The 72,089-nt window shown below is 46.5% G+C and overlaps 1 long non-coding RNA gene and 1 pseudogene across 2 annotated transcripts; one reads left to right on the top strand and one right to left on the bottom strand.

Annotated features, from left to right (window-relative positions):
* Window positions 1-41,768: 41,768 nt before the first annotated feature.
* Window positions 41,769-43,123, top strand: LOC123163050 (uncharacterized). Of its 2 annotated transcripts, XR_006481686.1 has the most exons (3): window positions 41,769-41,832; window positions 41,909-42,050; window positions 42,722-43,123. It is a non-coding gene; the product is annotated as an uncharacterized lncRNA (long non-coding RNA). The 2 variants fall into 2 exon arrangements; XR_006481685.1 differs by lacking the exon at window positions 42,722-43,123 and having other exon boundaries at window positions 41,909-42,415.
* A 9,056-nt stretch (window positions 43,124-52,179) lies between these two features.
* Window positions 52,180-52,358, bottom strand: LOC123163480 (uncharacterized; annotated as a pseudogene).
* Between the last annotated feature and the right edge of the window lie 19,731 nt (window positions 52,359-72,089).

The following is a 72,089-nucleotide window of genomic DNA, read 5'->3' as shown; positions in this document are numbered from 1 at the left end:
CCTTTCACGATTGGAGCGGATCCCTACGAGGAACACGAAGAACATGGGGAAGAACGAGAGAAATCACAAGGGGAAACACTCAAGAACAAGTCCAATCACACATCCACTAGACAATCAAACACACAAGATCCACAATGTACATGAACAACAAAGAGAAAGATACAAGGTAAATTTCATCTCCAAGAGGAGGTCTTGATGGGGGCCCACCCGTGAGGGGGTCTTGATGATATCCCGCAGGATCTTCTCCAAGATGGAGGTCTTGGCCTCCAATGGAGTAGTCTCTCTCTCAAGAGAAGAGTAGGAGCAAAGCTCACATACAAATAAGCTATCACTTTGCTTCCCCTAGAAAGGAGGTGGAGGAGGTCTATTTATAGCCCAAGGGGCAAAGGGGTAAGTGAGGGGGCAAATGGGTACACGGGCCTCGACCCAAGTCATGCGCGCAGGCAAGGGCCGGATGATCCGGGTGAGAGTCCGGATGATCCGAGTGTCGGCATGGATGATCCGGGAGCACAACCGGATGATACGGCTTTAGGGTGAAGCTTCGGGTGTCGTGGGTGCAGTTATCCGGATGATCCGGGGGGGGAGGTCCGGATGATCCGGCTGGGTCTGGATGATCCGAACGGACGTCTAGATGTCTAGCCTGACTCCAACAGCCGCTCCGTCTTCTTCTCCTTTCTTCCATCTTCTCTTCCACGCTTCCCTCACGGACTATGTAGTCGTTCCTTGGCGCTTGCACTCCTCCTTGACATCCGTGAAGTTCCGACAATGCCTATGCATGCACACGAGAGAAGTGTCAAGTAGTATACCATCCTCGAAGGGGTCAAGTGTGCACGTGTAAAGGAGATGATTCACCTTTGCTTATGCGAAGTAGATGTCGCACGTGTCACTTGCCAAACGGACTCTTCACATGGTGATGTCTGTAGGATGCTCCGTATCATCCCCTCCCCCTTGGGAAAGATCCGACCTCGGATCGAAAACCAAATCACCATGGGAAAGAGATGGCGTCGTCGTGTGGAATTGGACGATCACCAAGTACTTGTCATCTTGAAGCTCGGAATGGGTACTCTCCGATGTCGCACCATCTTGGGATTCCTTCAAATGGAGCAAGGACAACAAGCACTTGAAAGCGTGTACTTGTGCATTCCTCACAATGCCGAAGTGGTAGGAAATGTGGTGTAGAAGCGAGTCGTGGTAGAATGTATGAGGCTCGCTCTCGAGAGCTCGAATGGTCAACTCACGTGAAGTGGAAGTCGACACGAAGTCCAGGTATCCTACACATGCACACAACAAAACAAAGAACGTATGCACATGGTTCTCTTCTTTTGCACATAACCATTATAAGCACAAGTGCATGAATAATACGATGCAACAATGGCGATATTCATGGCACTAAGTATATGGTGCAAAGAAGTAAGACAAGCATGCTTCACAAGAATTATGTCAAAATCTCCAAATATATGCGAGAATGCTATGCGGGCAATCTCATGAGCAAGACGAGAATCATTATTGCACTCAATACATGGCATGTCATCTAGCATAAGAGAGGCAACATATGGAGACATATGACAACATGTAATAGCAATCATGTGCAAAGCATGGAAATGGATGCCATCAACCGCATGAGATGAGGAAGTATGAATCATGGGTGATGCAACATGAGCAAGCATAGTAATCGAGTCATGCAAACTAGTAGTGCGAAGATGCAACATACTAGAGGAAATCATGGCAATCATGTCATGTGAGAAAATACTAGGCATAGACAATGCACATGACATATCGCAAGCACGAGCACAAAGCAAGATGAAAGTATCATCATAGGAATGGGACACAAAGCAAACATGGCAATAACAAGAGATATCTCCACCAAGCTTGCAAATACACATACAAGTATGAGAATCAATCATCATGTGTACTGCAAAGCATGGGTCACAAATGCATGGCAAAGGCATAGGAATAAGCATATCATGCAAAGCGAACATGGAAAGATAGGCATATGATATATTATGGACAATAAGCCATAACCATGTGAGAGCCATGTAGAATAAATGTGCGAAGTCGTTGCACGAAGAGAGCGGTGGGAAAGACAATCCATGTGGTCCAAAGTTATCGTTGCTCTTTAGAGCTTGTTTTGTCAACTCATGGGATTGTGAGGTTGACAAGTATTCATGGGTACCTACACAAAAGAGACAAACCAAAGAAATTGTGCGCGTGGGAAATGTACACATCATCCATCATGATGTGTATGTGCACATGTGAATGAGCACAAGATAAGCATCGCTCAAAGAAATTTGATGCATGGTATAAGAACATGTCATCCATCATGAAGGAATAGTTGTTATGTATGACATGATGGGGACACAAGTTGAGAATGCAAGTATATGGCACATCAATAGCATGTTTATTCATGGGAAACATATGGTGCACATAATTATTGGGATCATGCAATGGATGGGATGGATCAAACTCTCCTAACATGTATGAGGAAACTATGGGGGTTTCTTCATGAGCAATAGAGGAAATATCATATGGAGGAAATGGACAACATCCAAAACAATGCATATCCGAAGCTAGGTGGTCATGGCATGGCATATGAGATAAATGATGTAAAGGGAGCATATCAATATTATCACAAGAAAAACAAATGCCAATAACCATGGGCTTGTCATCTATGCCATATGTACAAATTGGGTTTATGTTAATGGCATATGCATAGTCACTATGAAGAGATTGCAAATAAGACATATGGTTGATCTCATGCATAGCATATGACAAGTCAAGCGAATTATCAAACATGATGTGACCAAGGGAAATGTCACAAGAAATCCTATGTAACATGGCATCACAACTAATAGACTCCACATGAGAATCATCATACTCATCATAAATGGGCAAGAAATCATCACATGAGGAAGTCGCACTAGCATGAATCATGGAAATAGGTCGATCAACATCATGCAAGCAAGCAAAGTCAAGAATGTCCACTAGTGGGACTAGCGCATCACCGTCACCTTTGTTACCTTTGTCATTCCACTCATGTGGTGTAGGTGAGGTGGGAAAGACCAAATGGTGGTCATCTTCATCTTGATGGAACCATGTGGGGGTGCATCATATTCCACCATGGCCATCGTCTTGTCCAAAGGGAGGACGAAGTTAGCGAGGATCGGCGCGTCATCATAAATGGGACCTAGCACCAAATGAGAAGACACAATAGAGGTAGAGGTCAAGTTGTTAGAAATGCAAATGGCTTCACGAGACCTATCAACTATCTCACTCTTTCTATGTGGTGGTTCACTCACTCCCTCAAAGTAGGTGCACTCAATCTCACATATGGTGGAGTCACTCCCACTCTCAATATGGTGGCAAAAGTCACTCAAGTCATCATACGTCGCCGTGGTCGAAGGGAAAATCCCATACTCAATCATCTTGTCGCCGTCGCCGTGGATAAAGGCCGAAGATGGCACATCATCACTCTCGCCTCCAAAGATGGAAACATCATCCTTGCTCGCCACCTTGTCGCTCGCATCCAAAGCTTGGTCCTTGAGGGTCTCCATAGTCGTACTCGTCGCTGCACCGTCTTGAAAAAGAGTCAAAGTAGACTCAGCATCATCAATGCCACAAAGAGGGATGGTAGTGAAGTCGAACTTGGGAGCATCGACTTGGAGCTTGCCGGGCTTGGACATCGTGGTGGTGAAGTGTGCTTGGGGTGGAGAAGCCTTGGCCTTCATGAGTTCTTGTTCCGCCTTGAGAGCACCAATGTAGTAGTCGTCGAGGGACTTGTAGTTCTCAAGGAAGATAGTCTTGGATATGTCGTTGTTCAATCCCATCATGAAGTGGAACTTCATCTAAATGGGGTTGTCCACGCCGGCTCATCGCAAGGCATTCTTCGTCTCCTTGAAGTACGCGTTGATGGACTTGGATCCTTGGATGGTGTTCTCCAATTGTCGTCGAAGTTGTTCCGTGTAGGTTGGTGTCACGAACTCTCGCCGCATAGCTCTCTTCGTCTTGGGCCAACTCATGTCGTAGCTCTCCGAAGGTGTGTGAAGCCACCATGTCGAGACGTAGTCATGGAAGTTTCTTGTGGCGCACTTCACTTTATCTTCGAGACGAACTTGATGTAGTCGCCCATCAAGTGCTCCCACTTGAGATAGTCCTCGGGTTCTTGTGTTCCATAGAAAGGAATCATGTGGTCGGTGTCGTGGTCGTAGTAGCTCGTGGAAATCACGGACTTGAGCTTGGGGAGCTTCTCTTGAGCGTAGTCTTGGGGTGCTTGTTGGCGAAGATGCCGTATGTCCATAGGCGAAGATGCCTTGAAGTTGCTTGGCGAAGATTCCAAGGGAGATGGTGAAGTCGTTGAGCGGTAGTTGAGCTCTTGACCTTCACGTTCTTGTTGGTGATGGTGTCGATGCCGATGTGATCTTGCCAGAGATGGTAGCTCGGAAGGATGTGCTCTTGAGCGTCTTCTCGAAGATGAGGAAGATCGCTTATAGGCCTTGATGAGGGATTTGATCTCCTCCATTTTATCATCCATCTTATCGTTGAAGTTGTTGTTTGTGGCATCGAACTCGTCGTTATTATGGTAGACCGAAGTAGGTGTGCTTTGCCTATCCATCACAAGACTCGAGTAGAGGTGAGTAGGAATTGAGATAAACAATACCAAGTTACCTTTTCCCAATGTTTAGGATGTATGCCGTTTCACTCAATGTGAAATGAAAGAATAGTGGAATTGGTACCGGACTTGTTCACTCACACCTATCAAGTAAAGCTTATGGTGTAGCCCGGTGAGGATAGTGGCACAAAAATTTGATGCAAAATGTTAGCAAGAGTTAATAATGTTGAAAAAGATTCACAAATTCGCAAGTAAAACAAGTAGACCAATAGCAATATGGACGGCACACAAAAACACACACACGGATAGATAAATGGGGTCGTGCAACCAAGGAATGAGCACAAAATGTGGAACCAATGGAAAACGCTCGTGTTGCACAACTCAAGAGAGACGCTAGCACGATTTCTTAGTAGGCAGATACGACACTTTTGCACAACCTATAAGATGCAAAATGGATAAACTTTCTATCCCAAATATGCTATGTATGTATGGTTCCCGGTGTTTCTCAAGATGATCCAAGATGATCAAGTATGATACCATATGATATATTGTGATGCTATGGCTATTTCTTAAAAGCTCTTTGTTCACTCTCTGTTTCTTTGCTTAAAAGCTTATTCTTTTTTTTTTGTATGGCCACTTTTGCACAATGCACAAACCAAGATAGCAATATCATATATGCGGGAACAAACTTGTGACACAAGATATGATACCAAGATATGCACCGTGATGATATGGTATGTATGCTATGGGAAGTATGATTACTAATGTCCACAAGTCACGTTGCCAGCAATACTAAAATGGCTAGTCTCGATAGGCAAGTAACGCAAAATGGGCTAGGGGTTATCAATGCAATGGAAAGGGGAATATACAATGGTGTCGTCGAGGTTACCTTCCTTGGCAATGATGAGAGGCGGTGTTGCTGAAGTCGAGCCGCTCCTAGTTAGCCGAAACACCCTAGGAAATGGAAAAACCACAACTCAAAATCTCAAGGACAAAAGTCAAATGGTGGTAGCGGAAAGCGGTGGTAGTTTTCACTTGGCAATGCAGAAGTGGAATGATGGGCTATACACGTGTCAGAGTTGAAGTTGCCATCCCTAAGTAGCCGAAACACCTTAGGAGACACAAGCCACAACTCAAACAACTACTAATGCTATGGGGAACGAAATGGGTTAGGTTGCGGAAGTCGGTGGTGGTAATGCAAATGATATGGTGGTGGCCCTAGGCAAAGATGCCAAAGTTCCAAAACTTTGATGGATTCAAATGATGTTGGTGGTAATTTTGTGGGATGGAGGATGTCAATAGCTTCAAAACGAGCTAAATAATGTCAAAAATGGACTCCGGATGAATTAGTTATGACCAAAACAAAAATCTGTCTGTGTTAGTTTCAGGGTTAGCCGAACATCCAGGAGGAGGTCCGAATGATCCGAGAGTACTTCTGGATGATCTGGGTTCGTCAGCTCCGGTACGGGTATTCGGGCGGGTGGGTTATCCGGACGTCTGGGGGGGCATCCAGCTGATCCGGGGGATGTCCGGATGATACGGGAGCAAGTCCGGATGATCCGGGCAGGTCAACTCTGCTCGGGATTTCCTCCCGGGGGCGAATTTTTGGGCGGAATTTGGGGATTTGGGGGTGAAAATTCACGAGATTTCGTGGATGGAAGGTGGGGAAACTTGGGGAGATGCTAGATCCACTCGAAACCAAGCAAATCCATGGATCAAATTCAACAAAACATCATCAAACCAACAAATCACAAAAAATGGGGCTATTTTTGGTGGGATTTTCGAAATTGGGGAAGAGCACAACAAAATCAAGCTAGAAAACACGGGGTAGGGGCTCTAAAAATGTGATCAACGTGGCTCATGATACCAAGATGATGTAGGGTAGAACCCTAGAGGCCCGATCTTTCACGATTGGAGTGGATCCCTACGAGGAACACGAAGAACACAAGGAAGAACGAGAGAAATCACAAGGGGAAACACTCAAGAACAAGTCCAATCACACATCCACTAGACAATCAAACACACAAGATCCACAAGGTACATGAACAACAAAGAGAAAGATACAAGCTAAAGTTCATCTCCAAGAGGAGGTCTTGATGGGGGTCCACCCATGAGGGGGTCTTGATGATATCCCGCAGGATCTTCTCCAAGATGGAGGTCTTGGCCTCCAATGGAGTAGTCTCTCTCTCTCTCAAGAGAAGAGTAGGAGCAAAGCACACAAACAAATGAGCTATCACTTTGCTTCACCTAGAAAGGAGGTGGAGGGGGTCTATTTATAGCCCAAGGGGCGAAGGGGTAAGTGAGGGGGTGAATGGGTACACGGGCCTCGGCCCAAGTCATGCGCGCAGACAAGGGCCGGATGATCCGGGTGAGGGTCCGGATGATCCGGGTGTCGGCCAGGATGATCCAGGAGTAGGACCGGATGATCCGGCTTCAGGATGAAGCTTCGGGTGTCGTGGGCGCAGTTATCCGGATGATCCAGGGGGAGGTCCAGATGATCCGGACGGACGTCCGGATGTATGGCCTGACTCCAGCAGCCGCTCCATCTTCTTCTCCTTTCTTCCATCTTCTCTTCCACACTTCCCTCGCGGACGGTGTAGTCATTCCTTGGCGCTTGCACTCGTCCTTGACATCCGTGAAGTTCCGATAATGCCTATGCATGCACACGGGAGAAGTGTTAAGTAGTATACCATCCTCGAAGGGGTCAAGTGAGCACGTGTAAAGGCGATGATTCACCTTTGCATATGCGAAGTAGATGTCTCACGTGTCACTTGCCAAACGTACTCTTCACATGGTGATTTCCATAGGATGCTCCGCATCACATTTCCTCTTCAAGGAAAAAACCAACGCAAGTTCAAGAAGTAGTAGAAAACATAATGGAAAATGGACGTATCAACTCCCCAAGCTTAGACCTCACTTGTCCTTAAGCGAATGCTGAACTCAACAATTATGACCACATATTTAGAGAGAGGTGTCGATAAAACAAAATACGTGCATAGCAACATCATGATCATTATTATAACAACGATTATATGTCATAAATTTCTCATGATCAAGTAACAATTCATCCACAAGCTGAAGTATAAACAATAAACTTTCTTGAAAACTAACAAACTATGTTCCCAGTCATTGAAATAGCTACAATTCATCATGTTGCAGGAAGAGTCTATGTAAGAGCTTTTGGTTTGGAAAATTACACATGCTCAACTATCATATAGTCTTCCATGATTGTTGACACACAAAGCATTCCTTTAATACAACTAGGTTCAGCTGGACACAGAAGAAAATAGGGGTTTACTGTTTCATCATCCAACTTGTTTATCTCAGGTATAATGTCAACAATAATAACTCATGATTGCTTATATCCAACTGAGTATATGTGCCTGGATCTTTACCTACCACATCACGCTTGTCAAGTGGAGAATAATTAAGGTTAGTATAGGGATAAAATTTTCGACTCTTGCATAAAAGTAAAGACTGAAAAGTGAAAGATAGGCCCTCCATAGAGGGAAACCGAGGTTGTAATGCGCTTTTTAATTTGGATGTGCAAGCTCTTCATGCAAATGAACGTCACTTTATATTGCCCCTTGTGATAGTAACCTTTATTATGCGATCTGTTGCTTTTATTTCTTTACCACGACCAGTTCGCACAAAGCTCAGTTTCCCTTACAATAAAAGATCATACGTATTTAGGAGCAATTTTTATTTCCTTTTTGCACCGGTGACAACTTACTTGAAGGATCTTATTTAATCCATGGGTAGATATGGTGGACTCTCATGACAAGAAATTGGGTTTTAGGTTTTTTTGGATGCACAAGTAGTATCTCTGCTTAGTACGAAGTTTCGACTAGCAAAAGATTATGAGAAAGCACCACATGTCAGAGGATCCATGACAATATAACTTCAATGTGAATATAAACATACATAACTCATTACGTCGTCTTCCTTGTCCGACATCAACTACTTGATTGAAAATAATTAATGGGGGCTCAAAATCATAAAATATGTCCAAGATGGTGTATTTATATGTGAAACTTCTCTTCCTTTACTATTCTTTCATGAATTGCATCAATGACCACTGCTGTGTTTGCTAACTTCCAATAAATTTTATCAGTTACACTTCTTTTATGTGAAATTATTGCTCCCATGGGATTAGCATATGAACCTTTTTATTGCCGTTGTTGTGATCTATACAAAAGAATAAAAGTAAAGGAACACTTCGACTCAAACTACCCTTTATTATAACTTTCAAGCACGGTTACAATGATACCAGTGGAACGATACAAGCACTCAAACTACTTCATAGTAATACTTGTATTCTAGATCACGAAATAACTAAGGATCAAACTAAGATAGATGATGATAAAAGTGATGGTGATATGATACCGGGGCACCTCCCCAAAGCTTGGAACAAGCCAAGGGTGGTGCCCATACCCGTGTACTCAAGTTTCCTCCTTTGGCGGCGATGAAGCTCTAGGCTCCTTCTTCTTCCACTTGAGGATGTGAATTTACTCTTTCAGCCTATCGATCTTCTGTTCAAGACCCCAAATTTTGCGATCCAACTCGCTTAGATATTCCCGCACACAATGAAAAGGAGTAAATTGAACCTTGGGAACTTTCACCGTGCCTAATAGGCTCAATTTCTTGAACTCCACGTGCATGTCTCCTGATTGAGGTAAGGGGACATCTTCTTCCTCATCCGTCGACCACCCATAAGGATCAACATCACCGTAGACCTTATGATTTGCAGTAATGTGTGAGACGTAGCTCTCCCCATCCGAATCTTGCGACGACATAGTGAAATTGGTCTTCGGATCCTGGCAGAAAAACAACTCGAAACAAGAGTAGAGGAGGAACTTGTGATACAGAGGTCAAAACAACTGAACATATATATTAATGAATTTTTCCCTTGCATGGCAAGTCTATAGGAGGAATACGGAGTCGGGAAGATTCACGAGGGCCCCACAAGCCCGGGTGGCACGTCCTAGGGGGTAGGGCCTGCCACCTGAGCTTGTGGCTCCCTCGTGCACTTTCCCGATTGTTTCTTACTTTCCTATTTTTTTATATATTCCAAAACAAATAGGTAGTATTTTTATGGAACTTTCGGAGTCGATTTACTTACCGAATAATGTACCTATAACTTTTTAAGGTTCAGAAGTGCTCCGGAAGGTTTCTTTTTGGTACTCATGTGGAGTAATTTCTTGAATAATGTTGGTTTGAGTGTTAATGGGGGTACCTACAATGTAATGTTTAATTCTTTGCCCATTAACAACCTTCGTACTAGTTCCTTCGGCATTATTGATCTTGATGCCTCTAGAGCAGTAAACTTCTTTGATGATATAAGGACCTTCCCGTTTGGAGAGAAGTTTGCCTGCAAAAAATCTAAAACGAGGGTTGTACAATTGAACCTTATCACCGACATTATACTCTCGTTTTTTAATTCTTTTATCATGCCATCTTTTAACATTCTCTTTACACAGCTTAGCATTCTCGTATGCTTGTGCTCTCCATTAATCTAAAGAACTAATATCAAATAACCTCTTTTCATCGGCAAGCTTAAAATCATATTTAAGTTATTTAATAGCCCAATAAACTTTATGTTCCAACTCAAGAGGTAAATGACATGCTTTTCCATAGACCATTTTACACGGGGACATACACATAGGATTTTTGTAAGCAGCTCTATATGCCTATAATGCATGATCTAGTTTCTTAGACCAATTCTTTATAGAAATATTCACAATCTCTTGCAAGATTAATTTTATTTCTCTATTGCTCAATTTGATTTGTCCACTAGACTAAGGGTGATAATGTGATGCAATTCTATGGTTTTAATCACGTTTAGATAAGATTTTATGGAATGCACCATGAATGAAATGAGAACCACCATCAGTAAATAAATATCTTGGAATCCAAACATCAGAAAGATAACTGCTTTGATCATTTTAATAGATGTGTTGTGATCAACACTACTATTTGGAATAGCTTCTACCCACTTTGTAACATAATCAACAACAATTAAAATATGAGTATATCCATTAGAGGAAGGAAAATGTCCCATATAATCAAAGCCCTAGACATCAAAAGTGTGATACCCCCGAAATTAATCATGCACTAAACATCCACGCAACATGCACAATCAAGATTAGTGACTCACGGTATAATATCACAACACAACTCTACTACCCAAATTTAAACAAAGAAACAATATATTACAAGCCAGGGTCGCAAGACCCAAAATTACATCAAGAGTTAGGTATGATTACAGATAATTACAAAGGTGCCTTAAGAAGGCGAAAACAAACAACAACTCTAGATCGAAAAGGTGCAGGCCTCCTGCCTGGGACCTCCAAACCACTCCTCGATGTCGAACTCCATGTAGTACCCAAGCTCGGAATGCTATGGCTCATAGGCTCCATCGCCTGATCGGAGCAACTGGGTAGAATAAAAGGGGTGCAAAGCAACAGTGAGTACTCATCCGAAGTACTCGCAAGACTTACATCAGATCTATACTACATATGCATTGGTATCAAAGGAATGAGGTTATCTCAGTGGACTATACTGCAGAAATGCCAGAACTAGAGGGGGAAGCTCTATGTATCACATATGCCACCATCTTGCAACAATAGACGAGAGGAGAGCGGATCATCTATACCAACTTGTAATTAACACATCAATACAATACCCTGAGATCCTTCCTCGACTCCCTGCAAGAAAAGATCCACGTGCATTCCACATTAATTGAACAATGTATTTCATCAAGTATCTGGTTCAAGTTGTATAAGATTGGGATAGTTTCATATATCCAAGCGTCTTGATACCATGGACACACGACTATTCAAATAGTTTTAACTTCCCTGTAGGGTGCACCACATTACCCAACATGCTCGATTAACTCTGGCCAGACTCACTTTTCCTGGTAATGCCTGGCCTCGGCTAATCAACACGCCGTAATCCTAGCTAGGCTCCGCATAGAGGTCCCCGCCGGTCTGCAACCTGAGTGCGAAAGGGTCATGGGCCGATCGTCCTAAGCACTACGAATCATTGCGAGCAGGGTGGACCCCGGTACCACCTATGTCCTGAATGGCGCTGGCCCAGCCGTGCCACAATGCTGAACTGGACATCTGAGAGAGCTTTCGGGAGAATTGTAACACCCTGGATGTAACTTTCCATAATTGTAACTCCAAATCTTGCCATTTCCGGCTATGTGTTGTGATTTTTCCTTCATGGTTGGGTTGTTGTCTTTTGTTTTGGATTTTTTATGTCATGCATCTCATCTCATAGCATCATGCGCATTGCATCTGCATGATTTCATAAAACTTGCATCCGCTCGTAGTTGTCGCTCCGCGCTTCTCTTCGTTGCGTTCGTTGACTGTTTCGAGACCAACCGTGTTTTCGTTTCCCTCTTGTCCAACAACCTAACCTCTCTTGCCAGCTCGCAGCCCCCTCGCGTGCGTGTCCGAAACTCCCCCGAACCCGACCCGGGCTGTCGTGACCGATGACTCCGAATCATCCCCAAACATCTATGAAATATCTTCGGTTCTTTGTTGGACTCCCATAAGCTATTTATTCTCGACCGTCGGATTTTGATCGGATGATCCAACTTCCTTTTTCCCCATATATATATAGTCTACCCCTAGTCCATTTTGGACCTAACCCTATTTCCTAGGGATCCTCCCCAGCCGCCGCCACTATTCTCCATCCCATCACCCAGACCCGTCGCCACCCACCTCCTCTGTTTCTGTGCCTGACCAACCCCCGTGCCTCCTTCCAATCGCCATGGATGTTCCTTCCCCTGCCCGAGCACCTCACCACGCAGCCAGCTGGTGCTTGATCCAGGTTGAATCGAGGCCGCGGCCTCGCTCGCCTATGTCTCCTCCATCCAAGCACCCGCACGAGAGATGCCCAGCGCTCCACCTCAAGAAGCAACAACGCCCGAGCGCTCCTCCTCCCGACCCGCCACCCCGGCAAACCTCGCCGCCGGAGACCACCTCCCGTAGGAGCTCCAACCCCTGGCCATGAACACCCGTGCTTCCCCGTTGACTTGCGTGTCCACGCCGCCGGCAACAACAGTAGCAGTAGGTCATGCCGCCGGACCTCCCCAACCTCGCTGGAGCCCCACAGGGATGAACAAGGACGTCGCCGCCCCATGGAACCTTCTCTCCCTGGAGCTTCTTCACCTGCATCCGGCCCCCTCCATCCAGATCCGCCGTCTCCGCCTCCCTGCCATCGTCTCCGGCGAGTAGCCGTGCCGCGGTGGCTCTGCTTCCTGTCATGCAGAGGATGTCCGCTCGTCCCTGCCGCGTTGACAGCAGCCAGCGCCCCTGGCCCAACTTCAGCGGCTGCGTGGGCCACTAGCAAGCAGGCCCTGCGCCCCTTCCAGCCTCCCTCTCCAAGCCGACCGGCCTCAAGGCCCAATTTCCGGTAATGTTGTGATTGTGAGGATTCGTTCAACTACTCCCGTTCGTCTTCTTCATGGACCTCGTTCTTCTTCCTAGCGGGATTTCAGGCAAGATGACCGTTACCCTGGATCTCACTACTATCATTGCAATGCTAGTTGCCTCGTTCTATCGCTATGCTGCGCTACCTATCACTTGTTTACCATGCCTCCCAAATTGCCATGTCAGCCTCTAACATTTTTACCCTTCCTAGCAAACCGTTGTTTGGCTAAGTTACCGCTTTGCCCAACCCCTCTTATAGCATTGTTAGTTGCAGGTGAAGATGAAGATTGGTCCATGTTGGAACATGATTGTGTTGGGATATCACAATATCACGTATTCAATTAATGCATCTATATACTTGGTAAAGGGTGGAAGGCTCGACCTTATGCCTTGTGTTTTGTTCCACTCTTGCCACCCTAGTTTCCGTCATACCGGTGTTATGTTCATTTATTTTGCGTCCCTAACACGGTGTGGATTTATGGGCCCCTCTTGATAGTTCGCCTTGAATAAAACTCTTCCAGCAAGGCCCAACATTGGTTTTACCATTTGCCCATCATAATAACTAAACATGATAATAAACTTGATGCATAGGGAGTTAGCACTACCCGAGGTTCATTTCCATGTAATCCAGGGGGGCAATGCTAATGGTGTTGGTCCCAAACTAGAGCAGCTTGCGGCGCCGCCCCTTGGCAACTTGGGGTATTTTGGTCGCTGTAACTATAGCTCATCCGTCATGGCCTGAGACGAGATACGCGCGGCTACTATCAGGGTGTCGGCACGCCGGGAGGTCTTGCTGGACTTGTTTTACCATTATCGAAATGTCTTGTGCACCGGGACCCCGAGTCTGATCGGATGTTCCGTGATGGAGGATTGTCTCTGTGGATCGTGAGCTTATAATGGGCTAAGTTGGGACACTCCTGCAGGTTTTAATCTTTCAAAAGCCGTGCCCGTGATTATGTGGCAGATGGGAATTTTTAATGTCCGGTTGTAGATAACTTGACACCAGACTCGAATTAAAATACACCAACCGCGTGTGTAACCATGATGATTTCTTTTCGAGTGGGTCGAGAAGAGAACATGGTGGGGTTTTGCTTGAACGTAAGTAGTTCAGGATCACTTATTGATCATTACTAGTTTGCGGCCAGTTGCGTAGCTTCTCATCTTATTCTTGTACTCATAAGTTAGCCACCATATCATGCTTAGTCGTTGCTGCCACCTCACCACTTATCCATTCCATACCCATTAAGCTTTGCTAGTCTTGATACCCATGGTAATGGGATTGCTGAGTCCTCGTGGCTCACAGATTACTACAACAACAGTTGCAGGTACAGGTAATGCGATGATCATGACGTGAGAGCGATGCTTGCTTGTTTTGAGTCCTTCTTCTGCTTCGTCATTCAGGGGATAGGTTCCTGGTCGGCAGCCTGGGCTAGCAGGGTGGATGTCGTTTGAGTTTCTATTTGTGTTTCATCCATAGTCGGATGTTGCTCTCATGTATGATGTTGTTGTATTCGAGTGGCATTGTATGCCTCTTGTATGTATCCCCAACTATTATGTATTGGTACGATGTAATGATATCCACCTTGCAAAAGCGTCTTCAATATGCGTTTCTATCATTGGTGGGACCTTCGAGTTCCTTTAGGATAGGGTCGCATATTGGGCGTGACAAGTTGGTATTAGAGCTTAGACCGACCATAGGAGCCCCCTTGATTGTTTGTAGTTGGCCGTTGTTGAGTCTAGAAGAAAACTATTTTGAGTCTTAGGATTATATATATCGGAGAGTAGGATTCTTTTTACTCCCCAGCCCCCTTCGTCGCTTTGGTGAGGACTCTCGACGTAGATGTTTTGTCTTTCCTCTCCTCAATTTTTCACAATTTTTTTAGGATCACGTGGGTATCTTGGAATCATTCCGATAGTTTTGTGATGAGAACATTGTTCTTGGTGCCTCCTGACATTTAGGGGTTCTGGCAGTGTCCCGGGGAGTTGAGCTCCGAGGTGTTGTCGTCACAATTTTATCATTGCAGTTCTGGAATACCTGAGTTTTGCCGACATCGAAAATCTCTTTTATGCAGTTGTTGGTGAGATAACCCCGACGCCACCCAGTACTGGGGCGGGACTTCGGGAGTATTGCCATAGCTAGTACAACAGATGCTTTTCGAAGGTTGAGGTACACGATTTCCGAAGGTTTCTTGGTTATGTGTTGACGGATGGATACAGCTTGGATGTAGGGATTGTTAGTTTTGGGTGAGATATATATTGCTTCCCCTGTATCCCCAACACCAGATTGCATAAAAAGAAAGTTTTGGGAGTTTTATAGGTGGGAATTCAAGTAGCTCTAGTTTTTTTCTTTCCGACAGATGCATGATATGAGATTGGGGTTCGACGTCTAGTGGTCTGCCTATCCACGGTTGGTTTTATAGTGGTCTCGTTGTGTCTTAATGAGTCCTTGCTATGCTGACTCGAGGGCGCTTCATATGTCATGTGCACTGCCTTGTACATGATGGTGTTGTACGATCGAGCCCGTGTGGGCCCCACCACAAAAACTTTGGACGAAAATCTCTATCATATGTTTGTTTCCGGCTTATTTTGCAAGCCAAATCCTTTGTTTTGTTTTATTTGTGGTATTCGAGTTGCTTCAAAGTCAAGTGTTGATTCCATACCTTTCCTAAGCGGTGTTCTCATACTTCTATGTGAATACTAATCCTTCTTGATCATCGATATTGTCATGTCAATTCTCTTCCAACCGGCGTGCTTCTCTTCAAGTGGATCCGACCATTTCAACATTCACGAGATCAATTCTAAGTTTTCTTAACAGTATCCATTCCATCTGCCCCAAGTTGCCTTTGTTTTTCCCGCCCTCCCACCCCTTTTCTTCAAGGACTCAGATTTCTTAATCATGTATCCTTTTATTTGTGAGAAGTCTCTTCTTTCTTTTCTCCCAATGTTCTTATCCGGTGATTTCCCATGAAGATGCTCAACAGTTTCAAGTTCATCACCCTTCACCGTTGTTTCTTCTCCAGTGGATCCAATTTCAAGCTTCGGTGTTGATCATATCCCTTTCCTCGTTTCAAATGCGATCCCATGCCGGTGCATCTCATATCGTTCACCTCTCTCTATTCATATCCGGAGTGCTAAAAATATCTCAGAAGAATCATGTTTCCATTCTTAATCCATTCGAGTTACTTCAAGGTTTTTCTCTCATTCAAGCTATTCAATTCAACCAGTGCAATCCCCCCTTTCAATCAATCGTTCAACGGTGTATCTTTTTAGTGCGCCCTAACCCACATGTTTTTTTGCAGGATCTTACCTGACTCTTCTAATTTTCCCGGGGAAATTTCCCAAATTCTTTTTGAAGTTTGACGTAAGAATGAATTTTCAATAGTCACATGCCTTCTCCAAGGTTGCTTTCAAATTCTTTTCATCTTTGGCTCAACCTTTCCTCTTGTAATCCTTCTGGAGTGTCTCAACAATTCATGATGGTGTGTCTCGTCGCCATTCTCAAATTTTGAAGACCGAAGAAGAGTTCCTCTTAAATCCTTACCCGTTCTTCCAAAGATTCTTAGTTCAAGCTTGATGCCATCCTCTCATAATTGTTTTCGATTTTGAGAATTATTTTCACCCATCCGGAGCATTTCATGAGTTGTTTCGATTTCTTTCCTCCGAAGGTCATCATGTCATAATTCTTCATTCTCAGCGTGTAGCTATCGTTCTCCAAATCTTACCGGTGCATCGTTCAAATAACCTCTAATCAGTTCATGGTCTCTTCGTTCTCATGTATCTAAATCCCCTCAAGTATCTTCATTTGTTTTCCAATTCTTCCCGGTGAATTGTGCCTTTGTTACTTTCATTTTCAATTCTTACGGTGGTTCATTCGAGATTTCTCTTCCTTCCTTATCGTATCAATTCATTCGTTCTTTCCAATCCTATCGGTGGCCCATTGAATTTGCGCTATATCTCTCTTAATCCTTTCTATGGGAATAAGTAGTATGCCAAATCAAATGTTTGTCATCAATTTAAACTGGTGAAGGATACACATAACATAATTCTTATTCTTGTTTCATCCAAGTGTTTAATTCTTTCCTACCGAAGTTTGTTCGTGATATCAATTTCTCAGTTATATGTTGTTCATCTTTCTTCCAGAGTTCCAAGTTTTTTCTCAGTTATGTCTTCGTGAAGCTCCATCTAAATCATTGCAAGGCTTCACCTTGTGTTTTCAAGTTCTCTTTCTTTCTACCATCCTTTTATTACCGGAGTTCTTCATGGAGGATCTACATGGTGGTTCGTCAAGGATTCCTTTCATTCTTCATTTGTTCTTCAAGACCTCTCTCGAAGTTATGACCCGCCAAGCTATACTCAAAATTAAACATGGTGCTCAACACATGTTTTGTTTTGAGGCGTTCAAGCATTCTTCGTCTTGCCTTCCAAAGTGCAATTCTTTCTACCTTATCTTTTGAGGTGGTGTTATATCATTCTTGACAATTTCCATTCAGGTTTCACGATTCACATGTTGTCAAGAATGAGGTATTTTAAATCCATCAATCTCTTCTTTGGAGTTATCTTGGTATAGATTTCACCTAAAGCCTTTCCTAAGGAATGTTGCTATTTGTGGTGCTTATCAATGATCCGAGTTTTCTCCTATCCTCTCGGTGAAAGAAGTTTTCATCTCTTCTTTGATCTCAAACGAGCAATTGTTTTTCGTTAGTGGCAAAATTTCACCTCAAGTGTTGAGATGTTTCCATAAGCCCACTACAAGCTTATTCTTTTCGTTGTTGGTTTTCTAACAACTCCATTATAACCTTCTTGGAAGGGTGCTTTCCAAGCTCATTTGTGGTAGAAATTGGCATTTTCTACTCCATTCTGTTATTCCAATGATCTATCTTCTATTCTTTCTTCCGAAGACATTGTGATGTTGCTCTTTTCACTCATCATCTCGAATTGTGAGGATTGTGTTCTTTTCGTGCTTATCCATTTAACAGGAGTGTTATGTCCTCTACTCAAGTTCCTTTCATCTTATCAAGTCTTGCATCTCTTTTCAACCGGAGTGCTGTCCGAATTTGATCTTCCTTGTTCCTGGTTTCAATTCCTTCTTGTCCATTGTACTCGTCATTCATAGCTTTGCATCCTCCAAGGTTCACATGGTGTTCCTTGTTTCTATTTTCTACCGCAGTGCTCTCAATTGTGTTCAACTGTGTTATGTTCTTTCTTTCAACTTTTCAAACTCTCAAGGTTCTTTGGTTTCACTCATTGGTCACAGAAGCAACTTAGTTTTACCTCTTCTCTTCCTCTTCAGTTTCTCTCTCGTTCCATCCTAGATCTCAGGACGAGATCCTCTTGTTGTGGTGGAGTGTTGTAACACCCCGGATGTAACTTTCCATAATTGTAACTCCAACTCTTGCCATTTCCGGCTATGTGTTGTGATTTTTCCTTCGTGGTTGGATTGTTGTCTTTTGTTTTGCATTTTGTTTATGTCATGCATCTTATCTCATAGCATCATGCGCATTGCATCTGCATGATTTCATAAAACTTGCATCCGCTCATAGTTGCCGCTCCGCGCTTCTCTCTCTTGCGTTCGTTGATCGTTTCGAGACCAACCGTGTTTTCGTTTCCCTCTTGTCCAACCACCTAACCTCTCTTGCTAGCTCGCAGCCCCTTCGCGTGCATGTCCGAAACTCCCCCGAACCCGACCCGGGCTGTCGTGACTGATGAGTCCGGATCATCCCCAAACATCTATAAAATATCTCCGGTTCTTTGTTGGACAACCCTAAGCTATTTATTCTCGACCGTCGGATTTTGATTGTATAATCCAACTTCCTTTTTCCCCCATATATATATATAGTCTACCCCTAGTCCATTTTGGACCTAACCCTATTTCCTAGGGATCCTCCCTGGCCGCCACCACTATTCTCCATCCCATCACCCAGATCTGTCGCCACCCACCTCCTCTGTTTCTGTGCCTGACCAACCCCCATGCCTCCTCCCGATCGCCATGGATGTTGCTTCCCCTGCCCGAGCACCTCACCGTGCAGCCAGCCGACGCTTGATCCAGGTTGGATCGAGGCCATGGCCTCGCTCGCCTCTGTCTCCTCCATCCAAGCGCCTGCATGGGAGATGCACGGCGCTCCACCTCAAGAAGCAACAGCGCCCGAGCGCTCCTCCTCTCGACCTGCCGCCCCGGCGAACCTCACCGCCGGCGACCACCTCCTGCAGGAGCTCCAACCCTTGGCCATGAACACCCGTGCTTCCCCGTCGACTTGCATGTCCACGCCGCCAGCGACAACAACAACAGCAAGTCATGCCGCCAGACCTCCCCAACATCGCTGGAGCCCCGCAAGGACGAACAAGGACGTCGCCGCCCCATGGAACCTTCTCTGCCTGGAGCTTCTTCACCTGCATCCGGCCCCCTCCGTCCAGATCCGCCGTCTCCGCCTCCCTGCCATCATCTTCGGCGAGCAGCCGTGCCATGGCGGCTCTGCTTCCTATCATGCAGAGGACGTCCACTCGCCCTGTCGCGTTGACCGCAGCCACCGCCCCAGGCCCAGCTTCAGCGCCGCATGGGCCACCAGCAAGCAGGCCCGGTGCCCCTTCCAGCCTCCTTCTCCAAGCCGACTGGGCTCAAGGCCCAATTTTCGGCAATGTTGTGATTGTGAGGATTCGTTCGACTACTCCCTTTTGTCTTCTTCATGGACCTCGTTCTTCTTCCTAGCGGGATTTCAGGCAAGATGACCGTTACCCTGGATCTCACTACTATTATTGCTATGCTAGTTGCCTCGTTCTATCGCTATGTTGTGCTACCTATCACTTGTTTACCATGCCTCCCAAATTGCCATGTCAGCCTCTAACCTTTTTCACCCTTCCTAGCAAACCGTTGTTTGGCTAAGTTACCGCTTTGCTCAGCTCCTCTTATAGTGTTGTTAGTTGCAGGTGAAGATGAAGATTGCTCCATGTTGGAACATGGTTGTGTTGGGATATCACAATATCTCGTATTCAATTAATGCATCTATATACTTGGTAAGGGGTGGAAGGCTCGGCCTTATGCTTGGTGTTTTGTTCCACTCTTGCCACCCTAGTTTCCGTCATACCGGTGTTATGTTCCTTGATTTTGTGTCCCTAACACGATGTGGGTTTATGGGTCCCTCTTGATAGTTCGCTTTGAATAAAACTCTTCCAGCAAGGCCCAAAATTGGTTTTACCATTTGCCCATCATAATAACTAAACATGACAATAAACTTGACACATAGGGGGTTAGCGCTACCCAAGGTTCGTTTCCACGTAATCCAGGGGGCCAGTGTTGATGGTGTTGGTCCCAAACTAGAGCAGCTTGCGGCGCCGCCCCTTGGCAACTTGGGGTATTTTGGTCGCTGTAACCATAGCTCATCCGTCGTGGGCTGAGACGAGATACACGCGGCTACTATCAGGGTGTCGGCACGTCGGGAGGTCTTGCTGGACTTGTTTTACCATTGTCGAAATGTCTTGTGGACCGGGACCCCGAGTCTTATCGGATGTCCCACGATGGAGGATTGTCCTTCTTCTACTTCATCGTTCAGGGGATAGGTTCCTGGTCGGCAGCCTGGGCTAGCAGGGTGAATGTCGTTTGAGTTTCTATTTGTGTTTCATCCGTAGTCGGATGTTGCTCTCATGTATGATGTTGTTGTATTCGTGTGGCATTGTATGCCTCTTCTATGTATCCCCAACTATTATGTATTGGTACGATGTAATGATATCCACCTTGCAAAAGTGTCTTCAATATGCGCTTCTATACTTGGTGGGACCTTCGAGTTCCTTTAGGATAGGGTCGTATATTGGGCGTGACAAGAATGTACGACGCCGAGTGCCCATAACTTATCTCGCATGGTGATTAGTGCGAAAAGGCCGGAGGCCTACTCAGATCAAATATGCAAACCCGTTAGTGTATTAGTAGCTCGCGGAGACGATCAATGATCCTCTCACCCATCTGGCGGTCTTACGAAAAGGTACTAGGCCCACCTTTCTCCTAGGTGGTCTCTGCCTGCCCGGTCGTGCGCGTCAATAACTCTCATGGGTACCCTTGGGGTCGACTGAGTTATCAAGAGACTATCGGGAACCCAGGTACATCTCCACCAGGGTGATACCACCTGTCCCGTAGTAAAAGTTAGATGTAACAATGTGTCCTTACTGAATCACCCTCGGTAGGTTCACACCTGAGGTAAAATATCAAGGTGAACTTGGAGGAATCACCCTCGATGGGTTTACGCTTGAGTTGCTGCACGATAGAGTCATCATCAGGAGTGTTGAGCGAGGAATCACCCTCTGTAAACCACACCTGATGTGCTACACTATAGAGATACCATCGCAAGTGGGATATGAAGCATCACTCTCGGCACTCGATAGTAGCTCTGTAGAGTCGTACAACCAAGGGGGGTGCTGGTGGTGTGTTTGGTCTCTGCACATCAATCACATAGATCGAATCACCTAGAAGTAGAGCATGGGAAAACGGACAAAGGTGTAGGGCCTCTGATGGACCACTAACCAGACTATACTAAGCATATAGGACAATCGGTAAAGTATCAACCGCAGGTTACAAAATCAGGCGATGCATCCGAATAGGAGCTATCGAATACAGTAGCAAAATCTAATGCAAGCTTGGAAGAGAAAGAATGGGCGATATAGGAATGATCAAGTGGGCTTTGATTGCCTGGCAGCTCTGCTGAGAGGGTCTGGTCGTCAGGAGTGTAGTCGTACTCGGCAGCGTCAGCGGTCTCGGGGTCTACTAGAGAAGAAGGGGAAGAAACAATAAATATAAAAGCATACAAATGCAACACGATGCATGCCATGGCAGTATGCTATGCTAGGGGTGCTCTAATGCATTACTAAGTATTTTAGACGGAGCAAGGAAATATCCAGGAATATTTTCCCTGCTCCAGGCATTTTCTTCGGTGTTGATCTAGAGGGCAAGGTTCCATGTTTGTTATGCTAGAGAGGATTGGCAGGTATGTGGATGGCATAATTAGATTCGTTATATTTTTCTGATCATTTTTCATATATAAATTATTTTCATCCGAATTACAGATTATTTTATATGATTTTCCAAAGTTTTAACAAATTTCTGATTTTTTTTGTATTTAGTTTAATATGAATTGACCAAGTCAATTTGACTAGTCTAAAGGCAGGTGTGGCCCACATGTCATAGACTATTTACCTAATCAAATAAATAAAACAAACCCAATTAAACGGGGCACATGTCATTTGTTATTAGACTAATTTAGCACTAAAGTAATACAACTAACTAAGCCTAATCCTAACTAAACAAGGGCTGGCTTGATGGCACAGCCGTGATGTACACACATGCACATACAATGCACGACCATGGCCATGGCCATGGCCATTAGCAGTAGTAAGCGCCCGCAACAGACCAGCTACGAGCAGCCACGAGCAGCGGCTAGAGAAGCAACACGAGAGCAAGAGCAGCAGCAAGCAACGACATGAGCAGCAGAGCTGTAGCAGCAAGCAGCGGCAGCAGTGGGAGAGCAAGAGCAGCGCAGCGACAGCAATGCAGGCGGGCGCGGCTAGGCCCCAGTAGGCACATGCTGGCGGGCGTGGGGCAGCAGACGCACAAAGGCGAGCACAAGCATACAAGTTTGCAACCACATCAGTACGTGCGGGTGACGTGGACGCGAAGCTCCGGCCACGGCGAGCAACGGAGCGCGGGGGCATGGATCGAAACCGGGAATAGGGGCAATCAGAGGAGGAGCTCATAGTGAGCTTAGGGGCGATCTCGGTGAGGCGCAGGGTGGTCCGGACGGGTTGTAATTGACGATGGACGCTGGCGATGTATGCGACGCAGATGAGCTCGATGGAGAGCGCACGGGCCGTCCCGGATCTATTCGTTGCTTGGGATGGATGAAGTTAGCCATGGCGGTTCTCCTAGACGTCTTCTCACGTGACGAGGCACACGGTGGCCGTGGATCGAAGACGACCATGGTGACCACGAGCTTAGGCAAGCTCTAAGTCAGGAGAGAGGGGATCGGGAGAGTGAGTGGGGCTAGGGATCGGCCGAGGGGGTTCTAGAGATGCTCTTATCCACCCGGGGACCTATGGGATGGCTGACACGGCGGCCTCAGCAGGGTGGATGGCCGCCACGCCATGTCCCTGCCTCATGAGGACATCAATACCATTGTTACACCAACATCCCATACTGCTATACATACTAGACCAATTATTAGAGTTCACGCATGCAAATTGAATTACCAGGTACTTTCTTTTCTTGGTAACAATTCTATTGTTCATGAGAATATGACGCTGCCTAAATTGGATTACATTTGTTTTGCTTACAAATGAGGGCCTAGCGTGGACAAAAAAGATGAACATTGGAGCAAGATCAAGCATGAAGTTAATGACGTGTGCAAGGGAAACAAGAACGGAGTTTTAGGTGACGATTTCACAACTTTGAAGCCACCATAATGAGTGCATGAAGGTTTGGACGAAATATACAAGATGCCACTTCATAAATTTCGTCCAGAGGCTATTATAGGTGTTGCATCACCTTATTATTGTGGCAGGCCCATGTAACTTTGGAATACTTCAGTATATGCCGTTTTTAGAGTCCGTATGTGTGGGGAAATAAAGTTTAGGGTTTGTTTCGGACCCCTCCTCCAAGGGGTCACGAAATTCCCCCCTACTCCATATATACAGCGCTTAAGGCATTGTTTAGAATTTGTGACGAGGACATGACTACCTTGGACACGACAAAAAATATTGCATACATGTATATTAGTGACGTGATTTCTAATGCGAACTATGCAACAATTTGTTTATGTTATCCAGGACAAACATACTTCACAGACTTTTGTGCCATGTCTAATTACAGGTGTAACATCCCAAATTTTCAATTTGGAATGTTTTACAATTATTAGCTAAGCATCTATGCATGTTGTTTGAATTTGAGTGGCATTTGAAATTCCAGAGGCATTTTGAGTTTTATTTGAATTTAAATCCAACTTGGCATTTGAAATTTATTTCAAAAGGTCCCTGACAAATACTTTTGCAAAAGTATAAGAGGAGCTAACATGACACTCCAAAAATGTCAGAAGAAAAATAATGCCAAAAAGTTTGAATTCAAATTTGAATTTTATTTGGAATTTTCAAAAAAAAATGTTTCTTAAGTTTCTGTTTTGCCTTTGGAAAAATGTTCATTTTGTAGGTTTTATTTTTCTGATCTTTTTGATATATATGTCCTATATAAGAATATTTTATTTTCCATTTATATTTTCCTTGGTCTATTTCAAAAAAAAAAGGGGAAACCCCCCAGGCGCCAGCCAGGCCAACCGGCCCAGCCAGCGCCGAGCCACCACAGCCAAGTGGCGCCGCATCCGAACCCGCTCGCTCTCCCTCACCGACGCGCTGGCCTCACCTCTTCTCTTTCCCCTCGCTCATGCCTCATCGCGCCAACCCATGCGTAGAGCGCGCCCGACACACCGATCCTCTCGGGATCGCGCTCCGGCTTCGCCCCCTCACCCAAGTTGCTGCCCTATATAAAGCCTAACCCCTCCTCCCTCACACCCCCTAAAATCCTAGCTCAAACCTCACCACAGCCGACGCCCACGCCGTTCCGTTCTCGCTGCCGCCGCCACGGTTCACTGTCTCCACCATCGCCGGTGAGCTCCATCAACCCCTCTCTTCTTGGCCATCGGCCTAGTCCAACCCCACGGTTCCTTTTGACAAGGTTGTGCTCACCATCATCGTCTGCAGAGACCACCACGAGCATCGCCGCCAGCCGCTGGAGTTGGAGATCACCAGGAGCTTGACGAGATCGTTCCGCTCGTCTCCGTCGTCCTCAACCACCACCGAGACCACCCCCGAGCTTCCCTCGTTCTGCCGCATCACCCCGGCGCCACCGCCGGCATCCCCGATCGTCGGAATCGCCGCATCACCGTCGCCCGAGCCACCGCCGTCGCCGCCGCCACCGTTGTAAGCAGCCAATCCCCCTCCACCATCCGATTGTTGTTGAACGCCCCGATTAGATCTCCCGAACGGTTATGTTTTATTTTAGTAGATCAGTTTTAGTTTCGGTTTAGTCCGATTTTATTCCTAGTTTAGTTTAGACCGGCCGATCGGCTTATTTTAGTTAGCCCATGCATGTTTTAGTTAAAAAAAACTCGCCAGTGCGTTAGATAGTTCAGAACGACCACCCGTTTGGCCCGTTAACATGTTAGTTTTTTTTAAGTTTTTATTTTAATTTCTGTTTTTGGCAGAATAGTTCTGTTTTTGTAAAATCAATAACTTTTAGGTTATTTCATATTTTTAGTTGATTCTTGTTTAGCTAGTTTGCAAATTTCCTAAAGTTTCTGTATAAAATAGTTTCGGCCATTTTTTAGTTTTAATAATTGTTTTATACTAGTTCTAGTCAGATTAGTATTTTGGCTATAAATTGAGCTAGGACTATTTTTTAGTGATTCTTTTTGCCACTGCTTTGTTTGGACCCTGCCTAGCAGTAGGATTTATTTGGTATTTATAGATTTTATTAAAATCAGTTTTACACAAAAACAAGCCTTTTCTAGTTTATTTGACTTTACTGTTGTTTTCTGTTGTTTTAATTACTTTAAATTTTATTTTTACCTCTGTTATATTTTATTTCAGATTAGTTTCTGTAGTTACAGAGGGTGAACTTTTATTTACAGTAAAATAAAATGTTTTTATTTTCTTACTAGTTTTGTTTTAGGCATAAGAGGAGTTTTATAATAGCTTTTAATGTGTTTCTTTTTGCACCAAGTTTTTATAATGTTTTCCTTTATGTTAGTTAGCAAAACTCTTCTTTTGGTTCTATTAAGAAAAGTTTTATTAGGATAAAACTATTTTCTAGTTGTTGCTTGAAGCAACGAAAACCTTGAATTGAGTTCTTCAAGTTTTCTTTTGTTTTGGTATGATTGCTTGTGTGATTTACGTTAGCTTGCTATTATGTTATATCGTTGTATGCTTATGTGTTTATTGTTTGCTTCGAATAGAATTCCTGGAGTGCGAAGCTTGCTATCACGAGTCACTAGCTTTCGAAGACCGTCAGCCAGGCAAGTCATTTGATCATGTTTTACAATACCTAGGATTTTGTTGCATTAGAAGTATTCCTCCCCACCATGCATATAGTAGGAGAATTTTAAGTTATGTCGTGAGTAGTATCATGTGGTAGGATGAATCCATTTCCCCTTGTTACCAATGCCGAGACGATGTAGTTGATTGTTATGCTTTGGTAGACGGGGTCGGTTGAGTGATTCATAAGGGGGATGTGAGAGTCAAGATGATGACAACCCCATGACTTCAAGCTCAAGACGGGCTTCAAATTCACTACTGGGTGGAGGACGGTTGACGGGCACCCTGGAGCAACCAGCGGATGGCCGAGATGCATGGAGAAGCGCCATGACATCTTGTGGAAAGTTTCACCCGGCCACGAAGAGACGGATGGATACCCGTTGACCGGAAGCTTACCTGTGCAGCCGCAAGCCATTATGAGCTCTGTCTTGGTCGACCCTAGGCGTGACTCTAGCCGGACGGTGTTACGAGATGTAGAAGAACGGTAGGATTGGATGGGAACCAGCAGTGGCCCAGAGGAACTCTTCGGAAGACCCTATTTCGTTCGTCCCGTCTTCAAACACCAGGCAGTGCGAGGACTTAAAGGAGGGAATGATTCTTGCGGGTAAAGTGCTCAAGACTCTGCAGAGTAAAAACCTAATTGATTAGCCGTGTCCCCGGTTACGGACATTTTGAGCCTCTGGAAATTGGAGTATTTTGGAAATCTCAACACCAAAAAAATTAAGTTAATTGATGGGTTATTAATTTCGGGAATGAGATATTGGTTGGAGGAACCATCTCAATAACAACCAACATTTTGTAGTAATTGCAAGCAAGTCCTTTGTTGTAGGAAAAAATGGCTTTTTTGCAAAAACATAAAACTTAGAGCCTCACAGCCAAATTGCATATAGTGTTAGTAATTTCATTGTTGTTCTCTTTTCATGACTCGCCAGCATATTCAAAATGCTGACCTACACGGCTGCAATATCTTATGTTGCAGAGGAGTTTACCGACCAGGAGTGAGGCTACGATCCACGCTTGGCGATTGCCCTATGGAGTCAGATGGACTCGCTTATCGTTTACGCTAACGCAACTTTATTTTAGTTTATTTCTCATGAGTTGGCCTTCGGCCGGATATATTATAATTTAATATAGACTCGATATGAGAATCGTGTAATAAATTCAGGTGTGATTGAACTTTGAATCTTTTCATCAATGTACTGTGTGTGCCAGCATGATCTTGGGATGGTATAGCTACACAGAGACTTAACCGATTTCGGGTCAAGTTGTTACATAGATGGTATTCAGAGCACACTCTGACCGTAGGACGTAACTCCTAGGATTGGAAAGCCATAGGAAGAAACTATTTATTTTATGTCTCTATTATTCTGTAATTCTCCCCTATTCATTTCTGACTTCTCTCCGATTTCAACATTCTAGATGGCCATCAAGTTCATCCTAGTTCTGCTCCCAGAGTTTTGCCAGCCAGATGAAACAATGCTTTTCTGCAGGAGGCTGGTCCAGATCACCAAGGAATTGAAGATTGCTCTTCCTTCAATCACCGGGACCCCTATCATGGCATTTCCAGAAGACCACCGCTATAGGATTAAGGTGCACATGCACATACCAGGGAGGACGTTCGGAAGCCTCTCGGCACCCATTGACTTTAGGTTCACTGCTCCCACTTAGATCCTCGAGAGAGACATAGCAGTTCATAGTGCACTTGGACGCATCCAGGAGGAATACATGGCCGAGCTTCTTGGATCAGACCACACCGTGATTTCTCGCAGGACTGCAGATGGAGAGATCACCAGCACCATAGATGACGACTCTGTTCGCTCATATATCCAAGACTTGGAGGCTCACATCAGGGCTCTAGATATTCAGATACGCGGGAGCTTGAAGACGGTCCATAAGTTACACCTTCGTGAAATTGAACTGGAGGATGCAGCACGTGAAGCTCACTATGAGCATGAGGATGAAGTCAAGGATTTCATGGAGAGAGTCGACAAGATGAAGATTGATGTTGCCGCATTGGAGGAGAAGATGTACCAGGGAGAAAACCTTTTTCCGAGTGGAGATGATGGACCCCTCGTGAGCAATGACCAGGATTATGAAGAAAGCTCCACCGAAGGAAGCCGCAAGAGGAGGCGCCACACCAAAGGACGCCGCACCGGAGGACACAACGATAATTGATGAAGACATTTAGTCGACCACCATGTTTTATTTTTATTTTTTGTTGATCAGTTAGGCTGTTATTTTTGATTAGTCGTGAGAATTTGTAATCCAAGATTGAACTTGTTTGAGATGAATGAATAAATGAATGGTGCGATTATTATTGTGCATTCATATGGGTAGTGCTATTTTATCATTAGACCCTTATTCTATTCTAATTTTCTCATCCACTCCAAAACACCAGATGCCTCCGAGACGTGACCCCGGTTTCACCTTCCCGCCAGAGCTCACCCAAGTGATCTAGCAACAGAATGCCTTGATGCAGATACTCATCTAGAACCAAAACAACAACAACAACAATCCACCGCCACCACCCCCTGTCGACAACTTGACCCATTTCCTAAGGTTGAATCCGCTGGTGTTCTCTAGCAGCACTGAGCCGATTGTGGCCGACGATTGGTTCCGCAAAGTCGGAAGGGAGTTAGCCACTACTAGATGCATAGATACAGAGAAGGTGCGCTTTGCTGCCCATCAGCTTGATGTACCTGCAGCCTCTTGGTGGGAGAACTACACTACCACTTATCCTCTCACCACCATGACATGGGATCAGTTCCAGCAGGCCTTCCGCATCGCTCATGTCTCAGTTGGAGCCATGTGTCTAAAGAAGCGCGAGTTCTGCAACTTACGCCAGGGGAATCATATTGTGGGGAAGTACGTGGATGAGTTCAGCAAGTTAGCTCGCTATACCCCAGATGATATGGCCATAGATCTTGCAAAATAGGAGAAGTTTCTCGAGGGACTCAATGATGGGCTGGGAATGCAGCTGATGGTGGCTACCTTCAACAACTACCAGGAGCTGGTAGATAAGGCCACCACACTTGAAGGTAAGCAACAGCAGATAGATAGCCACAAGCGGAAGTATGGCCAGGGGAAGTACCACTCCGAAGCTCAGCAGAAGCCCCGCTATGCCCCCTACTCGGGAGGGCACACCCATCACACCCATGGAGGACATAATCATGGAGGACATAACCATGGAGGGAATTGGAAAAATCATTACACCAACGACAAAAACTTCAAGTCTGGCAATGGAGGCAATGACAACCAACACCGTCCTGCTCCATCTCAGAAGGATCTGAGTCGCATCACCTGTTTCAAGTGCCAGAAGATAGGACACTATGCCACCGGCTGCCCGGAGGCCAAGCAGAGGAATGGAAACAGCAACGGCAATGGAAGCTCAGCAAAGAAGCCCAACCCTTTTCCCCGTGCTCAGGTGAATCACATTGACGTGGAGGACGTCTATGATCAGCCAGAAACTGTGCTTGGAAAGTTTTTATTAAATTCACGTCCAGTATTGGTACTCTTTGACTGGTGCAACACATTCATTCATATCAAGGGTAGTTGTGAAAAAATACGGGTTGCCCACTTGAATCCTTAGAATCCCTCTTCAGGTCAGTTCCCCAGGAGGAGACATGATGGCAGGCTTAGGCTGTCGTTCGACCCTCAGCATCGGAAACCATGATTTTCCCGCAGACCTCATAGTATTGGAATCCCAGAGTTTGGACATAATCCTAGGCATGGATTGGTTGACGAAGTTTGAAGGAAACATCAACTGTGCCCGCAAGACAATTTTGCTCGCCACCCCGGAGCAGAAGAGGATCAAGTATGTATCTAGACGCACACCAACGAAGAATCAGGTGAATTCTCTCACGGGAGTCATTCAGGAGGAAGTGCCCGTAGTGCAAGATTTTCCCGATGTATTTCCGAAGGAATTACCAGGAATGCAACCGGACAGAGACATTGAGTTTTTGATTGAGTTATTGCCCGGCACAACGCCAATATCCAAGAGACCTTAACGAATGCCCTCGAACGATTTGGAAGAGATCAAGAAGCAAATTAATGAGCTATTGGATAAGGGATATATTCGTCCAAGCTCGTCACCTTGGGGATCCCTAGTTCTTTTGGTAGAGAAGAAGGATGGAACCATGAGAATGGTTGTGGATTATCGCTCGTTAAACGACGTGACCATCAAGAACAAGTACCCTCTGCCGATGATTAATGATTTATTTGACCAGCTAGTTGGAGCCAAAGTACTCTCCAAGATCGATCTTTGATCAGGGTATCATCAGTTGAAGATTCGTGAACAGGATATACCCAAAACAGCTTTCACCACGAGGTATGGTTTATATGAGTATACCGTCATGTCATTCGGATTGACCAATGCCCCTACATATTTTATGAGTATGATGAACACGGTATTAATGGAATATCTCGACAAGTTTGTCGTGGTGTTCATCAATGACATATTGATTTTCTTCAAGAGCGAGGAAGAGCATAAGGCACATGTGCATCAAGTTCTGGAGAAACTCCGAGAACATTAGTTATATGCCAAGTTCAACAAATGTGAATTTTGACTGAAGGAATTCGGATTCCTTGGATATGTTATTTCAGGAGAAGGAATAGCAGTCGACCCCACCAAGGTTGAATCGGTCACCAAATGGCAGTCACCCACCTTGGTCAAGGAGATCCTTAGTTTTCTCAGACTCGCATGATATTATCGGAGGTTCATTGAGAACTTCTCCAAGATTCCAAGCCCATGACTGAGCTATTGAAGAAGGAAACCAAGTACATTTGGACCGAGGATTGTGAAGCCAGTCTCCAGGAGTTGAAGAAATGTTTGGTTACAACCCCAATGCTAATTTTGCCGGACATACACAAGGATTACCAGGTATATTGTGACGCTTCTCATCAGGGACTCAGAGGAGTACTCATGCAGGAAGGAAAGGTTTTAGCTTATACCTCCAAACAACTACGACCTCATGAGATGAATTACGCCACACACAATTTGGAGTTAGCAGCCGTAGTGCATGCACTCAAGACCTGGAGACATTTCCTTGTCGGAAACAATTATGATGTTTAAATGGATCATAAGATCTTGAAGTATATTTTCACGCAGAAGGAGTTAAACCTTAGGTAGAGGAGATGGCTAGAGTTGATCAAGGACTATGACATGAGATTGCATTACCACCCAAGAAAGGCTAATGTTGTAGCAGATGCCTTGAGCCATAAAGAGTTATGTGACTACTCTTACAGCGGGATGATTACCCCAGGAGTTAGTAAATGACCTCAGAGATCTTCGACTGGAGATAGTTCCGAGAGGATATGTTGTAGCACTAGAGCTTCAGTCCACTTTGGCCGAAAGAATTCGCGAAGCCCAGAAGTCGGACAAGGAAATTGTTAAGATAAAGAAAAGGTTGAGTGAAGGTAAAGCTAAAGGGTTTCGTGAGGATCAATACGGAGCTATATGGTTCGAGGATCGTATTTCTGTACCCAATGATCCCGAACTCAGGAAGCTAATTCTTAAGGAGGCGCATGATTCACCGTACTCGAATCACCCAGGCAACACCAAGATGTATCTGGAGTTGAAGGGAAGTTTTTGGTGGACAGGTATGAAGAAGGATATTGCCGAGTACGTAGCAGTATGCGATGTTTTCCAGTGAGTAAAGGCTGAACAACAGAAGCCGGCAGGGTTACTTCAACCTCAGCCGATACTAGAGTGGAAATGGGAGAAACTTGGAATGGGTTTTATCACAGGATTACCCAGGACCCGTTTAGGTTATGATTCCATCTGGGTAGTGGTTGATCGCTTGACCAAGGTAGATCATTTCATTTCCGTGAAGACCACTTATACCAGCACTAAGTTAGCCAAGATATACATGACCATGATCGTATGTCTACATGGAGTTCCGAGGAGTATTGTGTCAGATAGAGGAACACAATTTACCTGAAAGTTTTGGAATTAGTTGCATGAAACTTTGGGTACGAGGCTGGAGTTCAGTACAAATTTTCATCCGCAGACAGATGGATAGACCGAGAGAGTCAACCAGATTCTATAGGACATGAGAGCCTGTGCGCTAGACTACGGGTCTAGCTGGGATGATAATTTGCCATACACAGAGTTCTCATACAATAAAAGCTATCAGACCAGTCTGAAGATGGCCCCTTTCAAAGCTCTATACGGAAGGAGGTGTAGAACACAATTATTGTGGGATGGTGTTGGAGACCGAAAACTTCTTTGTCCCGATCTTATCAGAGACTCCGAAGAGAAGGTCAAGCTGATTCGAGATTGACTCAAGGTGGCTCAGTCGAGGCAGAAGAGTTATGCTGACAGTAAACGCAAGGAAGTAACGTATGAAGCGGGAGACCGAGCATATCTCCGTGTGTCCCCACTTCGAGGAATCAAGAGGTTTGGTGTTAAAGGAAAGTTGGCACCCAGGTTCATTGGCCCGTACAAAACCCTTGAACATCGGGGAGAAGTTGCCTACAAGCTGGAATTGCCGGAAGGATTGTCCGGAGTTCATGATGTCTTCCATGTTTCCCAGCTGAAGAAATGCCATGCTGAGATGGCCGATATTCCTTTGAGAGACACAGTGCCCTTAGAGGCCATACAACTCGAGAGTGATCTGACTTATGAGGAGAAACCCATCAGAATTCTTGAGACTGCGAACAGCATTACCCACAGCAAGATCATCAAGTTTTGCAAGGTTCTGTGGAGCCATCATTCCAAGGAGGAAGCCACCTGGCAGCGAGAAGAAGATCTCCGTCGAGACCACCAACACCTATTTGCTAGCGAACTTGAATCTCAAGGGCGAGATTCATGTTAAGGTGGGTAGGTTTGTAACATCCCAAATTTCCAATTTGGAATGTCTTACATTTATTAGCTAAGCATCTATGCATCTTGTTTGAATATGAGTTGCATTTGAAATTTCAGAGGCGTTTTGAGTTTTATTTGAATTTGAATCCAACTTGGCATTTGAAATTTATTTCAAAAAGTCCCTGACAAATACTTGTGCAAAAGTATGAGATGAGCTAACATGACACTCCAAAAATGTTAGAAGAAAAATAATGCCAAAAAGTTTGAATTCAATTTTGAATTTTATTTGGAATTTTCAAAAAAAGGTTTTTAAAGTTTCTGTTTTGCCTCTCGAAAAAGGTTCATCTTGTAGGTTTTATTTTTATGATCTTTTTGATATATATATATATATGTCCTATACAAAAATATTTTATTTTCCATTTATATTTTTCTTAGTCTATTTCAAAAAAAGGAGAACCCCCAAGGCGCCAGCCAGGCCAACCGGCCCAGCCAGCGCCGAGTCGCGGCCCACCAGCGCCGAGCCACCATAGCCCAGTGCGCGCCGCACCCAAACCCGCTCGCTCTCCCTCTCTCTCTCCCTCACCGATGCACTGGCCCCACCTTTTCTCTTTCCCCTTGCTCATGCCTCGTCATGCCAGCACACGCGCAGAGTGTGCCCGACACCCCGATCCTCTCGGGATCGCGCTTCGGCTTTGCCCCCTCGCCCAGGTTGCTGCTCTATATAAATCCTAACCCCTCCTCCCTCGCACCCCCTAAAACCCTAGGTCAAACCTCACCACAGCCGATGCCCACGCCTTTCTAATGTCGGTGCCGCCGTCACGGTTCACCGCCTCCACCGTCACCGGTGAGCTCCCTCAACCCCTCTCTTCTTGGCCATCAGCCTAGTCCAACCCCACGGTTCCTTTTGACAAGGTTGTGCTCACCATCATCGTCTGCAGAGACCACCATGAGCATCGCCGCCCACCGCCGGAGTTGGAGATCACCAGGAGCTTGACGATCTCGTTCCGCTCGTCTCCGTCATCCTCAACCACCACCGAGACCACCCCTGAGCTTCCCTCGTTCCGCCGCATCGCCCCGATGCCGCCGCCGCCTTCCCCGATCGCTGGAATCGCCACACCGCCTTCGCCGAGCCGCCGCCATCGTCGCCGTCGTCATTGTAAGATGCCAATCCCCCTTCACCATCCGATTGTTGTTGAACGGCCCCGATTAGATCTCTCGAACGGTTACGTTTTATTTTAGTAGATCGGTTTTAGTTTCGATTTAGTCCAGTTTTATTCCTGGTTTAGTTTACACCGCCGATTGGCTTATTTTAGTTAGCCCATGCATGTTTTAGTTAAAAAACTCGCCCGTGCGTTACATAGTTTGGAACGCCACCCGTTCGGCCCGTTAACACATTTAGTTTTTTTAGTTTTACTTTAATTTCTGTTTTTAGCTGAATAGTTCTGTTTTTGTAAAATCAATAACTTTTAGGTTATTTCATATTTTTAGTTGATTCTTTTTTTGCTAGTTTGCATATTTCCTAAAGTTTCCTTATAAAATAGTTTCAGCCATGTTTTAGCTTTTAAAAATTGTTTTATATTAGTTTTAGTCAGATTAATATTTCTGCTAAAAATTGAGCTAGGACTATTTTTTAGTGATTCTTTTTGCCACTCCTTTGTTTTGACCCTGCCTAGCAGTAAGATTTATTTGGGACTTTATAGAATTTATTAAAATTAGTTTTACACAAAAACAAGCCTTTTCTAGTTTATTTGACTTTACTGCTGTTTTCTGTTGTTTTAATTACTTTAAATTTTATTTCCATCTCTGTTATATTTTATTTCAGATTAGTTTCTGTAGTTAGAGAGGGTGAACTTTTATTTGCAGTAAAATAAAATGTTTTTATTTTCTTACTAGTTTTGTTTTAGGCATAAAAGGAGTTTTATAATAGCTTTTAATGTGTTTCTTTTTGCACCAAGTTTTTATAATGTTTTCCTTTCTGTTAGTTAGCAAAACTCTTGTTTTGGTTGTGTTAAGAAAAGTTTTAGTACGATAAAACTATATTCTAGTTGTTGCTTGAAGTAATGAAAACCTTGAATTGAGTTTTTCGAGTTTTCCTTGGTTTTGGTATGATTTCATGTGAGATTTACGTTAGCTTGCTGTTATGTTATACCATTGTATGCTTATGTGTTTATTGTTGGCTTCGAATAGAATTCCCGGAGCTCTAAGCTTGCTATCACGAGTCACTAGCTTTTGAAGACCGTCAGCCAGGCAACTCATTCGATCATGTTTTACAATACCTATGATTTTGTTGCATTAGAAGTATTCTTCCCCACCATGCATGCAGTAGGAGAATTTTAAGTTATGTTATTTTGTAGCATCATGTGGTAGGATGAACCCATTTCCCCTTGTTACGAATGCTTGTGACGATGTAATTGATTGCTATGCTTTCATAGATGGGGTTGGTTGAGTGATTCATAAGGGAGATGTGAGAGTCAAGATGATGACAACCCCATGACTTCAAGCTCAAGATGGACTCCAAATTCACTACTGGGTGGAGGACGGTTGTTCGTTTTCTTGCAGGAAATAGACCCTCGTAGTCAGGTTGATCATGCTCTGGCGTGGTCAATAACCTCTCGGAGTTGGTTTAGTGATTGCTACGTTTGTAGTCGGATCGTCAAAGTCTACTCCTGCAAAAACAATAATCACCATCTCACTGAAAGACGGGACACCTTTGCCTCTATCACTTTGGGTTTTGTTTAGATTAAAGTTCGCCATAGCTGCAACTTCGCGTACTATGTTTGTCATGGGAAACCACTGCCACCTATGGGGCTGCGAGCCCCTTTCTGGTTCGGCGGGGGGATGGGCATGTTGCACAAAGAGAGGAGAAGTGTCACGTAGCACGCAGGGGATCACACTGGCAATTTTACCCAGTTTCAGGCCGCCATGAGGCGTAAGACCCTACTCCTCCTTTGGTGGATTGATAGTGGAAAAGGTGGTGGTGGACGCAACGCACTTTGCCCGGAAGGGTTGCCTCAGGCGAAGCGGCTGCATGCGTATGGGTACGTGAGGGCCTAAGCTTGGCAACCTCGCGGACCGAACCCTTTTTACGTTTGCCATGGGCCTCCTTTTATAGATCAAGGGGTTACCACAGTGGCAAATCAATCTTTGCATACTGATTAGATAGCAAACGGTGGTATCATACCTAAGTCTACAGGCTGACAGGGTGCATTAAATGCACCGCCTAGTGCCACATCACAGCGTGCCCATCAATGTTTGACACGTCCCAGGACATGTGCCATATGGAGGTGTTGCTGTAGAAAGTGGTTGCCACGTGGTGAGAAGCAGCCACTTAGTCATCTTGGGGCTCGACACCGCATTGACCTGTGACTTGCATCGCTCATGAGGTGGAGTGGTGGCATAGTTGCCTCCGCAAGTCCCGGCAGGGCCTGCCGGGACGATCTGGATGTATGCTTCCGGTGCAAGGCCCAACCTCGTCAGGCTTGCCTGCCCGGCAAGGCTGGTTCTTTCCTTGGCTTCATCTTGCTTTTCTGGCTTGTCTTAGCCTTCTTGATCTGCATTTGAGACTTGGAAAGGAGTTGATCCTCGCTTGGTCCGACCTTGGTGTTGCAATCTTGCCTTTGATCATGTTGGCTACGTGGTCCGTGCACAAGTCAGGGGAAATCACATACCCCTGTTTGTGTACCCCGACATCATTTGTGTTCAACGACCAGACCAAGACGTCACAGCACCCCACCTTGATCGATAAAACTTTCCTCTTATATTCACAATATCCATATTACAATCCTAGTTTCTTGCTTGTTCTTTGTTTACTTGCAAGAAATAGATCCTCGTGGTTAGGTTGATCGTTCTCTGACGTGTTCAATAACCTCTCAGAGTTGGTTTAGCGATTGCTAAGGCGCTACGTCCTCGCAAGTTTGTAGTCGGATCGTCAAAGTCTACTCCTCCGAAAACGATAATCACCATCTCATCGAAAGATGGGACACCATTGCCTCTATCAGGAAAGGCCTGGTGAGCTGGGCCATGTGCACTATGGTCACTTATGGTCCAGTGACACAGTAGGAGTTTAGTCTTTTTACTTTTCTTTTTCTGTTAATTAATATATCTCCTGCCTTATATTTATTTGAGCTACCAAATGGATTTTGTGAACCATGAGATTTGGCACATAAATAACAGGTAATGTAACGAATGACACATACATGTTTTTGCAGTATTTGGAACTGAATAAATATTTGTGTATATTAAATCTACCCAGTAAAATACTATTAGTCCACATTAATTTTTGCTGGAATCAATTTAGAATTCCAAATGAGTTTGGATCCACTTGGAAAATTTCTCAAGGATTTAATAAGATGATATGAACATTTTAAAATGACGATATGGAAAACACTTTTTTTTCATATTTTTGAATTTGAACCGAAATTGAGAGTGGGATTTTTTTACTAAATACAATTTAATTATGCTGATCATGATGACATGGCACATTATCTTGGTTCATGACATGACTACAATCCGGGGATGTCACAAAAAGGTTCAATAACAGGTGTATAATTAATAGGCATTTCTTGACGTCTACCAACATTACCAATTCTTTGACATTCATCACAAGAAAGTACAAACTTACGTGCATACTTGAAGAGAGTGGGCTAATAAAAACCAGATTGTAATACCTTGTGTGCAGTTCTATGTCCAACATGGTGTCCTCCGTATGGTTTGGAATGTCACTTGCTTATGATCTGTTCTTGCTCATGCTCAGGTAGACAACATCTAATAATGCCATCTCCTCCTTTATATAGATGTGGGTCATCCCAAAAGTAATGTCTTAAATCAAAGAAGAACTTTCTATGTTTTTGGTATGTGTAATTAGGCGGATGTATTTAGCAACAATAAAATTAGCATAATCTACATACCAAGAGGTGGAAGCATTTATAATAGCTAATTGCTCATCAGGAAAACTATCACTGACATGTATTGGGTCATCAAGAATATTTTCTATCCTAGACAAAATTATCTGCAGCAAGATTTTCTACTCCCTTCCTATCAAAAATATGCTAATCAAACTCCTACAACAGAAGAACCCACCTAATCAATCTAGGTATAGCATCTTTCTTATCCATAAGATGCTTAAAAGCAACATGATTAGTGTGAATAGTAAATTTAGAATCAATGTTGTAAGGTATAAACTTATCACATGCAGACACAACTGCTAAAATATCTTTATCAGTAGTAGCATAATTTCTTTGAGCACTATCCATGGTCTTACTAGTATAATAAATAACACTCAATTTCTTATCTAATATTTGTCCTAGAATAGCACCAATAGCATACTCACTAGCATCACACATAATTTCAAATGGTAAATTCCAATCTGTTGGTTGAACAACAGGTGCACTTGTTATGGCTTTCTTAAGTATTTCAAAAGCTTCAACACAATCATCATAAAAATAAATGGTACATCTTTTGTAGGAGATTAGTAAGAGGCCTAGTGATTTTAGAGAAGTCCTTAATAAACCTTCTATTGAAACCAACATGACCAAGGAAACTTCTTATACCTTTGATATCTTTAGGACATGACATTTTATCAATTACATCAACTTTAGCCCTATCTAGTTCAATACCTCTTCCATAAATTTAATGACCAAGGACTATACCTTCATTTACCGTAAAGTGACACTTCTCCCTATTCAAGACAAGATTAGTTTCTTCAGAGCTCTGTAAAACTTTTTCAAGATTGCTTAAGCAGACATCAAAAGATGTTCCATAAACAGAAAAATCATCCATGAAAACCTCAACAATTTTCTCACAATAATCAGGGAATATAGCAGCCATACATCTTCGAAAGGTAGTTGCTGCATTACATAAACCAAAAGACATACATTTATAAGCATAAGTTCCATAAGGGCAAGTAAAATTAGTTTTCTCTTAATCTTCTTATGACACAAGTATTTTAGAAAAACCAGAATATCCATTTAGGAAGCAAAAGTGTGTGTGCTTAGATAAACTTTCTTGCATTTGATCAATGAAAGGCAAAGTATAGTGATCCTAGTAGCTTTATTAGGGTTTTCTAAAATCAATTACCATCCTATAAGCAGTTATGATTCTTTGTGGGATAAGTTCATTTTTATCATTTGGAACGACAGTGATGCCCCCATATTTAGGGACACAATGAACATGACTTACCCTTCTACTATTAGGTATAGGATAAATTATACCTACCTCTGGAAGCTTTAGTATTTCTGTTCTTACAACATCCTTCATTTTAGGATTCAATCGACATTGATGATCGATGACTAGCTTAGCATTAGGTTCCATATTAATCTTATGATGACATGGAGTAGGGATGATGCCCTTAATATCATCGAGAGTATATCCAATTATAGCACGATGCTTCCTCGGGGTTTTCAATAATCTCTTTTCTTCATGCACTGAAAGGTTAGCATTGATAATAACATGATATATCTTATTTTCATCAAGATAAGCATAATTTAGTGTATCAGGGAGTTTCTTTAATTCAAGCACATGATCACTCTTAGGTGGAAATGGATCTACCCAAGTTTAAACATGTAAATTATGTTTAAGAATAGGTGCTTGCCTAAAGAATATTTCATCTATTTCTTTTCTTTCATTCATATGCATATCATTTTTGTGGTCTAGCAGATATTGCTCTAACAGATCAGTAGAAGGCACAACAATAGAAGGAAGACCAATAGTATCATCTTTACTAGATAATTATTTATCACGAGGTTGTCTATTAAACTTACAGAAATTAAATTCATGAGATACATCACTAAACTTAACCTTGACCTTCTCTTTAACACAATCAACTTCAGCATTAATGGTATTCAAGAAAGGACTACCAAATATAATGGAACAAAAATTATCTTGAGATGATCCAAGTACTAAGAAATCAATAGGATATTTGATCTTACCACACAAGACTTCAACATCTCTAACAATTCCAAGCAGTGAAACAGTATCTCTGCTCGCAAGCTTAATAGTGACATCAATCTCTTCTATTTCAGCAGGTGAAATATCATGCATAACTTCTTGATATAAAGAAATGGTATAAAACTTATACTAGCACCCATATCACATAAACCATGACATCAATGATCTCCAATCTTAACGGAAACAATAGGCATGCCAATAATTGTTATACTTAACTAATTTATCTTGCTCAATTTTAACTTGTTTGGCAATTCTGGTAGCTTCCTTACAGAAATAAATGACATGCCCATCAGTATTATCAACCAAGAGATCTTTAACCGTTGCAAGTCCACTTTAATTTGTTCAGAGGGTTTAGGTGTTCTAGTGTTACTTTTATGAATCATAGTTGTAGCCTTAGCATGTTCCTTAATCCTAACTGGGAAATGATGTTTCTCGATATAAGCAGAAGGCACAATAGGATTAGTAGTATAAGAAATCAATTCAGTTTTACCAATAATTGGTTCCTCACAAATTTCAATAGGTGGGTGGAATTTAAACCACCTCTCCTTAGGGAGATCAACATGAGCAGCAAATGATTCACAAAAAGTGGCAACCACTACTGCAGGAATGCCTAGTAGTGGCGGGGGGGGGGGGGGGGGGGGGAGGGTAGCAAAGGCGCGCCAGGCTCCCAGACATGCTCACCACCGACCTCTCGCCACTTCTAAAACGACAATAATGGCGGGCACGCGCTTGCTGTGGTGGGCGCGCAGAACTGCCTACCAGTCTTGAGGTTATTGCAGTGGTAGGCTGGGCACGGCACCTGCTAGTGCTTACAATTTAAGCAGTGGTGGCCTTCATGCAGCGCCCACCAGTGAGAGCTTTGCCATGCAAAAAAAAAAATTCTGGAGCCACGGCAGCATTTTGGCTGCCATGGTTGTGTTTTGCATGAAACTAAGATACTTATTGCAGTATATATACGTTAACCACTAGCTAATTATTTTGAAACAATAATATTAGTACAACATGAAGCAATAAACATATATATGTTTAACAACTATCTAATGTTTACATATATGTTCTAGAAGTACATATATATACGACATGCTGAGCACCACCGAAAGTACGTACTAAAGTGATTATAGGACATGGTACCAAAGATAGATTTTGTTGCCGCCGTCATGAGCCTCCTCATATTCATGAAGAAATAGTAAGAATGACCTTCTAGCCTACATCTTGAGTTGTGTGGCAATCTCAATCCATTTTTGATCGTGGAAATAAGTTTTCCCTCCCTCGTTTGTGAGAGTGAGGGTCAAGGGAATGCCATTTTAATAGCTTCATGTCGGACTGAATCGTCTAGTTATCATCTATAGCAAGTTGGTCACACACATGAAATCCTCCGTTCCCCAACAAGGGATAGACTGAGCATGATAAAAAGAAAAGGAAATTAGGTGAACTTATCATGTAACATACCGCCCACTCCTTGAAAGCAGAAAAAGGAAAACACGAATTAAGTGGAACATACCACCAACTCCATGAAGTCATCGTGAAGATCGACACAAATGACAAATCTCATTGCAAGTTAGGTGAACTTTGTAACATGCAACAAGCCTCATGTCACAACAGAAGTGGCACCCATCGTTCGTTGCCTACATTCATGTTATGGAATAGTTGTATATGTTAAACCACAAGCTTTTTAGCCGCAAACCTTCTCACAATAAATAGAAGCAACCAATAGCCGCGAATAGTCTCGCTATAAATCGCCGCATGTAGCCTAGGGTCACCACACCAGGGGCATGCATGCTTCGTTTCATTGCCAACCATTTCGTATCCAAAATAAATGGTAAACCACACAACCTATTTTCATTTGAACCACACATAATCCTATATGCCTCACTATAAATAAAGGCACCAAAGCTGTGCATTGTTAGAGCAGTAAGATTGTATCACACAAATTTGTTGCTTGCCTTCTATCAAGAAATATTCATGAGTACTTCATCAAGGTAACATATTTTTTAATATGTATGTACTAAACTAGAATTCAATATGTTCTAACAAAATTGAATGTAACTATTTCAGGTTGAAATGGCTGCCGTCTGTGATATTTGTGGTACTGGTAGAATGCCATGCGCCTTAGATCATGAGAAAATAACAAAATTTCGGGTGATAGGTCCAGACTCTCTTCGTTACAGGATTGTGAATCAATATCGTAATGTCATATGTAAGTTTATTATATATCAAATTGAGGTGTAACTTACTACATACACTTATTATGTATAAGATGCACCTTGCCGAGGAGTTAACCAATTTAGGCACTACATCAGACAATGCTATTTCACAGCCAAAACTACACACAAATCAAGCTATAGGATGTGTGCGAGAGATAATGGAGATAGGATTCACATAGGTGGCATTGGATGGGATTGCTTTTGCTACGACCACGATATAAGAACAAGAGACATGATCCATTTTTGCTACAACTCTAGAGATTTTGTGATATATATGTCCCCAATACATCCAAACGAGGAACCAACGTATGTAATTAGTAAGTAGATTTTTTGTATATTAGTTGTTTCTTTAGTAACATTATTTTATATTAGTTGTTTATTTAGTAATATTTTTTTGTAATTAACAATTGTTCAATTATTTTAAATTATAAAGCGTACGTATTTGACAAATATGAAAGACCTGTTGCATACAATGATGATTTTAATCTAACATGAAGGTAAGTTAAGAATATGCACACTCTATTACACATGTATGAGAAATATCCTGCACGGGTTCATTGCTTTACAACTGCAAACATCTATGACAATCATTTGGTAAGCATTATACAATATGTGCAATCTGGTCACTTCACATTTTTATAAAATTTTTTCTTTTTAAATGCAGGTTACACATAGACATATAGTTGGCAGGCTTGGTCTATGATGACCCACAAGTATAGGGGATCAATCTAGTCCTTTCGATAAGTAAGAGTGTCTGATGGCTCGTGTCCACTTTGGTATTTCCCCAAAAAGAAAGGGATGATGTAGCACAACTATGGTAGGTATTTCCCTGAGTGATGAGACCAAGGTTATCGAACCAATAGGAGAACCACGCAACACTATGTAAACGGTACTTGCACACAAAGAACAAATACTTGCAACCCGACGCGTTGTCAATCCCTCCAGGGTAAATGATAGATAAAATTATAGTAGATTGGATAAATAGATCTCGTGGGAACACGAGATAAAATAAATAAGAAAAAAATGCAGCCAGGTATTTTTGGGTTTTTGGATTAATAGATCTGAAAATAAAAGAGGCAAATAATAGATCAGAAAGCAAATATGATAAAGAAGAGACCCGAGGCCATAGATTTCACTAGTGGCTTCTCTCAAGAAAAAAACATACGGCGGGTAATCAAATTACTATTGGGCAATTGATAGAACTTCAAATAATCATGACAATATCCAAACAATGATCATTATATAGGCATCACGTCCAAGATTAGTAGACCGACTCCTGCCTGCATCTACTACTTAACTCACACATCGACCGCTATCCAGCATGCATCTAGTGTATTAAGCTCATGGAAAAACGAAGTAATGCAATAAGAATGATGACATGATGTAGAAAAAGATCTATTCATGTAGGAATAGACCCCATCTTGTTATCCTTAATAGAAACGATACATATGTGTCATTTCCCCTTCTGTCACTGGGATTGAGCATCGTAAGATCGAACCCATCACAAAGCACCTCTTCCCACGGCAAGAAAAATCGATCTAGTTGGCCTAACCAAACCAAAGATTCGAAGAAGAAATCCGAGGCTATAAGCAATCAAGCATATAAGAGATCAAAACTCAAATAACTTTCATGGATAAAATAGATCTGATCATAAACTCAAAGTTCATCGGATCCCAACAAACACACCGCAAAAAGAGTTACATCAAAATAGATCTCCAAGAGACCATTGTATTAAGAATCAAAAGAGAGAGAGAGGAAGCCATCTAGCTACTGCCTACGGACCCATAGGTCTACAATGAACTACTCACGCATCATCGGAGAGGCACCAATGAGGATGATGAACCCCTCCGTGATGGTGTTTAGATTGGATCTAGTGGTTCTAGAACTTGCGGCGGCTGGAATTGTGTTTCGCCGACTCCCCCAGTGTTTTTGGTTTTTCGGGGTATTTATAGAGCAAAGAGGCGGTGCAGGAGGCCACCAAGGTGGGCACAATCCACCAGGGCGCGCCTAGGCCCCCGGGCGTGCCCAGGTGGGTTGTGCCCCCCTTGGGGCACTCCTTTGGTACTTCTTTGGCCCAAGTTGTTCCTTCTGGTCTTGCTGCATTTGGACTCCGTTTGGTATCGATTTTCTGCGAAGTAAAAACAAGAAAAAATAGCAACTGGCACTGGGCACTATGTCAATTGGTTAGTCCTAAAAAATGATATAAAGTTGCTATAAAATGATTGTAAAACATCCTAGAATGATAATATAACAGCATGGAACAAGCAAAAATTATAGATATATTGGAGACCTATCAGTGTCGAACCCAATGAGGAGCAGAAGAAAATGACAAGCGGTTTCCAGCAAGGTATTTTCTCCAAGCACTGAAATTATCAGTAACAGATAGTTTGGTAGTAAGATAATTTGTAATGAGTAACAAGTAACAAGTATAACTAAGGTGCAGCAAGGTGGCCCAATCCTTTTTGTAGCAAAGGATGAGCCTGGGTGAACTCTTATGTAAAGCAAAGCGATCCCGAGGACACATGGAATTATCGTCAAGTTAGTTTTCATCATGCTCATATGATTCACGCTCGCTACTTTGTTAATTTGATATGTGGGTGGACCGGTGCTTGGGTGATGTCCTTACTTGGACAAGCTTCCCACTTATGATTAACCCCTTCCGCAAACATCCACAACTATGAAAGAAGAATTAAGATAAATCTAACCATAACATTAAACATGTGGATCCAAAACAGCACATTACGAAGCAACACATAAACTAGGGCTTAAGCTTCTGTCACTCTAGCAACCCATCATGTACTTGCTACTTCCCAATTGTCGGATTCAGGGCTCCGTAGGCCCGTGAAAGGTTCGAACTCTGGAGCATGTGCGAAGAACTCAACCTCTCCAGCCAACCATCTCGTTACCCCACGGCCTAGCTCGATTCACGCAATCAAGGAAGAAGATGGACATGACAGTTTACCCAGGTTCGGGCTACCTTGCGGTGTAATACCCTACTCCTGTTTTGTGGTGCATTGGTCTCACGAGGGGCTGGGGATGAACTAGTATAGAGGATGAACAAGCTCGTGAGGACTGCTCTGGTGAGGGTGGAAAGGATCCGATCCCTCGCTATGGTGTTGGCTATCATATACTTATAGTGGCCTCGGTCCTATTCCTCCAAAACATAGGCGGGAAGGGATTCCAAACTGGCCAGTTTGAAAGGGAACAAGTAGTACATCTTATCCTGACGAAAGGTAGTCTTTGCCTACAAAGCCTCTAGTCATGACGAAGTGGTGGGATCGGCGATGACATCCATCCTACTGTGCTGGTGGTCTTGGTCTCGTTGCACAGGAATGGAAACATTTGCCAGATTCCTCGGGAACCCACGCTTGTGCTCCCCTCCATAGGACCGAAGAGGAAACTGCCTTCTCTGTGCCCGCTTGCCTGGGTAGTCATGGCTTGCACCATCGCAACCTCAGGAGGTTGGCTACCTGCATAGAAATCACCGCTCCTCAGGAGGCAACCTCGAGAGGCCGCTCCCTCAGGAGGTCTTGGCATCATTCGCCTCGCGAGGCTTGGCCCCTCGTGAGGGTCTTGTCTAGATAGTCTTGGGGGTGGGCCATACTAGGCCGTCAAAGGAGCCACGCCATGGGCCGTAGGCAGTCAAGTCCGAGTACCCTGGTTCCCAGAACGCCAACAATAGCCCCCGGACACAAGGCGCGCTCGGACTTGGCTTCGAGGCAAAAACAAAGGGCAAGATCGAAGCATCATGGGCCCTAATAGCCTGCAAGCCAGGCTGACGCTTGATGGGACGCGGGCGTCTTCGCTTCCCCACACCGCCTTGGCAACTGCCCGACTTGGCAACTGCCTGATACATGCTGAAAGGCCATCATTGCTTGGATCGTGAGAGGCCGCTGGTTAGTCTTCCTCCATCTATAAATGCGGGGAGGGGAGCGGAGCCCCAGCCCATCTTCATCTCCTTGCCGCTCGCTCCTTCTTCTTCTTCGCCATGCTGCCATCTTGCGAAAGCATCCATGCCGCCAGTGAGGAGGTTCTTGGCCGCCGAGAAGAGAAAACCCTCGTAGGTAGAGCCGTAGTTATTTCCGCCGAAGAAGAGGCATGGTTGCCCCCGTGAGCCCTCTGCAGCGCCCATGGTAGCGCGGCCCTGGCACAAACCACACCGCCGGGTTTCCCCGTTAGCGCGCATGCTCGTGTGCATAGCCCTGCCCATGGGAGCAACCGTGGAAGTTGCGGGGGACGGAGTCGCAGGGGAGAACAAGTAATGTCCGTGCGTCCACCTTTCCCGCAAGCCCGTGCACATGGCACGGCCCATGAGTTCGTGGTGTGGGCGGCAATGCCGCCGCGCACGTGAATCCGGCTCTCGCGGTCCCTGGCAAGGAAGATACCATCGAGGGGGCCCATCGAGTGTTGGCGCAGCACAACGGCTGCTGCAGCCAAGCTTCAGAGGCGGAGATCGGGGCCGTCGACTCCGGCGATGTCTACATGACCCAAGGATGGGGCGCGATCACCCGCGCCTGCAACTCGGAGGGGGGACACGCCATCCACTTCGAGTACGATGGGACGTCAACGCTCTTCTTCAAGGTCTTTGGGGAGGATGGCTGATGTCTGGAGTGCTTCCCTAGGGTGGCGAACAAAATGGTGGCCCCTCTTCAGGCCGGTGAGGTGGCGAGGCCCTGAGCGGTGAACTTGCCCTTGGCCTTGTCCGTGATTCCTCCGGCGGTAGCAACACTTCCTCCAGACCAAGCTCAAGCGACAATGATAACTACAAGCCACCGTGTCGCTGTGCCTGGGCCTAGGGGAGGAGTGGCGCCAACCTAGCGTCATGGGCAACACTGACTGAGCCGCGATCTTTAGGAGGCCTTTTTTGTTTCATTCCCGCGGAGAAATTATGAAAGGCCCCACGGGGGTGTGTAAAAATTGTGACACTTTTGCTTTAATGTTAGCATCCCCAACTCATGTTGTGTTTGCATCTCTCACTTGGGCACGGTTCCCCCCTTTTACTCTCGCGGTAGCCTAGTGCTCTATGCCAACGGGACCCAGTCCCCAGGCAAGCTTTAGCCGTTGCTGGTATGCGAGGTCGCGATGCCGTGGTCAAGGCCAGGAGGTGAGTGTCCCGAGGTCTAGTAAGAGCCCCCGAGGCACGATGCTCGGGAGGTCCCCTTTAGCATGCAAGCAGCACTCGAAAGACTAAGAGGGAAGTTTCCTTGCACGAGTGAAATTGCATGAGACAAAATGCTGATTATGAGGTTCATGCCTGCGTGTGTGAGGTGACTTATCTTGGTGAGCCTGCAGCGGTTTCTTTGCCGCGAGGGTGAGTTTCTTGTGCGACATTAGGCCGCGCCCTCCTCCTGATGCCCCCCCTCCGCAGGTCTCTTACCGACTCCATCTCTCCCACTCGTCAGGGTGCTCTACGTTCTCGTGACCCAGCTCTCGAGCAAGGCTTGCCCGCCGCTGGTATGCCAGGTCAAGATGCCGTGGTCAAGGACAGGGGGTGAGGGCTCGAGAGACGATAGGAGCCCTTGTGGCTCGGTGCTCAAGCCCCCCTTTCCCGTGCAAGCGATTTGCGTGAGCAAAGAGTGGCTGGATCCAAGGGGGTACCTACGGGGGCCTGGGCCTCATGGCACGCAGCGCGATACCACGACGAGGTGTTGGTGAAGCTGCTCATGGTTCTGCCTCCAGAGATTCCTACGGGTTAGTCACAAAACACAAAGGGCTACTGTGCTTGCTATCCTTCCCATGATCTTTTCGCGAGAAGATGAAGGCACTAACGGCCCGGTGAGTTTACATGCGCGGGGCCGGCCGTGAGCCAGAGCTTAGTCTCTTAGGTTTATTAGTGCTGCAAGGACGGACCCAAGCATAGACACCGTGCCAGCAGCCCCCGTCGCGGGACGAGGAAAAGGCGGGTTAGCAACATGCGAAAGGCAACTCCATAGATGACAGGTCGACATGGATAATATTAACAACCAAAATAACTTGAGCATGCACAACCAGTCCAGTGTACATGAATCAAAATGAGGCAGCTGCGGAGTCAGGCCATAGCAACCTGAGGATAATGCAGCGCGAGGGGCGCCCTCAACTGAACAAAGCAAAAAGTCACATGGAACCATCATTATAGAAGCATTGGAGTAGCTGAAGATGCGCGCTGCAGAGATTGTTCCTTACGAGCCAGCTGGCTCCCGAGGCTCGGGAGGCTCCGGAAGTCTGGGGAGCTCGCGAGGGTCCGACACCTCTGCCAGGACCGCCTGGCGCATGGGTTCGTGGTCCGCCAAGACTCCCTGCATGAGGCACTGGTATGACGCAGCCATGTTCAGCAGGGCGAACAACACGCGGATGTAGCTGCAGGGGTAGCCCCCGCTCCGGCCTATGCGGGACGGCCAGAAGAGCTCCTAACAAGAAGCCCTATTGAGGCCTGGGATGTTGACGCAGACGCGCAACTCACCACCCATGTCATGGGCGGCGGCTGCACTGGGTGGTGCGGGGCGACGCTCACCATGCATGGCTCGCGCCTCCTCAAGTTCCTCTCCTTGGTGAAGAACTCTTGAGGACTTGGTGCCTCGCACCTTGCGCCTTGTTCATGGAGGCGTGCGTCAAAGCACACGCCCACGTGGTGACAAGAATGCCCCTCCCCCCGTGACGCTGGTCAGGCCGGAGGCCCTCCAGATGAGAGCCCCTGAGCCCGTCCTGAGAGGGGCGCCGGGTGTGCCTTCCTATGCGAGAGGGAAAGGCGCCCCAGTAGTGGGTGCGGGCCCGAGGCACGATCAGCAGACGCCTCAACCTCCTGATGGCCCTTGGGCAGGAGCTCCTTCTTCTTCTTGGGGATGGCCTCAGGAGGTATAATGGCACCCTCTCCATATGATTTCTCGACTGCCTCGACCTGGTAGGCGCGCTTGAGGGAGCACACCACATCCTTTTCGTCACAGACGACCGTGATGATACCGCGAGTTCCTGGCATCTTGAGGACATTGTAGCCATGGTGAGTTGCTGCCATGAACTTGGCGAGGGCTGGATACCCGATGATGGCATTGTACGGGAGGCGACTGTGGGTGATGTCGAAGTCGATGAGTTCTGTGTGGTAGTTGTTGCGGCATGCCGAAGGTGACTAGGAGGCGAATCTGACCTCTGGGAACGATGGAGTCATCGGTCACCCCTGAGAGGGCTTGGTAAGAAGAAGCTGATCGTAGGGCACTTGGAGTGTCTCAAACGTCTCGACGGAAAGAACGTTGAGCCCTGTGCCTCCATCGATAAGGGTTTTGGTGACGAGGACATTGCTGATGGTTGGCAGGCAAAGCATCGGGAGAACAACTGCGGCGGCTAAGCACTTGAGTTGGTCCATGGAGTCAAAGGGGATGGCGTGCTTGGACCACCTGAGGGGACGCGATGCCTCGAGCTTCGGGAGGGACGCGTTCACCTCACGAGCGAACTGCTTGAAGATGCGATGAGAGGCGGGAGCCTGAGCACCACCCAGGATGCAGGCAATCGCACGAGGCTCTTGGAAGCCCCCAACCCCATCATCTTGGTGGTTATCATCGTTTCTCCTTGGTGGAGGCGGCAGCGGAGGGAGGCCAGCATTGCCCTGAGGTCGGTCCTCACGAGGCTGGTCACGCTAGGGGACATCGCGAGGCTGACCCTGCCAGCAGTCCTCATGAAGCTGCTCACGCCAGTCCTAGGGGGGGCGCAGTTGTCCCAACGGCCTCCACCGCGTCCTCCTTCCCGGTCACTGCGCTCGGGGCGGCGGCCAAGGCACCCGTCGCGGATTGCCTTGAGATCCTGGCAGTTGTTGGTGTTGTGGATGTGGACGTTGTGGAAGACGCAGAATGGGCGGTTGCCCCTAGGGGCCTCATCATGGTCATGACCATGCTTCATCTCGGGCTTCGCGGCCAGCACGGTGGGGACCTTACACTTCACTTCCTTAGCCTTGGCCTTCTTGTCTCCAGGATCAGCCTCCGGGAGCTCCAGGAGGGAGAGGCAACCTTCCTCCGCCCTCACGCATCTGGCTGCCATGTTGAACATCTCCAGAGCCGAGCACAAGTCCTCGTGGATGGCGAGCTCCTCCTTTGTCTTGACATCCCGGACGCCATCAGAGAACGATGAGATGATGGACTCATCCGACACCTTCGGGATCTTCAGGCGAACATTCGTGAAATGCTGTATGTACTTGTGCAAGGTCTTGCCCGACTGCTGTCTTATGCACCGCATGTAGCCTACTGCAGGAGCGCGGTCACGAGTGCCCTGGAAGTTGGCGATGAAGCGCTCACGTAGCTCGTCCCAGGAGGAGATCGACTCCACCGGGAGGTTCAGTAGCCAAGAACGCGCGCCATCCTTAAGGGCCATGGGGAACCAGTTCACCATGACCTTGTCATTGCCATTTGCCACCTCGGTGCTCAGCTCATAGAGCTGGAGGAACTCAACGGGGTCAAGGGTGCTGTCATAGCGTGGAGGCAGATCCAGCTTGAACTTGCCAGGCCAGAGACATGGCGCAGCTCCGGGGTGAAAGAAAGACAGCCTGCCGCACTCACAGGTGCCATCAGTAAAGGGGGAGCTTGATCTTGAAGCGCGCGCGCCACCACCTCTGGTAGCACGCGGTCTTGATGCGACGGTGCTAGAAGCGAGCGCACATCGGCCTGCAGCTGCTGCACCACCTGGCATCATTCTTCATCGCGCGTCGGTGCCCTGCATGGCGGGTCGCGCTTGGGTGCCTCACGCCTGGGCTCTGGGTCCGCGCCGTGCAGAGGAGGAGGAGGCGCGTCGTGTGCCACGCCGCCTGCTAGGGACATCGGAGGACGAGGCGAACGAGATAGTGCATGGGCTTCACCGACGGCGTTGACGAACTCAGCTATGCGGCCGAGCCAGTCGTCGTAGTGGTCGTTGGCCAGACGATAACACAGAAGCTCATGCACCATGAGGAGCGCAACCTGCGTGTTCGCCGGCCCATGACGAGCATGAGAAGATGACGCCATGGCTGGAGTGGGTGATGGAGTTGCGGTACGGCCATCGTGCCGAACGGATGATGGTAACGATGAATCCTGCTGTTCGCGAGCAGCGGGATCACTGGCGGCATTAGCCACCAGAGAGGCGGAGCTACAAGGAGCGCTGTTTCCCACGAGTGCCATCTGGGCAACACGAGTGGCCCGACGCTCGGCACAAACATGACGAGCATCGGCCATTTGAGCGACGGAATGGCGGTGGAACGAACGTTGGATGAGAGGCCTCGACATACCCCTACCTGGCGCGCCAAATGTCGGATTCAGGGCTCCGCAGACCCGAGAAAGGTTCAAACTCTGGGGAGTGCGTGTAGAACTCAACCTCTCCAGCCAACCAACTTGTCACCCCATGACCTAGCTCGAGTCACGAGATCAAGGAAGAAGATGGACACGACGGTGTACCAAGGTTCGGGCCACTTTGTGGTCTAATACCCTACTCCTGATTTGTGGTGGATTGGCCTCACGAGGGGCTGAGGATGAACTAGTACAGAGGATGAACAAGCTTGCGAGGATTGCTCTAGTGAGGGTGGAAAGGATCCAATCCCTCGCTATGGTGGCGGCTAAGCTATACTTATAGTGGCCTCGGTCCTCTTCCCCCAAAACATAGGTGATAAGGGATTCTACAGTGGCCAATTTGAAAGGGGACAAGTAGTACATCTTATCTTGATGAAAGGTAGTCTTCGTCGGCAAAGCCTCTGGTCATGACGTAGGGGTTGGCTCGGCGATGACATCTGTCCTGCTGTGCTGGTGGTCTTGGTCTCATTGCACAGGAATGGAAACCTTTGACATTCCTCGGGAACCAACGCCAGCGCTTGCCTCCTTAGCACTGAAGAGGAAATTGCCTTCTCTGCGCCCGCTGGCGCCCGCCTGCCTTGGTCATCATGGCTTGCATCATCGCAACCTCAGGAGGTTGGGTACTTGCATAGAAATGTCCGCTCCTCAGGAGACAACCTGGGGAGGCCGCTCCCTCAGGTGGTCTTGGCGCCGTCCACCTCGCGAGGCTTGGCCCCTCATGAGGGTCTTGTCTTGATAGTCTTGGAGGTGGGTCGTACCAGGCCATTGAAGGAGCCATGCCGTGGGCTGCAGGCAAGCAAGTCTGGGTACCCTGGTTTCCAGAGCGCCGATAGTAATCGAATTTTGAAGTCTGTCAAACAACCTCTGGGCCACCCTGTGTAGGCAGGAGCTAGACAGGAACAATCATCTACAACCGTCGGATTGATCCATCAAGTGCAATCCAAGCCGTTAATCATGCTCTGGCCCATAGGTCAGAATGCATCAACCAGACTGAAGTTCTTGCCTCTTGATATACGGTAGAACCCTAGATACCCGATCTTTCACGATTAGAGGATATCCTACGAAGAACACGAGGAACATGAGGGGAAAACACGAGGAGAGAAATCACTCAAACCAACAAGATTCGATTACTGATAACCCACAAGTGTAGGGGATCGCAACAGTTTTCGATAAGTAAGAGTGTCGAACCCAACAAGGAGCTAAAGGTAGAATAAATATTCCCTCAAGTTCTATCGACCATTGATACAACTCTACGCACGCTTGACGTTTGCTTTACCTAGAACAAGTATGAAACTAGAAGTACTTTGTAGGTGTGATAGGATAGGTTTGCAAGATAATAAAGAACACGTAAATAAAAAGTAGGGGCTGTTTAGGTAAAGAAGCAATAAAGTAAATATAGCGAGTGTGGAAAAGTGGTGGTAGGAGTTGTGGAATTGTCCCTAAGCAATTTACTATGTTACTAGACCGGTAATCACTATTGCAATTCTATTTGAGGGAGAGGCATAAGCTAACATACTTTCTCTACTTGGATCATATGCAATCATGATTGGAACTCTAGCAAGCATCCGCAACTACTAAATATCATTAAGGTAAAACCCAACCATAGCATTAAAGCATAAAGTCCTCTTTATCCCATACGCAAACAACCTACTTACTCGGGTCTGTGCTTCTGTCACTCACGCCACCCACCATAAAAGAATCATGAACGTATTGCAACACCCTACAGCGGGAATCCCTCACACTTGCGCGACACGGAGGGCACAATAGGACAACACCAATAATAAAACATGCAACTCAAACCAATCATAGCAATTCATCAATCACCGATAGGACAACGAAAATCTACTCAGACATCATAGGATGGCAAGACATCATTGGAAAATAATATGAAGCATAAAGCACCATGTTCAAGTAGAGGGTACAGCGGGATGCGGGAGAGTGTACCACTGGATATAGAAGGGGGAAGGTGATGGAGATGTTGGTGAAGATGGCGGAGGTGTTGGTGAAGATCGCGGTGATGATGATGGCCCCCGGCAGCGCTCCGGCGCCACCGGAAGCAAGGGGGAGAGAGGGCCCCTTCTTCTTCTTCTTCCTTGACCTCCTCCCTAGATGGAAGAAGGGTTTCCCCTCTGTTCCTTGGCTCTCATGGCGTGGGAGGGGCGAGAGCCCCTCCAAGATTGGATCTATCTCTCTGTTTCTGCGTTCTCTGTTTCTGCCCCTTCACCGTTTCCTTTATATCTGCAGATCCGTTACTCTGATTGGGGTGAATATTTCTCCCAGATTTTTCCTGTAAAATTAGCTTTCTTGCGGCAAAAGAAGAGTGTCAACCGCCTTACGGGTGGCCCACAAGAGCTCAGGGCGCGCCTAGGGGGGGGGGACGCCCCCTGTCTCGTGACCACCTCGGACACTGTTTCGCATTGATTCTTCCTCCGGAAAATCCCAAATATTCCAAAATAATTCTTCGTCCATTTTTATCCCATTTGGATTCCGTTTGATATTGGTTTTCTGCGAAACATAAAACATGCAACAGACAGGAACTGGCACTGGGCACTGGATCAATATGTTAGTCCCAAAAAATAGTATAAAAAGTTGCCAAAAGTGTATGAAAGTTGAAGAATATTAGCATGGAACAATCAAAAATTATAGATACGATGGAGACATATCAATTACACATGTGCTAGATCCTCAAAATACAAAGAGATACACAATCCAATTCCAACAAAGTATGATACAAGTGGTGGTAGTTCTTCTCCGTGAGGAGGACTTGACGATCTTTCCGTGAGGGGTCTTGAATCCAAGATGGATCTTATCCATAGAGGCCACGGTCTCTCTTGGTGGAGTAGATCTGGATGGATGAGCAAATCTCTATCTCACAAATGAGCTAAACCATTGTGACCCTAGAAAGAGGGAGGAGGAGGTCTATTTATAGTCTAGTGTCATGAAAGGGTAAGTGGCCTTCGCCCAACACACGGTGCACGCACAAGCGTCGGACGTCCGGCCGTCATTGGTCGTACGGAGGCTCGCGGGGGATCGAACGTCCGGGAAGGGTCGGATCCCAATGTTTTGGCTCTGTATGGGCTTTGTCGGTCGTCCGGTTGCGGTCGACCATCCGGTGCGTTGGTCGCCTGGGGGTTTCCATACTTCCGACGTTTTGGTGCTGTGGTGGTGGTGCCGGTCGTCCTGAGGGGCTTGGTTGTCCGACCGCTGGGAGAGGTCGGTCGTCCGACGAGTGTCGGTCGTCCGACTGCTGTAGCATACGCTCGCTGGGACTCATCTGGCTGGTTGGAGCTTCAGGCATCGGTCGTCCGGTCGGGGTCGGTCGACCGACGGCTGGAGACTTCCATGCTGCTTTTCGACTCGCTCCTTGTACTTGGTGTCCTTGTTGTCTTGTCCGTTGTGTGTAGCTGCTCCATGGCCTTCCTCCAAGTACCTGATCACACATAGGGTCTCTTCTTGAGGTAGTAGCCATGTCTCATATGTAGAAAGTGGAAGTTTGGAGAGGAGCGAGTTCACCTTATCTTCGATAGCCTTTGCTCGAGCTCTTGTCAGTGGTACAAGTGGTGACGTGGGAGACGTAGGTAGGTCCATGGGGATGAACTTGGGATGCTCCACATCATCTCCCCCACCCTTGGGAAAGATCCGACCTTGGATCGAAAGCCTCATCTCCATGGTAGGGAGAGAGATCCTTGATGTTGAAGACATCGCTCACGTTGTACTTGTCGCGTGGGAGATCTATCTTTGATGCATTGTTGTTGTAGCGTGCTAGCACCTTGAAGTGTCCATCGGCTCGAGGTAGAAGCTTGGATTGCATTCGGTGGGGAAGCGTTCCTTGCGAAGGTGCAGCCACACGAGATCTCCAACGTCGGATATCATGGGTTGCTTGTTGATGTTGAGCTTGGTCGCGTGTCGTTGTACCTAGCGCTCGATGGTGTGCCTTGTAGCTTCATGCATCTTCTTGAGGTAGCTTACTCGTTCACTCGCGTCCATGGTGATGCGCTCTTGTAGTGGTAGAGGTAGAATTTCCAATGGGGACAACGGGTTGAAAGCGTAGACGACCTCGAAAGGGGAATTGCCGGTAGTTGAATGTCTTGCTCGGGTGTAGGCGTACTCAGTGATGGGTATACACTCTTCCCACTCCTTGATGTTCCTCATGATCAACTCTCGTAGTAGAGTGGAGAGCATTCGGTTCGTCACCTCCGTTTGGCTGTCGGTTTGAGGATAGTATGCCAAGGAGAACAAGAGCTTGATTCCGAGCTTGGCCCATAGAGTCTTCCAAAAGTAACTCAAGAACTTGACGTCACGGTCCGAGACAATCGTCTTTGGCACTCCATGGAGTCGTAAGCTTTCCCTACAAAAGAGATTTGCAATATGTGAAGCATCGTCTATCTTGTTGCATGGGATAAAATGAGCCATCTTAGAGAATCGGTCCACAACAACAAACACATAATCTTTGCCATTTCTTGTTCTAGGAAAACCAAGCACAAAATACATGCTAATATCTTCCCATGGGTGATATGGAATTGGAAGGGGCATGTAAAAACCATGGGATTGAGCTTTTGACTTAGCTTTGTGACGTATCGAGCATCGGTTGGTGAGCGCGAGACGTCGCGGAACATCTTGGGCCAAAAGTAGTTCTTAGAGAGCACGGCAAATGTCTTGTCGCGGCCAAAGTGTCCCATTAGTCCTCCTCCATGAGCCTCTTGCAAAAGTAACAAACGAAGAGAAGACTCGGGGATACATAGTTTGTTAGCTCTCATAAGATAATCATCCTTGAGGTAATAGCGCTCCCAAGATGTATGCATCAAACATTTGGCATAAGGAATAACAAAAGTAGGATCATGCGCATATAAGTCTTTCATGTGCTCAAAGCCAATGACATTCAATTCTAGTTTAGTAACAAGCATGCACTTGCAGGAAAGCGCATCCGGTACAACATTCTCTTTTCCCTTAAGGTTCTTAATGACATAAGGAAAAGACTCTATGAATTCACTCACGCTTGTTCAACTTAGTTTGACCCTTAAGATACTTGAGAGTTTTATGGTCGGTATGGATGATGAATTCATGAGGGCAAAGATAATGTTCCCACTTGTGCAAAACTTGCACTAACGCATAAATCTCTTTGTCATATATGGGATAATTGAGTTGCGCCCCGGAAAGTTTCTCTCTAAAGTAAGCTATGGGACGCTTCTCTTGCATTAACACACCTCCTATGCCATACCCACTAGCATCGCAATGTATCTCAAATGGTTTATCAAAGTTGGGTAATGCAAGCAAATGAGCATGTGTAAGCAAATTCTTAAGCTCATTGAATGTGGTATCTTGGGATGGTCCCCGAACAAAAGGTGCATTCTTCATACTCAAAGCATGTAAAGGAGAAGCAATGGTGCTAAAGTCCTTATCGAATCTACGATAGAAACCTGCCAAGCTTTATGGATGGTTGTGGCCAAGTTTTAATAGCATTGATCCTAGATTCATCTACATGCTCACCCTTAGAAGATACCACAAAACCCAAGAAAACAAGCTTATCAACACTGAAAAGGCATTTGTCCATATTAGCATAAAGTCGCTGTTTCCTAAGGGTTTGCAACACGGTTCTAAGACGGGTGACATGATCTTTGAGGGATTTTCTGAAGCCAAGAATATCATCGAAATAGACCACAACAAATACACCAATGTATGGCCTAAGAACAAAATGTATAACTCGCGTGAAAGTGTCGGGTGCTTCACATAAACCCATTGGCGTAACAAGCCATTCATATAAGACAAATTTGGTCTTAAATGTGGTTTTCCATTCATCACCTTCTTGTATGCGGATTTGGTAATAGCCACTCTTAAGATCAATCTTAGAGAAAATGGTGACTTCGCTAGCTCATCTAGCATATCGTCTAAGCGGGGAATGGGGTAATGGTATCTAATGGTGATAGCATTGATAGGACGGCAATCGGAACACATGCAATAGGTGCCATCTTTCTTAGGAACAAGGATTACCGGTAGGGCACATGGGCTCAAGCTTTCTCGCACATCGCCATTGTCGATGAGTTGTTGTACTTGCCGTTGGATCTTCTTTGTTTCCTCGGGGTTGACGCGGTAGGGTGCTTTGTTAGGAAGAGGTGCTTCGGGTATGAGGTCGATTCAGAGTTCGATGCCTCGTAGAGGTGGTAGTCTCGGAGGTAGCTCATGTGGGAAACATCTTGGAATTCTTGCAAAAGAGAAGACAACACTAAAGGTATATTGTGAGAGTTGTTAGTTTTTGGTGCCTCATCCTTGCACAAAAGGATATAGTGCATAATGATACGTCTCCAACGTATCTATAATTTATGAAGCATTCATGCTATTTTAATATCTGTTTTGAATGATTACGGTCTTTATTATACACTTTTATATTACTTTTGAGACTAATCTATTAACCGGAGGCCCAGCCCATATTGCTGTTTTATTGCGTGTTTCAGTATTTCGAGGAAAAGGAATATCAAACGGAGTGCAAACAGAATGAAACCTTCTGCAGCGTGACTTTTTAGAAGAATATGATCCTGGAGACTTGGATTTCAGGTTAGAAAATCCTCGAGGAGGCCAGGAGATAGGACTCCTCCCTACTGGGCGCGCCCCCCTGTCTCGTGGGCCCCTCGAGCACCCCCCGACAGACTTCTTTCGCCTTTATAGCTCCATGTACCCTAAAAACATCCACGGAGAAGATAGATCGGGAGTTCCGCCACCGCAAGCCTTTGTAGCCACCAAAAACCTCTCGGGAGCCCATTCCGGCACCCTGTCGGAGAGGGAACCCATCACCGGTGGCCATCTTCATCATCCCGGCGCTCTCCATGACAAGGAGGGAGTAGTTCACCTTCAGGGCTGAGGGTATGTACCAGTAGCTATGTGTTTGATCTCTCTCTCTCTCTCTCTCTCTCGTGTTCTCTCTATGGCACGATCTTGATGTATCGCGAGCTTTGCTATTATATTTTGATCTTATGATGTTTCTCCCCCTCTACTCTCTTGTGATGAATTGAGTTTCCCCTTTGAAGTTATCTTATTGGATTGAGTCTTTATGATGAGAACACTTGATGTATGTCTTGCCGTGTTTATCTGTGGTGACAATGGGATATCACGTGCCACTTGATGTATGTTTTTGGTGACCAACTTGCGGGTTCCGCCCATGAACCTATGCATAGGGGTTGGCACACGTTTTCTTGACTCTCCGGTAGAAACTTTGGGGCACTCTTTGAAGTACTTTGTGTTGGTTGGATAAATTTGAGATTGTGTGACGCATATCGTATAATCATGCCCACGGATACTTGAGGTGACAATGGAGTATCTAGGTGACATTAGGGTTTTGGTTTATTTGTGTCTTAAGGTGTTATTCTAGTATGAACTCTATGATCGATCGAGCGGAAAGAATAGCTTTATGTTATTTTACTACGAACTCTTGAATAGATCGATCAAAAAGGATAACTTTGAGGTGGTTTCGTACCCTACCATAATCTCTACGTTTGTTCTCTGCTATTAGTGGCTTTGGAGTGACTCTTTGTTGCATGTTGAGGGATTGTTATATGATCTATCTATGTTATTATTGTTGAGAGAACTTGCACTAGTGAAAGTATGAACCCTATGCCTTGTTTCCTATCATTGCAATACCGTTTACGCTCACTTTTATCTTTAGTTACCTTTCTGTTTTTATGTTTTCGGATTACAAAAACCTATATCTACTATCCATATTGCACTTGTATCACCATCTCTTCGCGGAACTAGTGCACCTATACAATTTACCATTGTATTGGGTGTGTTGGGGACACAAGAGACTCTTTGTTATTTGGTTGCAGGGTTGTTTGAGAGAGACCATCTTCATCCTACGCCTCCCACGGATTGATAAACCTTAGGTCATCCACTTGAGGGAAATTTGCTACTGTCCTACAAACATGTGCACTTGCAGGCCCAACAACGTCTACAAGAAGGTTGTGTAGTAGACATCACATAACACTTGATAGGTTCTCACACACTTCTCTCATCTCACGTTTGGTAGCAAATATGACTAAGTTTTTCTTATCGCTCATCGTGGAGGCACTCGACTTTGGCTTGTGGCGCTCACTCTCTTTTTGGTGGTTTGCTCTCTCACTATTGTCTCAACGATGGGTGGTTTGCTTGTCGGTGATCACTTGACTTGGAGACATAGGTCATAGCACGTACTCCTTTCCTTTCATCTTGATTCTATAGTGATTGGTCCGCCCGTTGTGTATGACGCCACGGTTAAATTGCCATGGTCGTCCGAGAAGGAGGTGGCAAACGGACATCAGAATGACATCACACTCCAAAGTGTCTTCGTATGCTACGATCTTGAAGGAAACCTGCACCATATGCTCGACTTGGATAGTGCTGGAGTTGCTTAGCCATTGAACCTTGTAGGGGTGTGGGTGCTTCATCTTGACCAATTGGAGCTTGGAACATAGCTCTTCACTCGCCAAGTTATGGCAACTCCCTCCATCGATGATGACCTTCACGGACCTTCCATTAATGCCAGCCTTGGTGTGGAAGATATGGCATCTTTGGTCTTCGTCTTGTTGATGTTGAAGAGTCAAAACCTTGGAGACAACAAGAGCATGGTTCAAATATTCGTCACAAAAGACTTGATCATCTTCATCTTTGTTCACGCGTCAGTGCATGGCCACTTGATCAATGGCTTCCATTTCCTCTTCACTCATGGAGTCACAGGTTCCGTCATTGTTGAGGATCATGGTGTGCTTACTGGTGCACTCAAAGGACTTGTGGCCTCGGACGCCGCATGTGAAGCATTTGATGGAACTTGTCTTGATGGTGTCATAGGTTGGAGTTGTAGAGGATGAATCCCTTGGTTTGAAGTTGGTTGTAGTATGAGGATTACTTGAACTTGTTGACGTCTTCCTGTAATTTGACTTGTCACCGTTGCTTGGTGAAGCTTTTGTCGAGGTAGGAGTCATTGTAGTCATTGAAGCTTGGTTGTTGGGGAAGCCATAGCTCTTGGTGGAGTACTTGGCATACTTGAAGTCATATTGCACTTGACATTCCGCTTTGGTAGCTTGATGTACTAACTCGATGAGGTTGGAGTAAGGTTGGAAGTCGGCAATCTTCTTGATAGGATGATTGAGTCCATTCAAGAAACGGGCCATAGTTTGCTCATCATCTTCCGTGACATTGGCTCATATCATGGCAATCTCCATTTCCTTGTAGTATTCTTCAACGGTCTTTGTTCCTTGCTTGAGGAGTTGGAGTTTCTTGAAGAGGTCGCAGTTGTAGTATTTGGCACAAAGCGTGCTCTCATGACATCCTTCATTTGATCCCATGTGGTGATTGGTGGTTCGCCTCTTGCTTCTCGCCGCTCAAGGACTTGTTCCCACCAAATGAGTATGTAGTCTTGGAACTCAAGGGATGCCATGGCGATCTTTTTCTCTTCCTCATAGTTGTGCAAACGAAAGATCTTGTCGACCTTCAATGCCCATGATAGATATTCTTCGGGATCAGTGCTTCCGGTGAACTTGGGCATGGTGAACTTGATCTTGCCGTAGCGTAGCTCTTCATTGTGTTGGGGTCAAGGGTGACGATGTTGCCCTTGGCATGGAGGGTTATCAACCTCCCATTGTCTTGTTGCACTTGATGAACTTGAGGTTCTTGTCGAGCTTGTGGAGGAGCTTGAAGTTGCGCTCGTGCTTGGTACCATCTTTCTTGAACTTCATCATAACGTGCTTCTTCTTATTGATGTATTATGTGGTTTTGGTTGGCATCAACATGATTTGTATGACGGAGGGCACGTAGCGCCTCAAGTGCTTGAGCTTCACGCCATTCTTGTTGTTGACGTAGTGCGATGGCGTCTTGCTCATCTTGATGTTGGCATTGCCGTTCTTGCATTAGCTCTTGTTGGCGTCGTTGTTCTTGTGCTTCCTCTTGTTGACGTCATTTTTCTTGTGCTTCCTCTTATTGGCATTGACGTAGACTTTCTTGTGCTTGTGCAAAGGTAGCTTCATTTTGCCAATGTCATTGTTCATGCACTAGAAGTTGCTCTTGAGAATCGGTTCCGTGTAGAGGATTGCAGTTTGCTTGACGGTCTTGGCGCATGGGTCAACGTAGAGTGTTCGATGTCAGGGTACTTGAGCTGGAGATGGTGCTGTCGGAGTGTCAACTCGAGCGGCTCCGTGTTGAGTAGGACAAAGTGGTAGAAAAGCAGTTGATCAACAAGGCATGAATCTTGTCCATTCTTGCATAGTTCTGTTGTTTGTGTTCGTCGAGCTTGTTGTCGAAGTAGTCTCTTGTATGTTGCTCGGAGAGTCCCAAGTCGGTGGCGAGATTGTCGATGTGGTCGCTCATTGCTTGTTCTTCTTGATGCAAAGCTCATTGTGCACCGAAGAGGTGGCTCTTGGTGATGTAGGAGGTCATGTTGTTGTCTTGCTCGATGAAGAGTGGGTTGGTAGAAGTACCTGGCCTATCCATTATTCCAAGCAAATATGTGACTGGGAGAAAGAGAAGAACTTATACCAAATGTACCTTGACCGATATTGAAGATGGATAAATGATCACTCAAATGTGTAACAAGGAAATAGCACAATTGGTACCAATTCTTGTCGGTTCTCATACCTACACAAGTAAAGCTTATGGTGGAGGTCGGTTAGGATGGTGACACAAAATTTGATGCAATTGTTAGTAAGATTCAATGACGTTGAAAAAGATTCGCAAATTTGCAAATGCAACAAGTAGACCAATAGCAAGTAGTGGTACATGAAAACACATATGCAAATAGATAAATGGGGTCGTGCAACCAAAATGGGCGGAAAATGTGGGATCCACGGAAAGTGCTCTTGTTGCACAACACTAGAGAGACGCTAGTACGATTGCACAATAGGTGGATACGAGACTTGTGCACAACCTACTAAGCAAAAAATGCAATGACTTCTATCCCAAGTATGCTATAAGTATGGTATTCCTATGATATGATCCAAGATGATCGAGTATGACAATCTTAATGTTGATGATGCTATGGTTCTTGCTTAAAAGCTCTTTGCTTATCTTACTCTTTTTCTTAAAAGCTTGTTTGGATCTTTCTCTTTTGAGCTCTTTTGATGGCAACTTATGCAAAACTTCACGAACAAATCTAGCAATTGTGTATATGCGATGACAACCTTGTGACACAAGAGATGATAGAAAGATAATAACACCACAATGATGATATATGCAATGATCACTAATGTGCACAAGTAACGTTGCCGGCAATACTCAAATGGCTAGTCCCGATAGGAAAGGTACACAAAAATGGGCTAAGGTGTGATCAATGTAATGGCAACGAGTACACAAAGTGTCGTCGAGGTTACCGTCCTTGCTTATAGTTGAGGGTGTAAAAATTGTTGGGCGGTCGATGTCGATGATGAATATGAGTGGCAGTGATGTCGTCGAACCGCCCCTAAGTAGCTGAAACACGTTAGGAAACAAAAACCGCAACTCAAATATAAAAGACCCAAATGTGTCAAAATTGTGTCGAAGTGCGAAGCGGGAAGTAATGGTGGTTGCAAAAAGCAGTGGTGGTATGCAAGTGCGTATGCGAAAGATGGGAAGTGGAACAGTGGTTGTCGGTGTCAAAACTGGCGGATCTCGGGTAGGGGGTCCCGAACTATGCGTCTAGGCAGATGGTAACAGGAGACAAGGGACATGATGTTTTTACCCAGGTTCGGGCCCTCTCGATGGAGGTAAAACCCTACTCCTGCTTGATTAATATTGATGATATGGGTAGTACAAGAGTTGATCTACCACGAGATCAGAGAGGCTAAACCCTAGAAGCTAGCCTATGTTATGATTGTTGTTCGTCCTACGGACTAAAACTCTCTGGTTTATATAGACACCGGAGAGGTCTAGGATTACACAGAGTCGGTTACAATGGTAGGAGATCTTCATATCATATCGCCAAGGAAAGTCCCATCTGGACACGGGACGAAGTCTTCAATCTTGTATCTTCATAGTCCGGGAGTCCGGCCAAAGGTCATAGTCCGGCCATCTGGACACCCCCTAATCCAGGACTCCCTCAGTAGCCCCTGAACCAGGCTTCAATGACGACGAGTCCGGCACACAAATTTTCTTCGGCGTTGCAAGGCGGGTTCCTCCTCCGAATACTTCATAGAAGATGTTGAACACAAGGATAGTGTCCGGCTCTGCAAAATAAGTTCCACATACCACCGTAGAGAGAATAATATCTGCACAAATCCAATCTACTGACGTATTCCGCAGCATGACATCACGACATGGCCAAGCCTTTATTCGAATCATTTTACTGTCCACCTCAACGCGTTTAGCAAGGCGGTTTCCTTCGCACGTCTTGTCAAAGCAGAGATCGTGTCCCCTTATTCTGGGATTCTCATCAATACGGGCGTGGGTAACCCGACCGCGCCATTAACCGCGGCGCTTGGGAGATAAGTGAGTTTTATTAGGCTGGTCAGGGCTGGTAATTTTGGCCGCCCATATAAGGGGATAATGATCTACCCTTTCCATTTACACCTTTTTCCTCCTTTGCTTATCCATCCCTGCGCACTTGAGCTCCAGCGCCGAAGTCCGCACTTCCCACCTCAACCTTCTCCAATCATGTCCGGAGCGGGAGGTAGATGGATGGCCTCCTCCGTCACGGAGGGACAAATCAAAAAGTTAAGGAAGGCCAGATACTTGTTTGACGACATCGCGCACCGGCTTCCAGATGAGGGGCAACTCATCCCCACCCCTAGGCCCCATGAGAGGGTTGTATTTCTCCCCCATTTCCTCCGCGGACTGGGCTTTCCTCTCCACCCGTTTTTCTGGGGGCTCATGTTCTACTACGGCCTAGATTTCCACGATTTGGCCCCGAACTTCATCCTCAACATCTCGGCGTTCATCGTCGTGTGCGAGGCCTTCCTCTGCATCCAGCCCCACTTCAGCTTATGGCTAAAGACTTTAATGACAAGCCGAAGGTAGTGGGCGGCCTCCAAGCGGAGTGCGGAGGTGCCATGGTGGGCCGGATGGCCAACTTCCTATGGCTCGAGGGCTCCTTCATGGATACAATAAAGGGGTGGCAATCGGGGTGGTTCTACATCACCGAGCCGCGCGACCCCAAATGGGCGGCGGCCCCCGGATTCCGACCTGGCTTCCCCATGCGGCTCACCTCCTGGAAAGAGACGGGCCTATCGTGGGGAGATTCGGAAGAGCTGACCGGACTTCAAACTTGCGTCCAAAAGCTGGTGAACAAGAATCTCAAGCTTTTCAACGTAGTCCAGGTCATGCTCATCCACCGGATCCTCCCATGCCAACAACGGGCCTTCAAATTATGGGAGTTTGATCCGGCACAACACCAAACCTTAAGCAAGCTCTTCGACACTACGTACGAATATGCCTGGAAGGTGTTGTTCAAGGGTGCTGAGGCCCCCGCATCCGCTACCAAAGATCACGGATTCAGCTCGCGGCGTCAGGCCAGCGAGGGTAAGCTAATCTACCCTTTACAGGACTCTTGTTTTTCATAGTCTGACTCTATGTGGGATCTAAACTCCCTTACCTTTGACAGGACTGGCTGAAGATGTCCAGGCAGGTGAACTATCCGGCTCCCTTACCAGAAGACCCAGTGGACGCCCGATTGACGGGGCTGCTGGTTCCGGCACCTCATGTGGTGCCGGAGAAGAAGGCCAAGAAGAAGGCCACGGGGACTCGAAAGAGTTCCCGGCGCCTGGTGGTGTCGGATTCATCGCCTGACCACCCCGAAGCACCCTCCGCCTCTGAGGACGTGGAGGAGGAAGAATAAAAAGCGTCTCCCCCTCCAACGGGGGGAGGAAAGAAAAGGAAGGCCGCCCCAACGGGGGAGGCCGAAGGGTCCAAGAAGGGGAGGACCCTTCTGCCGGACTATGCCTCCGATGCCGAAGACGGCGGGGAGGAGTGGCCATCCAGGGTCAAGCCCCTGGCAAAATCGTAAGTGTCCGGATACCAGAATAACTTATGGCGTTCCTCTATTGTATGGTACCTTCTGACGCCGAATTCAATCATGCAGTCCGCCCAAGGCTCAGCTCGGCGATTCGACGAGCGGCTCCCTGGATTCGTCAGATGTGAATAGCGCTTCACTCCCGACGGCCTCCTCCGATCTCCCTACGGACGACGTCGAGGTGGAGTCCCAAAAGGGACTAAACCAGGAGGAGGTGGTCCTGGAGGCACCACAAGGCAACCTCCCGGACTCCAGGCCTAAAGGGGGTAAAGCCCCAGAGGGATCTGAGTCCGGCCCTGGGCCGGACACTGCTCCGGAACCATCAACGGTTCCAGAAACCGGTAGGCGGCGCCTTCGTAAGAAGGGCAAGCCTACGACACCGGCGACCTCCGTCCAACCGGAGGCACCGGACAATTTGCTGGAGGTGCTTAACGGCGCCTCCATCGACGAGGAGCACCACACTGTTATGAGTGCGGTGATTCAGAAGGTTTAGTCCGCCAAGAGCGGGCTGCCAGAAGCCTGTACAAGCCTGTTAACAGGCTTTGAGGTATGTATTCAAAACATATAAAAATGTTAACGCATAGACAGTAGCCCCTGATGCTCAGTTTGGCGCTCGGAAAGAAAAGCCGAGCTGAGGATCTAAAAAGATATACACAGGAGTCTAACATAAATATGTCAATATGGGAATGCAGGCTACGCTGCTGACCTCTGCGGCACTGACTGTGGAGGTCAATGCATTGAAGGAGAGCCTCTAGCGGTCTGAGAACGAGCTCGGCCGTGCCAAGAAGCAGCTCGAGGACAAGGAGGGTATGTAATACCGCATGTAAATGTATATAGAAATACCTGGTTACAAATAGTGACAGGACCAACGTGAATGTTGCAGGGGCCACGACCAAGCTGGCGACCCTGAAAGAAGCGGTGTCCAAGGCCGAAAACAGTGCGGCTTTGGAGCGCACCGAGCGAGAGAAGCAGGAGGCGCGGGTGGCGGAGGTGCGGCAAGAGCTCCAGGCTCTCGTGGAGAAACACGAGAGTTTGGAGCGTGACTCGAAGACTCGAGAGTCCGAGCTCGCCCTGGCTCTTGAGTGTGCCAAGACCGCTAAGGCTGAAGCCCAGAAGGCCCTCCAGGAGATCGAGGCTATAAAGAAAATAGCGGCAGGTAAGGCATTCTTTATGCAAAGCAAGCATATAAAAGTGAATTATCTATTACTTACCCGAATCCAGAGCTCTCCAGGAGCGTTCGTCGATCTGCCCCGTAGTGTGTCTGACGCTGCCACATTCTACCGAGCCAAGGAGGGGAGCTCGACGGAAAAGGTGTTCTGGTCTCAGTATGCTGAGGCCGAACATCCGGTGCCCCTGAGCAACCAGCTGAAGCAGCTGGTCGAGCTCCACAAGGTGGCCGAACAGGCCATGAAGGGCCTCATAGTTCGGTTGTGGCCGACAGAAGCCATGCCTGGGAGCTTCTTCGGTCTGGTGCGACGGCTGGTGGACGCGTGTCCGTGGATTGAGGTCATCAAGCGCTCCGTCTGTATTGAAGGTGCCTGTCGGGCCCTTCCCCGTGCTAAAGTGCACTTGGGCAAGTTGGACGCTGAGAAGCTTTTGACGGACGCGCCACCGCCGGGCAAGGAGTATCGCACGCCGAGATGTATTATAAGGGCGTCCTGAAGGGTGCCTGCCTTATAGCGGGTGAATGCTCCAAAGATGTAATTTTTGAGTAGACTCGCATCTGTTGTCCTGTACGCTGAAAACTTTGTTCATATGCGCTAAGCAACGCTTGTTAATTTAAAATATTACCTTCTGTGCGGCTGTTTATCAAATCTGAGAGATGCAAGTCGTCGGCTTCTACCCCCATGCCATGAGTGCTGGGGTGTTCGGGATAAACCTGAGCGCTCTTGTTCCCATTCTTGGGTCCATATAGGGAGGCGCTCAGCACAACGAACAAGGCCATCGGACTTATAATGCTCTATCACTCTCACTTAGCCATAGAATTCTATAACTTTAAATTTCGGCGAAGCCCCTAGTATTCGGAAGACCGAGTTCGGGGCGCTATCACGCCTAGGCCAGATAAATCCGGCTCCTCGCTCTAAGCGGCATAAGTCTTTAGGGACTCGAAAAACCTCACGAACAGCGACTGGTCTCTCGCACTATCATGACGGTCAGTTTTAGCTTTCTCTACTGAGGTGTTAACCCAGCTCAACTGGGGCACAATCGCAGTAGTTCTCCCAGTGCTACCTTAGCCAACATTGCGGAATGTAAGGTACCAAAACATGGGAGCCGGGCAAACCCAACTATTGACCCAAGACATGATTCGGAGTCGATGCATATAGTGATATAAGTTCGGGGTGCCGCACTCATGAGAGTGTTCGGTCTTCTCACACCATGTTACGGGTGCTTAAGCCCCTGGTGTATCGGTCGTACCAAAGTGTACGGTTGCATAATGTCATGACTGAACATATTTGTATAAAAATAGATGAATACAATAAGAACTATGTATTGCCTATTAAAAAGGTCTGCTATGAAAGCAGAACGATACAAGTAGTGCGATAAGCAAGAGATGGGATTATTTGACATGCCCCCTTCCAGGGGCAAGCTGCGGGACTTTAAGTAAAACAGGTATTTAGCTCGTTATAGAGACCACCTGGACATTTGACGTGGCTTGTTCTCTCCCTGGCTGTTGCATCGTGTGTTCGGCGAGTGTATTGCCGGACATGCCTTCCGAATAGTTGGGTCCTGAAAGTATATAATAATAAAAAAGAAACGGCGGAATAGGGAGCCCCTTAGTGCGGTTGAGCCGCATTCTGGGCGTGCCGTAGTTGTTCCCCTCCCCTTATACCCATGGTATTTCGAAAGCGTAATTATGTACACGTGGTACCGATATCACCATATGGCGAGGGCTGGGGTTGGGGCCGCACTGCTATGCTTGCTCGGAATGTGCCAGCCGGTGTTGTTGCAGGTTACTTCGGGAGCGCTTGACGTTGTCCGGACGGTTAACACCTGGATTGGAGGATTGCCTTGAGAGGCTACTCTGTACTTCCGCCACCAGGGCCGCCGTGTGCTCCTCCGTTCGAAGAGAGCGTTCGGTGTTTCCATTTACCGTGATGACTCCGCCAGGGCCTGGCATCTTGAGCTTGAGATATGTGTAGTGCGGCACCGCATTGAATTTTGTGAATGTGGTTCGTCCGAGCAGGGCGTGAGAGCCACTTCGGAATGGGACTATGTCGAAGATTAACTCTTCGCTTCGGAAATTATCCGGGGATCCGAAGACCACTTCGAGTGTAACCGAGCCTGTACAGCTCGCTTCTACACCTGGTATGACGCCTTTAAAGGTTGTCTTTGTGGGTTTAATCCTTGAGGGATCTATACCCATTTTTCTCACTGTATCCTGATAAAGCAGGTTCAGGCTGCTGCCGCCGTCCATGAGGACTCTAGTGAGGTGAAATCCGTCAATGATTGGGTCTAGGACCAATGCGGCGAATCCGCCGTGACGGATGCTAGTGGGCTGGTCACTGCAATCAAAAGTGATCGGGCAGGAGGACCATGGGTTGAACTTTGGGGCGACTGGCTCCAACGCATAGACATCCTTGAGAGCACACTTCCGCTCCCTTTTGGGGATATGGGTTGCGTATATCATGTTCACCGTCCGCACTTGAGGGGGGAAGCCCTTCTGTCCTCTGTTGTTCGGCAGCTGGGGCTCCTCCTCGTCATCGCTACGCAGCCCCTTGTCTCTGGTTTCGAAACTTAACTTGCCTGCCTGCTTGAACACCGAACAATCCCTGTTGGTGTGGTTGGCTGGTTGTTTGGGGGTGCCGTGTATCTGGCACGAGTGATCGAGTATCCGGTCTAAACTGGATGGGCCCGGAGGGTTTCTTTTGAATGGCTTCTTCCGCTGACCGGGTTTAGAGCCTCTGAATCTGGCATTAACTGTCGTATCCTCAATATTGTCGCCGTTAATGCGGCGCTTGTGCTTGTTGCGACGTGACCTACCATTGTTGTCCTTGGTATCCGAATTTCAAGGGCTCTTGGTTATGTTATTGCTACGAGCTAGCCAGCTGTCTTCGCCCGCGCAAAAGCGGGTCATGAGTGTCGTGAGGGCTGCCATATATTTCAACTTTTCCTGTCCTAGCTGCCGGGCAAGCCATTCGTCTCGGATATTGTGCCCGAAGGCTGCAAGGGCCTCGACATCCAGACAGTTGACTATTAGATTTTTCTTGGTTAGGAACTGTGTCCAGAATTGTCTGGCCGATTCCTCTGGCTGCTGGATTATGTGGCTTAGGTCATCCGCGTCTGGTGGTCGCACATAAGTGCCCTGGAAGTTGTCAAGGAACGCGGATTCCAGGTCCTCCCAGCAACTAATTGACTCTACTGGCAAGCTGTTAAGCCAATGCCGAGCTAGTCCTTTAAGCTTGAGCGGGAGGTATTTGATGGCGTGTTTGGATATCCGCGGGATCAGTTGTGCCATCGTATGATTCAATGTTTATGGGTTTAAAACCCTCGGGGATTTGATGATCCATTACTTCGTCTGTGAAGAATAGTGGGTGTGCGACGCCCCTGTACTGGGCTATATCGCGACGCAGCTCGGATGAGCTTTGTCTGTTGTATTCGGCCTGGCCGTATTTATCATATCTGGCATGACGGTTATCATCGCGTGATGTGGGGCGCCCACGCGATCCGTAGATCAATCTTGTTTGCCTTGCCTTATCCTCCAATATGTCTCGCAGGTCTGTTATGTTTCCCCGTGCTCTGGTATTCTTAGAGCGGCGCCGGGGTGCGGCTTGTATTGAGGGCCGAAAGGCCTCTCTGTCGCGGCCACGGGGTGGCCGATCGGGTGCATCGTACGCTGGTGATGTAGATTTAGTTGCTTCCTCCTCTAGTTGGTGTAGCAGCCTGCGCTTTGGGTAACTCTTGGAGGGGCGTTCGAGTTTAAACTTTTCGGCCGCTAGGACTTCAGTCCATCTGTCGGCTAGCAAGTCTTGGTCAGATCTAAGTTGCTACTGTTTTTTCTTGAGGTTGCTCGCCGTGGCCATAAGCCTGCATTTGAAACACTCTTGTTCGATGGGATCCTCTGGACGATGAATTCGTCGTCGTCGAGGCTTGCCTCGTCTTCGGAGGGAGGCATATAATTGTCGTCCTTGACCTCTCTGTCTGCCGCTCTCTCATGAGGGCTGGCTCCTTCGTCCTCCTGCGCGGAATCCTGCTGGAGGGGGTTGTCTTCGGCACTGTCCAGGGTGTTGATGTCTCCGGTGCCGGATTCACCGTTCTTGCTTTGGCGGGATTTAGAGCGGCGCCGCTGACGTCGGCGCTTGGGTTGCTTCTTGGAGGGGTCGTCCTCCGCTTTTTCATCACCATCCCCTGCTTTGGGGGTGTCCACCATGTATATGTCATATGACGAGGTGTCCTTCCAGTGCCCTATAGGTGCTGGTTCTTGGTCGTCTCCTTCATCGGCGTCCATACCGTCGATGTCTTCGGAGTCGAAGTCGAGCATGTCGGTTAGATCGTCGACAGTGGCTACAAAGTGGGTGGTGGGTGGGTTTCAAATTTCTTCGTCGTCCGCATCCCAACCATGCTGACCATGGTGGCCAGGGCTCTCCTGACAAAGAGAGAGACTTTAGTTAATTCAGGATATCGCCAAAGGGCGAGTGCTGAAAGACGTCCGCGGCGGTGAACTCCATGATCGAAGCCCAATCAGGTTCGATCGGAAGGGGTGCGGAAGATTCAGAGTCCGGAACGGAGTCCGGCACCTTGGAGTCACGGGCCTTGCAAAGGACTAGGCTGGTATTCGGCTCTATCGCCGTAGAGATTGCGGCTCCTGGGGCGGCGTCCAACCGACCGTCCCCGACTGGTGCAGCCCGCTTCGAGCTGGTGGTCGGAGCGGACACGTGAGCGGCTCTCTGGGCGCTGTCCGGCGGTAGAGCTAAATCATGCCCAACGTGACAGTGCGGCGCGCTCGGCCGTGGCTCGAATCCGTCGAAGATCAAGTCCCCGCGGATGTCGGCCGTGTAGTTTAAGCTTCCAAACCTGACCTGATGGCCAGGGGCATAGCTTTTGATCTGCTCCAGATGGCCAAGCGAATTGGCCTGTAGTGCGAAGCCGCCGAATATGAAGATTTGTCCGGGGAGAAAAGTCTCACCCTGGACTGCGTCGTGGTTGACGATCGAAGAAGCCATCGGACCTAAGGGTGACGATATAGAGGAACTCTCAATGAAAGCACCAATGTCGTGTCAAAACCGGCGGATCTCAGGTAGGGGGTCCCGAACTGTGCGTCTAGGCAGATGGTAATAGGAGACAAGGGACACAATGTTTTACCCAGGTTCGGGCCCTCTCGATGGAGGTAAAACCCTACTCCTGCTTGATTAATATTGATCATATGGGTAGTACAAGAGTTGATCTACCACGAGATTAGAGAGGATAAAACCTAGAAGCTAGCCTATGGTATGATTGTTGTTCGTCCTACGGACTAAAACTCTCCGGTTTATATAGACACCGGAGAGGGCTAGGGTTACACAGAGTCGGTTACAATGGGAGGAGATCTTCATATCATATCGCCAAGCTTGCCTTCCACGCCAACGAAAGTCCCATCCGAACACGGGACGAAGTCTTTTCAATCTTGTATCTTCATAGTCCGGGAGTCCGGCCAAAGGTCATAGTCCAGCCATCCGGACACCCCCTAATCCAGGACTCCCTCAGTGGTTGTGGCCGAACTGAAGAAAGTCAGTTTTATCAGGGATCGTCGGACGACCGATGGTTGTCGGACGACCGGTGCTTGTCGGACGTCCGGTCGCGGTCGGACGTCTGGTGCCTGGGCGATTTCGGGCACGGGATGAACT

This window comes from Triticum aestivum, chromosome 7B (genome assembly GCF_018294505.1).
Source record: "Triticum aestivum cultivar Chinese Spring chromosome 7B, IWGSC CS RefSeq v2.1, whole genome shotgun sequence".
Lineage (NCBI taxonomy): Eukaryota > Viridiplantae > Streptophyta > Magnoliopsida > Poales > Poaceae > Triticum > Triticum aestivum.
This window is presented reverse-complemented; position numbering and strand designations above follow the sequence as displayed.